This window comes from Cricetulus griseus, chromosome 6 (genome assembly GCF_003668045.3).
Source record: "Cricetulus griseus strain 17A/GY chromosome 6, alternate assembly CriGri-PICRH-1.0, whole genome shotgun sequence".
In the NCBI taxonomy this organism is placed as follows: domain Eukaryota; kingdom Metazoa; phylum Chordata; class Mammalia; order Rodentia; family Cricetidae; genus Cricetulus; species Cricetulus griseus.
Genome location: NC_048599.1, coordinates 50965049 through 51035420, shown reverse-complemented (window position 1 = coordinate 51035420; position 70372 = coordinate 50965049). Strand labels below are relative to the sequence as shown.

At 44.1% G+C, this 70372-nt stretch overlaps 4 protein-coding genes across 21 annotated transcripts; 1 reads left to right on the top strand and 3 right to left on the bottom strand.

The window, feature by feature from the left end:
• Positions 1-11649: 11649 nt before the first annotated feature.
• On the bottom strand, positions 11650-12835 carry LOC103160509 (zinc finger protein 79-like). The gene is given in 3 exon segments (XM_027421888.2): positions 11650-12157; positions 12160-12477; positions 12479-12835. Coding segments are annotated over 3 exon segments (849 nt in total). The 5' UTR covers positions 12812-12835; the 3' UTR covers positions 11650-11959.
• Positions 12836-21223: 8388 nt separating this feature from the next.
• Positions 21224-30086, bottom strand: LOC103160501 (zinc finger protein 2). 4 transcript variants are annotated; one of them, XM_027421868.2, is made up of 6 exons: positions 29964-30033; positions 27788-27850; positions 26634-26682; positions 26165-26291; positions 24005-24115; positions 21224-23347 (listed from the first exon to the last, which is right to left on the bottom strand). In XM_027421868.2, the coding sequence occupies exons 3-6, from the start codon at positions 26664-26666 to the stop codon at positions 22020-22022; spliced, it is 1599 nt and encodes a 532-aa protein (XP_027277669.1). In that variant the 5' UTR covers positions 26667-26682; positions 27788-27850; positions 29964-30033; the 3' UTR covers positions 21224-22019. The 4 variants fall into 4 exon arrangements, with proteins under 4 accessions (XP_027277669.1, XP_027277670.1, XP_027277668.1 ...); XM_027421869.2 differs by having other exon boundaries at positions 27788-27863; positions 29964-30003; XM_027421867.2 differs by lacking the exon at positions 27788-27850 and having other exon boundaries at positions 29964-30086.
• Positions 30087-35609: 5523 nt separating this feature from the next.
• LOC100757091 (zinc finger protein 2) lies at positions 35610-45505 on the bottom strand. Of its 15 annotated transcripts, XM_035446020.1 has the most exons (11): positions 45397-45505; positions 45082-45219; positions 44748-44990; positions 44146-44314; positions 42959-43110; positions 40786-40848; positions 39724-39793; positions 39547-39621; positions 39215-39341; positions 38006-38119; positions 35610-37350 (listed from the first exon to the last, which is right to left on the bottom strand). In XM_035446020.1, the coding sequence occupies exons 7-11, from the start codon at positions 39730-39732 to the stop codon at positions 36359-36361; spliced, it is 1317 nt and encodes a 438-aa protein (XP_035301911.1). In that variant the 5' UTR covers positions 39733-39793; positions 40786-40848; positions 42959-43110; positions 44146-44314; positions 44748-44990; positions 45082-45219; positions 45397-45505; the 3' UTR covers positions 35610-36358. The 15 variants fall into 15 exon arrangements, with proteins under 15 accessions (XP_035301911.1, XP_035301913.1, XP_027277672.1 ...); XM_035446022.1 differs by lacking the exon at positions 45397-45505 and having other exon boundaries at positions 40786-40861; positions 45082-45390; XM_027421871.1 differs by lacking the exon at positions 45397-45505 and having other exon boundaries at positions 44146-44990; positions 45082-45390.
• Positions 45506-45585: 80 nt separating this feature from the next.
• Mrps5 (mitochondrial ribosomal protein S5) lies at positions 45586-62977 on the top strand. The gene is made up of 12 exons (XM_027421887.2): positions 45586-45738; positions 49030-49113; positions 50086-50223; positions 52888-53013; positions 54133-54366; positions 55355-55389; positions 56844-56934; positions 58744-58790; positions 59571-59628; positions 59889-59951; positions 60993-61129; positions 62113-62977. Exons 1-12 carry the CDS (start codon positions 45681-45683, stop codon positions 62335-62337), a joined length of 1296 nt encoding a protein of 431 aa, XP_027277688.1. The 5' UTR covers positions 45586-45680; the 3' UTR covers positions 62338-62977.
• Positions 62978-70372: the final 7395 nt, after the last annotated feature.

Below are 70372 nucleotides of genomic sequence, written 5' to 3'. Positions count from 1 at the left end.
CTTCACACTGCCAGTTGTCTCATGTGAGGTTCCAAGAGTGACTTCCTCGGCCCCTTTCCCAGGGACACTCTTAAGACCCCCTTCTTTCTCTCTGATAGGCGGGGTGGGGGGGAGCAGGGCCATTTTTCCACAGATCCATTGGGATCTGTCTCCTAAACACGAACTAGTACCTCAGGTGTGGAAACCTTTGGAAACAGATTATAGACCTGATACTGGAAACTGGTGGTGATGGCTGGCTACTGGTCCTGCCAGGCTCAGACTAAGGGCTGTGGGGGCAAGAAACAGCAGTGTGTGGGTGGCAGCTAGGAACAGCCTGCTTTGAGCTGTGTATGGAGGAGGAAACCAGTACAGTTAAGGTGTGTGTGTGTGTGTGTGTGTGTGTGTGTGTGTGTGTGTGTGTGTACACAGCTAAACCAAAGAGCTATAATTTATAGTCTTTTAAGAACCCCTGGATAAAGTGAGTGGGGGGACCCAAAGCCAAGAATGTGACTGGAAGACATCCCTTGGGAAAGGGCCTCTTTCAAAAAAACTATTAGTCTATCAGAGAACAGGACATTCCACACAATGAAGCAAGTGAGGATTAGATAGCTAAAAATAAATCCAGGTTATTTCGCCAAGAATCAGCAGGCCCTACCAAGCACACACATTTTACCCATGATGCAGACACCCCAGGCTGAAGGCACAGGAGAATAGGGGGTGCTTCTGCCACCCTTAAATACAAACGATGAGCAGCCTGCAGCAGCAGCTAGCCACAGGACCAGGGTGCAGAGCCTTGCTAAGTATGCAAAGAAAAGAACCATGGTCTGCTTTTAGGTTTTGTTTGTTTCTCTTTTTTTTCTTATAATATAATAATATCATTTCTCTTTTCCTCTTCCTCGCTCCCAAATCACCCTCCTGGACCTCTTTCAAATATGTGACCCTTTTCCTCCATTAATTGTTATTGCACGCACATATGTATATGTAGCCTGCTTAGTGTGTACAATGTTATGTTTAGTGTGTACAATGTGTATGTTTCAGGGCTGGCCGTTTGGTATTGATAGCCAATTGGTGTAGTCTTCTCTGGGGAAGACTATTTCTCCCACTCTCAGTGTTCCCGAGCTGCCCGTAATTCTTTGTGCAGGATTGAGGCCCTTGGGCTTTCCCAGTCCACTGTGGCATGTCTGTTGTTGTCCTTGTTCAGCACACGTTTAGGCAGTCATGTTGGTGAGTCATTGGAAAAAGGTCTTGGGTTGCTCTGGCTGGCCTTCAAGGTCTGGCTCACGGGTGGGCATGCACCTGGGTGCAGAGAACTGCTGAACCTGGGACCTCCTCAAGAGTTACATAGGAATGGAACGCAAACACTGATGGCAATTATGTATCATCTCATATTTCCAGCCGGTAAGCAGAAGCATCTCAGATCTTCCTCCCCTGATTGTAACTCTATCAGTCATGACCAGCTGCTCTGACACTGGACACAGAGAACCCTGGCTATCTGTTTCTCTGCCTCAAAATTGAGATATCGATAGTCCCTACACACTTGTCTGTTTATTCTCTCCCTATACGTTAATTCTGACCACAGTTTCACCTCCCTCCACTCTTCCCAGTCTGCCCCTTGCCTCTGGTATCTCCCAGATCCACTGCTCCTCCATTTCCTTTCAGGAAAGAGCAGGCCTCCCAGGGGTATCAAGAGAACATGATGAAGTGAGACTAGGTATAAGCTCTCATATTAAGCCTGGTAACCCACTAGGAGAAAAGGGGTCCCAAGAGCAAGCAAGAGAGTCAGACCTTCTCCCACTTTTAGGAATCCCACAAAACCACAAGCTAAACAATCACAGCATGTATGCAGAGGGCCTAGTGCAGACCCCCGTGATTGCTGCTTTAGTCTCTGTGAGACCCTAGAAGTGCTGCTTAGCTGATTCTATGGGCTGCATTCTCCTGGCATCCTCAACCTCTCTGGCTCCTACAATCCTTCCTCCCGTTTACACAGGGTTCCCCAAGCTCCTCCTAATGTTTGGGTGTGGGTCTCTGCATCTGCTCCCATCAGCCGCCCTCTGAGGAAGCCTCTGTGAGGACGATTTAGTCCCTACATCTTAAAGCTATCAGTTGTGTTCAGCAACCGCAGCTGTGCATGGGACATGAGATGTGCTCAACAAAGCCCAGAGCTCTGCAATACAACTAGTAGGTAAGCTGTGGACATGCGCCTTTGATCACAGAGACATGCAGGCTTGTTTTACATTTATTTACTCTTAAGTTCTTTTAAAAATATTATTAATTTATTTGGTGGGGGCATGCCATATTGCATACATAGTACACAGAAGTTGATTCACTCCTACCGTAACAGTTCCAGGGATCAAACTTATCGTAAGACTTAGAGGCAAGTGCCTTTACCTACTGAGCCAACTCACTAGTGCCAGGTACTGTCCAAGTTGGCTTCAAACTTGTGACCCTCCTGCCTCCACCTCTTCAGAATATCCTAGTGGAGTGAGTCCCCACAGCTGGCTTTCATAATCTCTCTCTCTCTCTCTCTCTCTCTCTCTCTCTCTCTCTCTCTCTGACACACACACACACACACACACACACACACACACACACACACACACACTGCATGCATCTAAATTCATGCCACTGCATATCTGAATTCCGCTGTTCAGTCCCCAATAGGGCCCTTGGGCTCCTGCAACAGAGCCACAGACAAACAGATAAATCATTTTCCGCTGAGCCTGGTGGATTAAATAGGTAATCTGGGTGAATAATGTGGTCTGCTCAGAAGTGACTGATGATGACAATGTAAACAGCCCCGCTTAGTTGCATAGAGGCAAGGATCTGTTCTGACAGACTGAGCAACACTGCCACCTGGTGATATTATGAGAACTACATAAAAATCCTTAGGCACAGGAATCCTAAGCAGGAAACCAAAGCAGAGCCCCGGGACAGCATCCTAGGAGCCCTTTAGTGTACAGGCAGCTCCAGTTACACCAAAGTTAAACTAATCCTGGGACTTTACTGGCATATTGATATTCCTGTGTTATTATTTGAATCAGAGCCCCAGTTTTGCACCCTGTGGCCTCAAACTCACAATTCTGCCTCAGCATCCTGAGAAGGTAACAGGTGCACACAACCTGGCTTCTTAATTTAAAAAAACTCACTATGTCTTTCCCAGACAGTCCCTCCCCAAGAAGCAGCGGCCTTTTTACTTTCTGTTATTATCCATCACTCTGGCTTCCTTTAGGAGTGCTGTGGGCTCTGGCTCTTTCCGCTAGACAGGATGTTTGTGAAATTCATTTGTGCATCAACAGCTCACTGTTTTATTGCTGACTAATGGTCCGTTGCATGAACACACTGTAATGTGTTTTCTATTATACTGCTGATGGACATTTGGGCCATTTCCAGTTTGGGCGGCTGTAATGGTGAGCTAAGGTCACACTTACAGAAATCTTTTTGAAAATGTGTTTTTATTTCTCTTGGGCATGCACCCACCTGTCAGAGTGGAATTGAATTCATGTATCAGACTTGGTAGTAAATACCTTTATCCATGAAGTCATTTCACTGGCCCTCCATATTTTTTGTTTTGTAATTGGATGGTGAAAGATACAGTACAGACACAGTAGGTTCTCTTCGATCTGCAGTCTCACTTTCTGAAATCTCAAATACCATCTTCAAATGTCAAATGAAAAATCCCATAAGTAACCAGTTCATGTGTCTCCAGTTGTGCACTGATCTGAGTGGCGTGACGAATGATGTCATGTTCCTCTACTCCATTCTCCCCAAGGGGAACATGGGTCATCTCTTTGTCCAATATATCCACGTTGTATACACGACTTCTCCTCAGTCACTTAGCCACCACAGTTATTGGATTGACTGCCAGGGTATCACTGAGCTTACATTTAAGTAACCCTTAGTTTTACTCAATAATGGCCCTAGCTGGGGCACAGGATCAATGATTGACATATGCTAAAGAAAAGCTATAAGAATAAAGTACACAAGATGTGATATTACATGATGTTTCCTGCTCCACTGGGAACATCATGAACACATCCTGATAGACGAGGAAAGCTGTATTTTAGAACACATCAAGAGTATGTCTACCAAACTCCCGCAGATGAATAAAAATGAAATTTTAAAATAGATAAAAACTTAGAGGCACTGTGGATGTAGCTCTATGGCAGAGCTCTGGCTTAGCCTTCGAGAGGCCTTAGACTCGGTCCCCATCAGTCCCTGCCAACATTTCAGACACTCCACTTAAACAGTTTTTCTTCTTATTTTGAATGTATGTGTCTGGGTGTGAATTTGCATGTGAGTTCACTGCAGAGGCCAGAAGAGGGCGTCACATTCCCTGGATCTGGAGTTATAGGTGGCTGTGAACCACCCATGTGACTTCTGGGTACCACACTAGTGTCCCTTGCAAAAGCAGCATGTTCTCTTAACCACAGACCATTTCTCTGGCCCCTGCCATCTCTCCAGCCCCCCCCAATCTCTCTAGCCCCCTTGAGGTGGCTGTGGGGGGGGATGGAGGAAGGAGTATGGGAAGAGTTGGGGGGAGGAAAGGGGAGAGGCGGAGTGAATGTAATTAGATTTTAATTAAAATATTTTTAAAATGCAAGATTGGCGAGATGACTCAAGAGTTAAGGGCACTGGCTACCCTTCCAGAGGACCAGGGTTTGATTCCCAGCACCCATATGTAGCTAATGACTGCAGCAGCTGTAAGTACAGTTCTAGAGGAGCTGACATGCTCTTCCGGCCTCCATGGGCGCTGTAAACATGCAGTGCACAGACATACACGCAGGTCAAATATCCACTCAGCTAAAATAAACATAAATCTCAAAAAAATGTTTAATGTGAATGTATAAAAACTGTTTTAAGTGTGTGTGTTTATGTGTGAGTGTTAGTGTGCACAATGCCGTGGTGTGCATGAGGACATCAAGGGACAACCTTTGGGAGCCCGATCTCTTCTTCCATCATGTTGAAGCATGGCTTCTCTTGGTTCTGCTGTTACATGGCTTACTCCAGGTCAGCTGGCTCTTAAGCTTCTGGTGTATTCTCCGTCTCCATTGCCAAGTTGGAATGCTAGGGTCTCAGATGTGCACCTCTTTTTGACACAAAAAACTAGCGAGCACAGACCTTTCAAAGTGGTGTCCACAGTGACTCGTTCCAGTCAGGCACTGGCCCTCAGACGCTACCCCTCCCGACAATCCATTTCATTGTGCATCCATCAATGAATGTTGCAGCAATTAATGTATCCATCAGCCTGCTCATAAGCCGATCACTTCCCCAAAGTCTGACCTCTGAACACTACATTACAGACCCCGTCTTCAACACATGCGCTTTTTGGAGGCACACTTGAGACTCTAATTACAGCAAGAAGAAATACCTCTTTAGGCTGAAAGAGACCATAGAGGCAGAGCAAATAAATGCAATACATGTCACTACTGATTGGAAGCAGAACAGGGGAACTGTAAATGGTATTTGGGGATAACTATGGATAAGTTAATGCTGTGTGACAGGGAGTGCGCTTACACTGACATTTGATTTCTTGGGTTGGGTCAGGGTGTTATGGTTAGATGTGCAGATACAGTCAAATATAAAGGAACAAGAAAACACCATAGAGGTTGCACAGAAATTAAAAGTAGAATTACCAGAGGATCTAGCGGTCTCGCTTGCTGGTATTGCTATGATTTGGTTAAGTATGTATCCCAAACTGCTATGGTAAAAGACTGGCACCTAGTCATGACTGTCTGGAGGTGGTAGAACCTTGGAGAGATGATATCTAGGGGTTGATCTTCTGGCTAATGGGGGTGTGCCCTTGAAAGGGCAACAGGGACTCCAGCCCCTTCCTCTCTTTCATTCCTTGCCCTGAAGTAAATTGACTCTGCCAACATGTGCTCCCAGCAAACTATGCTCCTTCACAATGGGACAACTGAGTTGGTTGTAATCTCTAAAGCTGCGAGGGAGACCTTTTCTCTTGTTTATCGTAGGTGTTGTTATAGCAACAAGTATGCCGAAAAGAATGGAAATAAGATCTCAGAGGGATTCCTATCTCCACACTCACAACAGGATTATTCAAATAATAGAGATGGAAGCAACTCAAATGTCTAGTGGTTAATGTAATTACAAAGCAGTGCATATACCCAAAGGAGTATTATTCAGCTTTAAAATTTGGGGACAGATGAAACAGTTCAGTGGGTAGTAAAGGAAGAAATGAAGGAGAGAAGGAGAGGGAGGGAGTGAAAGAGAGAGGGGGACACAGATACAAGACAAGCAGAGGACGAGGAGGGAAAAGCTAGAACAGCTTCCATACAGCACACAACCACAGTGGTGGGTACAAGAGGCACCAACTTTTTCAAGCTCATTGAACAAGTGGATGGATTTTATTGTATGTGAAGTAAATATTGATAAAGTTGATTTTCTAAAAACCCAAAAAGTTAATTTTAAGGGCCAAGTAAAGTTGACAAACCTCTGAAAACAGAATCAAGAGAAAGACTATAAAGAAGCAATCTTAGATAGAAAAAGACAGTTACAAACCACACATAAGAAATGGAAATATGACTAGTCCTAAAGCTAATCAACAAGTCTATAAACACAGCAATCCCAATTTAGTAGGGGACACGGACATTCAAAGAATGTTTCTTCCCATCTCTTCCAGAAATGGGAAAATCGGGACATTGGTTAAATCCCAGGAATGCTTGGATCCTTTAACATTGCAATAAATCAATATAGTTTGTTACATTAATAATGAACATCTTGGGACTGGAGAGATGGACCAGCAGTTAAGAGTGTGTACTGCTCTTGCAGAGGAAACAGAGTTCAGTTCCTGGCAACTGCATTGTACATTTCACAACTGCCTGTAACTCCAGGTTCAGGAGACCTGATGTGTTTGACCTCTTTGGGCATCCACAGGTATGTGTGTATAACCTCACACAGACACACATGCAACCACATAAAAGTGGAATGCTTTAAAAATATGCTTATTACAAAAGATATATATGTATAATATATAATATATATATATATATATATATATATATATATATGCTACTGCTCAAGAAAACTTAGTTTAAAAAGAAAATACAAAGAAGCTGGGTGGTGGCACACGCCTTTAATCCCAACACTTGGGAGGCAGAGGCAGGAGGATCGCCAGTCTGGTCTACAAAGCTACACAGAGAAACCCTGTCTCGAAAAACCAAACCAAACCAAACCAAAACAAAACAAAACAAAAAAACCCAAAACCGAAACCCAAAATAAACAAAAAGGAAAATACAAAGACCACCACCACTACATTGATAGTCATTTTTATTGATCTGTACATCACAAAGAATAAAGGATGGACAGGTCATATAAATAACTATACCAATAATAACTAATAATTATATAGCACCTAACAGTTTATAAACCACTTTTGTACCTACTCTCTACCTAGTTCTAGAAGCTCTCAAATAGGTATGACATTTTGAAAATGCATATATAGGCCGGGCGGTGGTGGCACATGCCTTTAATCCCAGCACTCGGGAGGCAGAGGCAGGCGGATCTCTGAGTTCGAGACCAGCCTGGTCTACAAGAGCTAGTTCCAAGACAGCCTCCAAAGACTGTCTCGAAAAAACAGAAAAAAAAAGAAAAGAAAAGAAAGAAAAATAGAAAATGCATATATAAAGAAACATTTCAAGCATAAAGTGACTTGTCTCAAATATCAAGTATCATTTCAATTTTATTTGTTCTTTATAATGTCATATATCAAATTTAAATGAACCAATAGCTAAAAAATGTAAATTCTATTTGTTAATGGTTCTTACCCATCCTGGGAGTTAAGATACAAATGAAAACATTAACAACACAGTTCATAGTCATAGTTATGGCTATCTTTCCTTCTTAAGTTTGCAATGCATAAATTAAACACTGCTGTTTCAGCTGAAAAAAAAATATAGTCCCTTCAAATGTAGAGGAATCAGTGTGTTGCTTACACACAGGAGCCTCTCTGCAGAGCCAGTGAGCATTCCATTCTAACTGGCTATTCTGTACTGGCTGTATGTCACAGACCTGCAGGCTGTGCTGCGCAGAACACCACATGCTGTGTCTGTCAGTCGCAGTGCAAGAATGGCAAGGGTAAGATGGAGTAGCTGTTTTCCCTATCAGTCCAAGCACAGCTGAAAACCTGAATACGATGAATGCAAGAAGGTTCTAACAGGTAGAGAGAGTTGAAATGGACAAAGACCTAGAAACCGGAGGGACCCCACAGCAGAATTTCTTAAAATTACTTTTAGCCTTGTATCACAAACTGCTCTTGGAGAAGCTGGCAAGCCAAATTTGCAGAGCTGGGAGGGAGAGAACAGGAGAGGAAGAGAGGAGAGGAGGAGGTAGAGTTTTAAAGGCCCAAGAAAAGCCGACCTATTCTTTCTAGCAAACGGGTCAGGAAGGGAAGCAGAGCAGCAGGGTAAAAAACTTTCAGACAATATTGCTCAGTTCTAGCACAAGAAATCACACAGCCCTTCCCCTACCAGCAAGGGATATTCGGGGATCCTGAACTAATAGTCTCTACCCAACCCTGTGGTGGTGTCAGAGATCAAGGGGCCAGATTCTGAAACCCTATCCCAGGCCCCTCGTCACCAATGTTAGCAGAGGATATATAAAGGGTTGAGGTTCCCCAAACTACCCAGAGACAAGCTAGCCTTTCCCAGACTTACTGGCATCAGTGAAGGGGTAGAGTCAGGATTTGCCCCGTGGCAATGAAGCCATCTTGCCCCTCTCTAATACTGGAAGTCACGACACTCATGGATTTCTACCACAGCCCAGGAGTCCAGTTCCCAGGACTATGTCTAGGGTAATGAAAAGAATGCCATCATAGCAGCAAGGCCTCAAGAAAATGTCTTCTCTATCTGAGGGCTAGACTTTTCTATCTGACGCCAGTAAGTTTGGGAAAGGCGAGCTTGTCCCAAAACATGGGATGCTGCTGCAGCACACATTAACCATGCCAAAGCACCTTTGCAACTGGGTAGTGGGGAGAGGCCAGAGGAGTTCTGAGGGTGCACAGGATGTAAGGCTATTCTGGTGAGGTTTAGATGGATGAGGAACATGCCTCTGGAACTAGAGATGGCATTTTGGTGATGTCAGACTTGTCTAATGAGTATGCTAGTGTTTTGTGGAAGAAGACCGTTAGAGTGATGAAACTGGCTATAGGGCAGCAAATGTCAATAAAGTACTAAAAGTGAAGGGTGGAGGCTTTCTGCTTATAGTGAAGATGTGAGACGGGACAGATGAAGTAATGTATGGAATGTTAATTGTGAAGGAACGAGAGTCTACAGATGTGGGAAAATTCTACTCACGCGGGAAAACCCGAGGAAGTTTGTTAGGAAGAAAGCACCAATGCTGTGTCTGAACAGTCATTTGATAACATGGTGGGTGATCATGAACACAAACTATTAGATATGGTTATTGATGGTATATTACAAATGATGACAATGAAAACAACTCACATGGGCACTCCGAGCCGCCAGGATCCCAGATGCTTCCAAGAGCTGGCTGAACCCTGAGAGAGAAAGAGAGTGCCTCCTGTCCTCTCTCTTTATCCTACCCCTCGATGTATCTGTGACCATGCCCACATGGGCAGGGTGAATGGTACAGGTATCCTGGGTCTCTCCCTACAGGTGGGTACAGCTCAAAGGCTAATAAAATGATGGGCATAGCTCATAGGTGAATTCAACTAGTTCATCCTTGCTTTCAACAGGAAAGGTGGCCTTCAATATAAACCTGACAGCTCAGACTGCCCTGCAGAGCCCTGGCAATGAGGCTATCTGGAAGACCATGGAGGAAGGAGTGTCACACTAACAGGCTCATTGGCTGTGAATCAAGCCAAAACAGATTATTCTTATGTCTTACAATCTAGTGGAATTTGCCAGGTTTTGAAATTGCTTGGTATCCATCACCCATTCCTTCATTTGCATTTCTATCCTTTGGTGTAGTGATGTCTATTCTATGCCTGTCCTTCCATAGCATTTTAGAAGCACGTAACTTACTCAGTTTCACAGGCGCATAGCTTAGGATGGATAATCAAACATCTCAGTCATATCTGATCCAGGTGGTAGACTAAACTTGGGACTTGAGACCTTATAGCTGGGGCTGGAATTTCAGACTTTGGCAGCTACTGGGATGGAATGAATGCATTTCATGCATGGGCATGAATTTGGTGGAAAGGGACAGGAGAAGCATGACAAGGGATACATTGTGTCTCCTTAAAAATGTGTACTGAAGGCCTAGTGCCTAGTGTAAACTGTGTTTGGAAATAGGACTTTAAAGATCCGTAGAAAACAGAAAAGGAAAGGCAGATGTCTGTGAGTTAGGAGAAGTCTGGCAGGAAATGGAGTTAGATGGTATCCTAATCTTAGACCCCTCAAACTCCAGAATTCTGGGAGACAGCTTTCTTGGGCCCCCTAATCCATGAGATTTTGTTTCAACAGACCAAGAAGAGTAATAAAAATGGACTTAAAAAAATGAACAGAGTCTCAAAAACTTGTAATACCACAAGCTAAGTGTCCTGCTATCCAAATCCAGACATGGAGACCAGGTAGGGCTGTGGGCTAAAAAATGTTATTTTGAAGAAATAGCACTGGACTGAAAACTCCCCAGATTTGACAAAGTTTCTATACCTATGGATCGGAGCAGGTCAACAAACACAAGAGAGAAATCCACTCAAAGAAATTCACACCAAGACACTGCACAGTGAAACCTGAAGATAAAATTATCACATTCAAATGTTTCTAATACTAACCTTCAAAATTTCAGTTAAAAATGTATGTGTACAAAGTCACCTGCCACTGTTCCAAGAGTATAATGGAGAAAGGCAAGCACATCAGCCTTTCCAAGGTTCTCACAATCAATGCAATGTCAGTGTAAATGTACAATTAAGTTTTCTATGGTATAAAAAAAGAAAACAAGGTACAAACTACTTACAATTGAGGTCAATCTTTATAAATAAATATTCTTAGGGAACTCAGATAGTTTAGAACCCACTGAATATATCAAAGGTCTCTTTTGTAAACTAAGCTGTAAGTCTTCATCTTTGGGATAAAGGTGATTCCCAGCATATATCTTAATAATCAAGATATAAAGACAAAAAGTACAGAAGAGGCCCCCACGCCAATCTCCCCCAGCTTTAGGAGAAAGCTGCCTTCACATGAGCTCTGCAGCACATCAGCTGTCAAGTCTAGTATATATTTTTTCTGGGTATCAACACTAAGTTACTGCAGCCAACGCCCCTCAACTCTTCCCCTATCTTTCCATCTACCTCCTTTGTGTTCTTGTTCTTCAGGCTGAAGGACAAGTGTTTGACCATTCAGGACCCTAGGCAAACTCATTATGAGCCCTCAATCTTTTATTTTTATTCCCACAATGACCACTTATTTCCTTAGAACCCATCTCCGCAGCATCCAGAGACTATCTAGCATAAGTAAGACGTCTTCTTTCCAATGTGCATACCCTACTCGCAAGGACTTGGCAATGTGCACACACATTAGGATGTTTGAAGAGAATTTCCTTTTGGTGCCTTCCATTCAGGAATTATTTTAAAAGTTTCAAACCTCAGGGCTGGAGAGATGGCTCAGCAGTTAAGAGCACTGGCTGCTCTTCCAGAGGACAGAGTTCAATCCCCAGCACCAACATGGAAGCTTACAACTGTCTGTAACTCCTGTTCCAGGGGACCTGGCATTCTCATACAGACACACATGCAGGTAAAATGACAATGCACATCAAATACAAATAAATAAATAAATAAATAAATAAATAAAAGAATAACTTAAAAATGTAAAACCTCCTTTCATAGCCTAAGTGAGTTATGCCCCACATCAGAAGATGACTCAATAACTTTTAAAAATAATCAACTTAAATTTTCTTTGTAGCCCTCATAACATATGGTAAATGCTCAAAACAAAATATACTTTGAATGTAATACAAGAATCCAGTATGGATTCTCTTTTGTTGGACAAAGAGTGAATGCTCACTAAAGGCTTGTCCATATGCTTCTCCCTCCAGCATGAGTTTTCTGACGTTGAGAAAGAGAGGAGCTCTGGCTAAAAGCTTTTCCACATTCTTTACATTTATAGGGTTTTTCTCCAGTGTGAGTTTTCTGGTGTTTTGTAAGAGATGAGCTCTGGCTGAAAGCTTTTCCACAGTCCTTATATTTGCAAGGCTTCTCTCCAGAGTGTGTGTCCTCTGATAACCAATAAGGGCTGAGCGATCATTGAAGGCTTTGGCACACACACTGCATTTATACGGCTTCTTCCCAGTATGAGTTCCTTGATGCTGAGTCAGGGCTGAACAGTAGCCAAAGGCTTTCCCACACACATTACACTCATATGGCCTCTCTCCAGTATGAGTTCTCTGGTGCTGAATAAGGCCTGAACGATCACTAAAAGCTCTGCCACATTCGTTACACTTGTAAGGTTTCTCTCCAGTGTGAACGCCCTGATGCTGGGTAAGGAATGTGCTTTGGCTGAAGGCCTTCCCACATTCTTTACAACTCATACAGTTTCTCTCCAGTATGAATCCGCTGATGTTGAGTGAGGTATGAGCTCTGATTAAAGGCCTTCCCACAATCATTGCATTCATAGGGTTTCTCTCCCGTGTGACTTATGTGATGCTGAATAAGGGCTGAGCGGTGACTGAAGGCCAGCCCACATTCCTGACACTTACAGGGCTTCTCTCCAGTATGGATTCTCTGGTGTAGGGTAAGGTGGATGCTCTGGCTGAATGCTTTACCACATTCGTTACATTCATAGGGCTTTTCTCCTGTGTGAATTATCTGAAGCAAGACAAAATCTGAGTAGTAACTGAAGGCTTTCCTCACACTCATTACATTTCCAAGGTTTCTTTCCTGCACAAGATTTCCCTTGTTTAATCACATCTGAATTTTTAAAGTTCTTAAGTGAACCACAATTATGAAGTCTGTCTCCTTGGTGTTGAACAAGTAATGAGCACTGACTAAAATTTCTTCTAAATTCATCACACTGGTAGCTTCTCTCCAGAGAAAGTCTCTTCTGACAGACCAGCTCTTGTATGGGGTGTTTCTCATGGTTTTCCTGTTGGTTCTCCAGAAAGTCTTCCCAGTCTTGGGACCTTTCCTCTGGAAAGCTCTCCAGCACCACTCCAGGGGATGGCTCCTCTTCAGGAAAATGCTTCTCTGGAGTTAGCTTCCTGCTTTCTGGTATTGGTTCCCACTCTGAAAGGAACAAGTTACATAAAGAAAGAAAAATAACATCTATACTAGGGAAGTAATGAAACAAAGATGCAGGAAACACACACTGCAAAATTTGCAGGGTCTTGTACTATTGGAAGGACATGAAAGAGAATGGCTGACTGATAACAGATGCTTCAAAAAGGGAAGGGTGAGAAGCCAGTCAACACTGCATTAGTCAGGAAGGTGGGAAATAGAGAATAATAGTGGAACAAATCCAAGCAGTGGTGGCTTGAGGAATGATAGAAAAAAAGTGTCTGCAGGACACATGGATGACACCATAACAAAAATTTCTAGGGGGTCACTCATTGTACCACAGAGCCTTTTCCTGCAGACCTGAAAAAAGACCATCTTTACCTTCCCTTCTTGCTATAATCTTTTCCCATGCTCTTTTTCCCCAATTGCAACTAAAAACTAATCTTTCCGAATCTTTCCTCTTACATACCACACACACACACACACACACACACACACACACACACACACACACACACACACACTGGTTGTCACTGTTTCAAAATAAGACACAAATTCTAGAAGCTAGTATTTAATGTTGTATGGCTCTGCTAATTCAAATTATTATAAAGTTTAGTAGTTAGAAAACACATGGTAATCTCTGATTTGTTTACTATCATCCCCAAACAAAAAAAATACAAAGAATAAAACAGAATCACATTTTTTTAAAAAAAGAAAACCAGCAATCTGTGCAGAGCAGGTCACAGTTTCATTTGCTCAGACTGGTTCCCAATGTGTCAGGGTAGCTGTGTCAAAATCCTGATGTACTGATAGAGTTCAGGGAGAAAGTTTCATTGCTAAAAATAGCTTTAAATCATTCCAGGCTTCTAAGTGTTATCATTTGGATACAGGTTGAGCATGGCCCCAAGGCTCATGTGCTAACTTGATAACTAGTGTAGCAGCGTTGATTGGTAGAGCCTATAAGAAGCAGGGACTAATGATATGTATTCGATCAGGGGACAATTCTTTTGGAAGGGTGTTTTGAGGAGTGAATTCATTCTTGCAGTATTGGGCTGCTATAACATGAAACTATCCTATATACTTGATCCCTTCTGCAGATGACCACTTCCTTTTCTGTTTCTCTGCCACATTGTCATGTAGACAAGGGAGATCTTAAGATGTGACACAAAGCTCTTTATTTTCCAGAAGTGTCTAAAGAAATGTCTTTTCTTACAAAATACTTACATTGAACATTTTGCCATACCAACACACACACAAAAAGACTAACACAGATGCTATTTAATATTGAGCTATGTCTCTAAATGTTATAAACTGCATACCACACTCAACAAAGTACCTGAAAATTTGAAGGACAAATAAGTAGAAAAACATCAAAAGCAAATAAATGTCCAGCTAAGGGAAATGAAGAACTGAAGCTCTAAGTATCTGTAGGATGCTGAGAGACATGCCTTTCTTCTGTTAAGGGTTCAAGAGAACTCAAAAAGTGTAGGCAGGAAGACAATGAAGATCTTGGAAGAACATAGAAAAATATAGCATTGGAAAAGTTAGCAACTCATTGAAGAACCCAGAAAAAAACAATGCTTCTTCAATTATACAAGGATAAGACCAAAGAAATATAAATTTGCTGGTAAACTATTGCAATAATCTATCTCGACAGAAGCAACGTGACAGCATTAAAAATACCATAGTTAACCAATAACATTCATTTGCTAGCATATAGGGGGTGATGTTCTAAACACTTTCTTAAACTATTCTATTTGATCATCACCACAGTGAGTGAAGAGCTCTCATTTTATAGCTGGAAAACTTGACTCACAAAGAGGGTAACCCACTCCTTAAAGACCACAAAAATACTGAGTACTTAAGGGTCAGTTTTGAACCTAGAAGACTGGTTTCAAAGTCTATAGCCTGAACCACAATGCCATGCTGCCTCTGCTTGGATAAGGAAAACACAGAAGTCAACCAATATCTGTGGACTAAGACAGAAAATAATCCTTATGATGCAAATACAAAATAGCATGTAAAAAGAAAGTCTAGAAATGTAGGAGGCACAGAGGTGCCTGTGCACACAGATAAGCGCTGTGGATCCAGGAATGTTAAACATAGAGGGTTGTCTCTTCAAAGGGAAAGATGTATAGCCTGTTTTTCACCCAGAAGGCTGGGAGCAGAGGTAGTTAACAGCCTGGTGGCCTTTGCACTGTCTGAGTGGCATTTCCACGGGTAGAGGCAATCTGGACAGGTGCCTCCACAAGCACTTACGTAGCCATATGAGTTATATTCCCATTGTCCCCAAGAGTCACTCACCTGGACTAGCTGCTTTTGAGACAGCCCTCTCTCGTTCTTCCCTGTTCTCCAACTGAGAGATCACATCGGGTTTGGGAATTGGAAGCCCTGTTCACAAGGAAAGAAAAGGAAAGGAGTCTGGTAAAGAGTGCACTGATGGTGCCCTGGTCCTAAGGAAAGATGTGGGGGATGAGGAAGAAGAAGAGAAGAAAGGGGATGGGGAGGGTCAGTTTTAGATTTCTCCAATAGTGCTTAGAAGGCAGAAAAGTTGATATGGGGTTTGGCCTACTTAGGGTTGCTATTGCTGTGATGAAACACCATAACCAAAGCAGCTCGCAGAAGAATGGGTTTATTTGGCTTATGTTTCCACATCACTATTCATTAGTGAAGGAAGTCAGGACAGGAACTCAAGCAGGGCAGGAACCAGAAGACAGGAACTGACACAGAAGACATGGAGAAGTGCTGCTTACTGGCTTGCTCCTCATGGCTTGCTCAGCCTGCTTTCTTATAAACCCAGGACCACCAGCCCAAAGATGGCACCACCAACAATGGACTGGGGCTTCCCCCATCAATCACTAATTAAGAAAATGCACTACAGCCAGATTTTAGGTAGGCATTTTCTCAATTGAGGCTCCCCCCTTTCAGATAACTCTAGCTTTTGTTAAGTTTACATAAAACTAGCCAGCACAATGTTTATTGGCGTTCAGAATGGTTAAATCACTATACCTTCACTATACAAATAACTATCTATTCTCTTAAGAGTTATAGACACCAGAACTTTGTCTTGATATCCTTGGCTAAGGAGTAGAGAAAGGTACTACAGGCTATGACGACAATTCTGGAAGTGATCAAAGTAGAATGATAAACACAAAGCAGGAGCTTTGTCAGGCCTTACAAAGACTACAGATCTTTGGAACTAAGAGCCTCAGAGTTCCTGGTAGAAAGGTACCAAGCTAGGTAACTCACAGGGGGAGGGGCACAATTCTTACTCAGCAAAACCCAGATTCCTGTGCTTCTTGGGCATATCTCCCTGAGAAGGGCTCAGCTTTCCCCACTGGGTGAGATCCTCAGCCATATCTTGGTCAGCAATTCCTGAAAAGCCAAATACACCAATGGCTACCATTGGCCTCTGGCCAGAGACTCCCCTTGCCCCAAAGAACCACTGATAGTGTAGGAAGGTGACAGGAAGAGTAGACAAAAATGACTCTCATGTCCCTTTTAACGTTAAGACCCTTTGGCATGTTTATGTTCCACAGGTTTGTTCTTTGTCTTTTTTGCATCAGAATCCATGCTACCTGTGAGCAGCACCTTCAAATCAAAAACATGAAGACGTGGACTTTCTAGTTTCTGTACTGATGAATTAAACAACTGAGGAACTACTTACTCTTTATTCAGGGAAAGGCACAAAAAGTACCACAATGCCTTTGCAGTATGGTTTTTGAAACACAAGGGGTTCATAAAAGAGAAAGTGCTCCTCTCTTTAGCCTTCCTTTCTTAGTCCATTACACTAAAAATCAACTTGTTTGACAGGCAGTGGTGGCGCACGCCTTTAATCTCAACATGAGGGAGGCAGAGGCAGGTGAATCTCTGTGAGTTCGAGGCCAGCTGGATCTGCAGAGGAGTTCCATGACAGTTCCAGGGCTATACAGAGAAGCCTTGTCTCAAAAAAACCCTAAGCAGATAGTAGATAGTAGATAGATAGATAGATAGATAGATAGATAGATAGATAGACATGGTTGCTGCAAGTGCCACAGAATATGGATTTACTCAAACTCAAATACTTGGGCTGGGCGTTGGTGGCACACGCCTTTAATCCTAGCACTCGGGAGGCAGAGGCAGGCGGATCTCTGTGAGTTCGAGGCCAGCCCGATTGTCAGGATAGGCTCCAAAGCTATACAGAGAAACCCTGTCTCGAAAAACTAAAAAAACAAAAAACAAAAAACTCAAATACTCATCAAGTTCCCCAAATGCTGCTGTCATTGTCCCCAAGGCACTGATAAGCTCCACGTCGACTCTTCTTCCTACACTCATCCTTCTAAATCCCTGGGCGCTGACTGCCATCCATCTGTTGGAATGTGTGTCACATTGCCTTGTGCATGCATGCTGCATCCTATTCCTGAGTGCTGTCCCCCTGCTCCATCCTTTCAGCCATGTGATCGTTACTCACACTCGATCTCACTTAGGTTTTCCTTCCCAGATGGCCTTGCCTCCTGGGGCATCAAGCTTATTCCCTTCCCTTAAGCCGAATGCACAGAAAGGACTTTAGGATTCATTCCTGACAGTCTCATTGCTTCCCTTTCAGGATTTATTTTTGTTTTATGTATGAGCATTTTGACTGCATATGTGTATGTGTCTGGTGCCGGAGGAGGCCAGAAAAGGGTGTCGGATATAGAAGTGGACAAAGATTTCGGCTGCCATGTGGATGCTGGGAACCGAACCCAAGAATAGCAAGTCCTGTTAACCACTAAGCCTCTCTCCAGCCCTCGGAACTGAAGTTTTATACCATCTACCATCGTCAGCAACTATATACCTGGTCAGCAAATATACCTGGTCTGATGTCTCTCAGCAGCTGGGTATGATATGGATAAGCAGTGGCAGCACCTATACAGAAGGACTGCCAGTCTTCCAGATTCTACAGAGATATGCTTATTAATTTCTTTCCAATCAGTTTTGGCACCTGCTGGCCTTCTGAAAATGTTCGAGGGGCCTATGCAGCTTTGGAATAAGACAAGGGAGGGATTTCTTTCCTGTGGTCGGGTTATATAACACACCCTCTTAGACTTTAACTCGTCCTACAGTGACACATGCCATTTCACCCCTCTAATCACTTACAGGCACCGTTCCACCAACCAAAGCTGTTCTCGCTTGGATTATCCCTGTTCTCTACTTTCCAACTACCAACTACCTTCCTTAGTTTTTCAAAATGAATTTTTATCTTAAAACCTTTCAAGTAGTCTGTTGATGGACATCCTCCCAGATCAGCAATAACTTGGCAGAGACATCATTTCTGTGTTTAAAATACATACATACATACATACATATATATATATAATGTATATATATACATATACATACACACACACACACACACACACACACACACACACGCGTGTGTGTGTGTGTGTGTGTGTGTGTGTGTGTGTGTGTGTGTGTGTTCCTTCATGCCATTTATTTTATGTGTTCATAGTCTCCTGCCTCAGCAAACACCATGAGTCAGGGTGTATGGCTGTTAGTAATTCTCATCTCACATGGCCATTTATACTTGTGAGTGGTTAGAACATGCACAGTACAGTGGATGGCCAAGAATCAATCCTAGGAAGGAAAGTCCTAAGGGAAGAATATTTCCTGTAAGGTTCATCACTCAGTCTCTTAGGATGATCCTAGTGGTCTACAAAATAGGGCAGAGAAAGGTTTTTTTTTTTTTTCTTCTTAAATATGCATTGAGAAAGTTTTAAGAAGAACACATATCCATGCTGAGCAAAGAAGACATATAGACTTACCTGAGTCCCAGGTGTCAGGAACACATTGATTATGCCATTTTCTTTTGGTTTCCCAACACAGGGATGAGCTGAGTTCTCAGAAAGTGAGCCTAGAAGTGGAGGGCAGGAGCCATGACTGTTAGTCCAGCCCCCAGGCACTAGCTACCTTGCCTAAAAGTTAATAGAGGGAACAATCCCATAACATCCCTGATACAAGACAGCTGATATGAATGTCAGTACACTTTTGCAGCTAACACTACAGTAGGCCTCTTCTGTGAGAATCTGAATACCTTACACAAATGCATATTTCTCTTTCATCTGCTTAGTCAAAATAATACAGATCTCTGTGCACAGACCTGTGCCTCAATTAATGATTCATCTTTGTTGTACTTTCAGCTCAAGGGATGACTGAAGACGACACCAGTTTTTTTCTTTTTGACCACTGGCTTTTCAAATGCAATACCAGCTTTCTCTGAACACTGATGGGTTTTGTGTGAAAACATCTAAAGCATTTAAGAACTAAAAACAATAAACCCCAAGCCCAAACAAAAAGGATTCTAAATAAAACCTGAGACTTTCCAAGACCCTGCTTTTCCTATCTGACAAAATGGGGTAGTCTCTTTCCTTACAGAGTTCCCCAGGGGACAAAAGCAAGTAGGTGCCAGAAGCAGAACTGTCGAAGCGGTGGGTTATAGGGGCATTTGCTCTCATCGTGATGACCAATGGATGGAAGTAGTCGGCTCTCCCTCAGAATCCCAATATGGGACCCAGAAACAGGAAGCCCTGTGCTTCGCTCACAGTGCCTCACCTAGGACGCGGGCTCTACCGAGGCTGCCACACCGCCCGCCAGGGAACAGTGTGACTATGCCGCTAGGGTGCACCTAGAGGCGGGGCCGAGACCTTCACCTTGTTCTGCAATCTCCGAGGGGACCTCTCACCGCCTACAAAGGTACCTGAGACCCCTGGGCGGAGACGCGCCAGCTGGCTGCTCCGCTGAACTACAACTCCCAGAATCCTCTGGACATAGCGCCTAACGCCTCAGGGGGCTTCCCAGAGGACCTCCCTGTGCGAGCGATATGCACTCTCAATTTTGCATGGCCCATGCACGAGTTCCCGCGTTGCTTCCCGTCCCTCGACGCAAGCATTGTGCACTCAGGGCACCAAACGACGTGCCGTAGGACCTTCATTCTGGGTGACTGTGTCCTGGAGGATCGCGCCCTTTACCCATGTGGGTTTCCCATTTCTCCTCTCTAAGGGGAAATGCTTGGACGCATGCCCCACCGGGTTGTTTGTCTGGATGAAGCTTTCACTTATTTTTTTATTTTAAACTTCATTCATTCATTATTTATTTGGAGGTATGACACAAAGTGCCCGTGGCTGTCAAAAGACAACTTGCTAGAGTAGGTTGTCCATCCCCATATCCACCATATCCAGCTTGGTGGCAGGCACTTTTTACCCACTGTGCCATGTCCCCAGCCTCCACTTTCATTAAGCTTGTAACTGGGAACTGATACTTCTTGTGATATAAACTTGTCCCAAGTTTACTTTGTGTCTGCCCAGACATTTCTCAGCTCCCTACTCCCAACAGTCACATTCACCTAAGAAACACTTTTGGGACTGTCCATGACCCTTGACCATGGCCCAGATATATTTTGTAGTGTCTGGAAGATACTGCTGCACTTTACAAAGAAAACAGATATTCCTAGGCAACCCGGATTCCATCAGGAAATGTAACACCCCCCTCTGCCAGCAACCACAACCGATGTAGTTGTGGTTTTGTTTTTAAAAAGGCTGTACACCTGAGCTTGGACACCAAGAGACTTCAGAGGCACAAGCTCACTTTTCATTTGGCCATTAATAAAAGGACTCAAAACTTTAATTGGTTTAATTAGTGTGGTGGTCAGTAACTAACTCGAAAGGATCATTTCAGTTGGCCTTGCTTGAAAAAGCTAATAATTTGGAGATAAGTGGTTCTGGGTTTGTGTATGCTCCTGTGTGTGTGTGTGTGTGTGTGTGTGTGTGTGTGTGTGTGTAAGAGAGAGAAAGAGAGAGAGAGAGAGAGAGAGAGAGAGAGAGAGAGAGAGAGAGAGAGATTTAGAATGCTAGCAAGGAAAGTGAAAGCTATGGCCAGCGAAGACCATCTTATCTGGGGACAGCAAGGCTTGTATATGCTTGTATATGGAGGCTTATTACGAACAGAGTAGACGAGAGGCACCAAGGTAATGATAAATTTGGGGTGAACTACTTCTCCACCCCCCAAGTTAATGACTATAAAATTGAAATCAAAGCCAAGTAAAGGTATAAGAGGGTTTATTTAGATTCTCTCAGTGACAAAGGTGTTGTAACTGGCACAGATATTTACCTCAGTTTCCATGAAGGAATTAAAGATGCTGTGTCAGATTGTTCCGAGCAAGGAAATGTGGATTTTCAACCCCACAAATTACAACTCAGAAATGGCTAGGTCCTACAAGTGATACTGAACTGGTACTATTAACCATATTGGAGTGGCTGAGGTAACACATGCTCGTCCTGGTCTTACCCTGACTCCTACTTTTCATCCCCTACTCCTTGAACAGTTACTTCTGCTTTTTGTCAATGTGATGGTTAATATTACACTTAAGGTTTGGATTTACTATACTTAAGAGAACAAAAAGAAAAAAAAATTCCTCTAACATGTAAGCCCTTGCCTTGTACAGGCTGTACCCTAGAAGCCCACATCCCTGTTCCCAGATATTGAAAACTATTCTTAAATTGACTGCTCTTATAAAAATTTGCTGTTCTATCAGGGTAGTAGGCAATAAGAGTAACTACTACCAGGCAGTAGTGGTGCACACCTTTGATCCCAGCACTCAGGAGGTAGATGCAGGCAGACGCACGATTTTGAATCTGGAGATTCATCTTTCAATTTCTTCAATCCACGTTTGTTCTGTAGCACAATAGGTACACTGTTTACTCAGACACTGCCTAGCAGAGGTGAGACAGGAAGATGGCAACCAGAGTAGTCAGTACGAGCAAATGCTGGGTTTGCAGATGACAGGGAGACCTATTTTATAGGAAGGCCCTTTGGGAAGCTCATGCTTCTCCCCTGGTCAGTCTGTCCCTTGTTTGGCATAACGCCTCTGATGTAGAACAATTGAGGACTTGGAGCTGAAGTGTTTTCCACACACACTACACTCAAAGGGTTTCTCCCCTGTATGAACTCTCTGATGTCGTGTGAGCCGGCACCTCTGGATGAAGGCTTTCCCACACACGCTGCACTCATACGGCTTGTCTCCAGTGTGTATCTTCTGGTGTTGTGTGAAAGACGAGCGGTCAAAGAAGGCTTTCCCACACTCATTGCACTGATGGTGCGGCTCCCCATTGTGTTCTTTCCGGTGTCTGTTTAGGGAAGAGACAACATAGAAAGCTTTCCCGCACTCACTGCATACATACGGCTTCCTGTCAGTGTGGACCAGCTGGTGACGAGTGAGAATGCTCTTCTCCCTAAAGGCTTTCCCACACACGCTGCACTTATACGGCTTGTCCCCAGTGTGTATCTTCTGGTGGTGTGCGAGGTAAGAGCGGTCAAAGAAGGCTTTCCCACACTCACTGCACTGATGGTTTGGTTCCCCAGCATGCGCTTTCTGGTGTCTGTTTAGGGAAGAGACTGTACAGAATGCTCTCCCGCACTCACTGCATACATACTGCTTCCTGTCAGTGTGGATCAGCTGGTGACGATTGAGAATGCTCTTCTCACTAAAGGATTTTCCACACTGTTGACATTCATAGGGACTCTCCCCAGTGTGAGTTCTCTGGTGGCGGATGAGAGTAAAACGTTCAAAGAAGGCTTTCCCACACTCATGGCACTGATGGTGTGGCTCCTCAACATGTGCTTTCTCGTGTCTCTTTAGGGAAGAGACAACATAGAAGGCTTTCCCACACACACTGCATTTAAAAGGCTTCTCTCCTGTGTGAATCCGCAGATGTACAGTTAGGGATGAACGGACAAAGAAGGCTTTGCCACACACACTGCACTTATATGGGCCCTCTCCTGTGTGGGAAATCAGATGTCTACTGAGAGTGCTCCTTTGACTGAAGGCCTTCCCACACTCAGGACAGTCATAGGGCTTCTCTCCAGTGTGAGTTCTGTGGTGGCGGATGAGGGACCAATGGTCAAAGAAGGTCTTCCCACACTCCCTACATTCTTGGTCTTGCCGTTTAGTGAGGATTTTCTTGGATGGGGCTGACCTTCCCTTCAAGCTTTTGTCCAGGGAAAGGGGTTTCTTGCAAGTCTCTGCTTCAAGTCTTTCCTTTTCTGGTTCTGACCCACCTGCTAGTGTTTGAACTTTAGGTTTAGGGCACAGAGGACTTTGCTGTCTATGGCTTTCTCCCAGTGTTCCTTCTGAAGCAGCTAGGCTCTCAGGCTTAGTCTCCTGGTCTGCAACAAAGAGAAAAGTCAGATGCACTTTCTTCTCTGGACCTGGAGATAATGACAGGGGAGAGAGATGCTATGGCAGCACAGCTCATTTCTCAGCAGTCTTACACATTGGGAAAGCCTAAGGCTTGGGAATAAAGGAGGAGCCAGGGAAAGAACATGACAACGGACTTCTCAGAATACAGGAGAGTGGCTCTGGAGCGAGGCCAATAGCTTAATTAGGGTGGGCTAAGCAGAGACCTGGGTGACCAATAAAAATATAAGAGGTATACACAGGCAAAGTGACAGTTCTGAGAACAAGATGGTGAAAACAGAACTTTAGTGTGTAGAAGGGGGAACCAGGGAGCTGATGAGAAATAGGAAGCAAACATGTACACAGAAGTCTGGGTGATGGTGGCGCACGCCTTTAATCCCAACACTCAGGAGGCAGAGGCAGGTGGATCTCTGTGAGTTCAAGACCAGCCTAGTCTACAAGAGGTAGTTCCAGGACAGCCTCCAAAGCCACAGAGAAACACTGTCTGGAAAAACCAAAAACCAAAAACAAAACAAACCATGCAAACAGACAACTTGAATTTGAGAAAAGGATGATCCCTAACATTCCTCCATACCCAAATAACACAAACAAACAAAACTCTACCCATCCTGATCAAACTCAGTTACCTAGAGAGATGCTCTCTGGCCATTCTTTCTCCTTGGATCCAAGAAGATCCTGTGTCCATGGCTTGTCCCTCTTCAACAGAAGAATCATGTCAGACCGAGGAACGGGAATCCCTGTTCATGGAGAAAATGTAAAACAGCTGGCTGGGGTGATAAAATACTAACCATTCCAAAACTTAGTCCTGACCTCTAAGTCTAGACTCTTCCAGAAATGCAGACTACAGAACAAAGACACCTTTGAGGGAAGGTCCAGACTGAGGCTCTTGAAAAGGACAAACACCAGGCGCCAGCGCAGTGCCCACAAAAGCCACCTCAATTCACAGGCAGCATACGGAGGCTTTCCATCCAGACACTGGCAGGATAGAGGCCCTTGTCTCAAGAGATGAATATAAAAAAGAAAAAGATCATCTTGACTGAAAAAGCACAAAGAGGGAATTCAATTTTGTTTGTTTGCTCATATTTAGTATATTGCTTTTATGGAAACAAGTCTGTTGTGTTCGCTGTAGGAAAACTAGAGTTATCTTAAGTAAAAAGAAAAACCACCCTTCATGGTTTCTACTAATATTTCTTTCTTCATTTTGATGCTGAAAGGCTTTACATGTGATTCTGTTAAAGATTGGATAACGGGGGCTTAGTGGGTGCACCAAGCCTGCTAACTGGGTTCACTCCCTACAGCCCACATGGTGAAGGAGAGAACCAACTCCCTCTACTGGTCCTCTCATCTGCACACACATGCTGGTGCACATGTATGCCTCCTCAAGCAAATAAAGAAAAATGTAATGAAATGTTAAGAGAACTTTAAAAAGCTGGATAGTGAAATACTACTGACTTGCAGTTCTTTTCATGTAGTAACTTTGAAATAGTAATTTTATTTAGCACAGAAGATTTTCTACAATGTTTTAATGGCTATATGATTATACATTGGCTATCTAGTAGTACATTGTATGAATAAATAATTTAACAAACCTCTATCAACAGAGATTTTACTATTTTTAATGTTTTGCTATTAACACACAGTAGTCCGGGAAATATCTCCTGGTGTGCTGTATGAACTGGCAATCCTATTACATTCTTTGAATCAATTTCTAGAGGCAATCACATCCATAGCTGTAAGAACAAAATGAGATCCCACTCCTGGAAACACCTGAGCTCTAAGTTCCCCATGCACAGGGTTCCACCTTGGGAGACAGGGGAGACAAGGGAGACAGGGAAGACAGACAGAGGAGACCGACAGAGGTGACTGGGGGGGAGGGGACACATGGGAGACAGTGTGTGTGTGTGTGTGTGTGTGTGTGTGTGTGTGTGTGTGTGTGTGTGTGTGTGTGTGCCCCAGATATTAAACTGAGGACTTTGTACATGCTAGGAAACACTCAACCAGTTAGCTACATTCTCAGGCTTATACTGGCTTTTAAATATAAATCTGCAACATCAATGTGACTGTTATCTACTTTTGCATCTGTGTACTAGTGCTCCTAGAGTGGCCAAGACTACTGTGCTTGGCTTCAGCCTCTTATTATGGAAGTTTGGTCGAGTTCCTTATTACCTGCAAGGACTTCACTTTACATCACTAACAGTTGACATTAACAACAGCTCTAAATTACCCCCTCATCATATAAGTATAATTACAAAGTGTCTTTTATAGGTAGCTAAGATTGCCATTAAGACAAACATTCAAAATCCAGCTCATCTCTGATGCCCTCTCTGCTTCTTCCAGGGGCACTTCTTTGTCCTCCTCTGGCTTTCATCAAGTGAGAGACAGTTCCTCTCACCAAGATGGCTCCTTGTCCACCAGCTGGAACTGAGGACATTACTGTCGGCATGCCACAAGAAGACCAGGACACATTAACTCTTCTCCTTGCTGCCTCTGGACAGCCTAATCCCTACATACAACACACACACTCTGCCCTATCCTCTAGACTTCAGTTTTGTGGAAACAAGTTGCTAAACAAGGAGGCCTGTGGTTGCCCAGTGATGTTAACATCAGGGCAGTCCATCTGTCCAGGGCTGGGGTCACCAGCTATGTACCTAAAGCCACCTCTGTTGGCTCTTTTGTCTGTCAGGTGGGTCTAAACTCAGGTGGGGTCAAAGAGGTAGCAATCCCCAGCCCATGTGACCCACACTGGTTTGGGACAAGTTATGACGCCTCACAGGAAGCCTCCTTACCCAGTGAGATGATGGTCTCATAGGTTTCCAACATCACTGCCTTGTAGAGTGCCCTCTGCACAGGGACCAGATGCCTCCACTCTTCATCTGTGAAAGTCACAGCCACATCTTCAAATGTCACCGACGTCTGAAAACACAATACACTCCCTTACAACCCTTTTCTTTCTTTTCTTAAGGCAGGGTCTAACTCTGAATGCCTATAGCACGCACAAACTCCAGCCTAACCCAACACTCTTCGGCATATGGGGACTGACTCTCAGTCCATCATTGGCTGCACCAAAGGGACGATCAGGTTGGAACCACTGATTCCAGAATCTGCCAGGCAGACCTGTTCTGTCAGCTTCTGGGAAGGCCACAGGCTCAGAGTACTGAATGTCATCTTACTTTGGAGCCCTTCATTGGCCTAGGGGTGAAGAGTTATAAAGGAAGACTCTCAGAATAAAGAATGAAGTAAAAATGGCCACCTCACCTGGCACTTGGTAGGTGGAGATACAGTAGCCATTCCCTCCTATGCTGTCCTGGGAGGGAAGAAAAGAACTGAGTGAGGAAAACGTGTGGGAGGAGAGAACTTATGACAATGACCTGGGGTTTTCTGACCCATGTGATGGCCCACATGACAAGGGCCCTCCATATACCAGTGACAATGAGACCACCTTCATTCCCAACACCTTACAAAGAGCAACAAAGCAAGGCCAAGAGCACTCCATGCTCATTCCAGAGTTAGAACAAAAGCCATGGATATGGAAATCATGACAGTGTTTGCTTTACCACTATTTCCAGGGCAGAGTTCTGTTCCCAGTAGTCAGAGCACATTAAGGTTCCAATGATATTTATATATTCACACCTAATTTTTCCCTGATTGTTTTCTGAGTAAAAACCATAAGCACCCTTACAAATTACTATATGGATAAGACAAATAAAACCTGTAACCCCTTTAAAGGATTAGCATTCCATTGACAGCCCTTGATACTTAAAAGACTCTCCATCTCATTCCTAGAACCACACTGATCAGATCACCATTGGACAATCAGTGAGTAACCAATTAGGAACTAGTAATTAGTGAGTAATTAACTGGCCTGTAAGAGATACACTGGTTTGCTTTCTCTTGCTCTGATGAAACATGAACCAAAAGCAACTCTGAAAGGAGAGGGCTTATATGGCTCACAGGTTAAAGACCATTACCAAGGGAAGCCTAGGCAGGAACCTGGAGGCAGAAACTGAAGCAAAGACTAAGGAGGAACACTGCTTATTGACTTGTTCAGCTACTTTCTTATATAGCCCAGGCCTGCTTTCCCAGAGACAAGGTTATCCACAATGGGCTAGGCCCTCCTGTATCAACAGATAATTAAGAAAATGAGCCATACTCCATATGGAGGCAGTGCACACCATTAATTCCAGAACTAGGGAGGGAGGGGCAGGTAAACTTCTGTGAGTTTGCAGAGTTTGAGGCCAGCATGGACTACAGAGTGAGTTCCAAGACAGCCAGGGCTACAGAGAGAAACCCTGTCTTGAGAAAAAAGAAAGAGGGAAGGAAAGAAGGATGGGAGAAAGAAAAAAAGAAGAAAGGAAGTAAAGAAAGAAAAAGAAAGGAAGAATGAACATGTCCTACACAAACATACTCACAGGCCAATCTGATGGAGGCAACTCAGTTGAGATTCTCTTTCCCAAGTATGTCTAGTTTGTATCCTGTTAACAAAAACTATGATGGAAATAATCTGGTATGAAAAGATAGCATCCTTCTAGGTGAACATGAATTTTAAAAACTTGCAATCACATGCAGGTGTTCATGAAAGGTATCAGGAGGTACTGAAGTAAACGCAGGGACCAGGGAGCAAAGTTACCAGGAGACAGAACCAATGGCTGTGGCTCACATTAGAGGTGAAACACTGGTTCTAAGCTGAGAAGCAGTGAGCTCAGGTTCCCACACACTGCACCTTTACTTATCCTGGATTCCCAGAAGACTTATCCTCTCCTAACTCCCTTTGCATAACTTAGCTAAATGCATCTCACCTTGTCACTATGAAGGGTCTAACTAAAGCCTGGTTGGTGTGGCAGTGAACACTTGCAATCTCAGCACTCAAGAAGAAGCCAAGGCAAATTCAAGGCCAGTCAGGACTATGTCCTGAGTTCAAGGCCAGCCTGGGCTATACAGGAAACACCACCTCAATTCTTTCCCCTAAAAAGGGAGTTTAATGGGGAACTCCTGGTGGGGTGGGGAGATAGTATGTATACTTCTGGGAAGAAAGGGAAAGGTGCATCTGTGGCTTATTGACCACTCTATTTCAGCCAAAGGAATCACTGCTCCTTGTGATCCATCCATCCACCCATTTAGTCAGCATTTATTTAGTACCAACTACACCTAGCACCAACCCTGCAAGACACTTTCCTTGCCCGCCAGGAGCAACAGCTTTATACACAGAACAAAGAAACCAACTAACATTTACTATAGGGTGGTACTATAAAGAGAGACACACGGTAAACTGTCAGGGCTTTGAAGTGGCTCCCCTATGCCAGGGAGGAAGGACTGAAGGAGAAATGCTGCAGCTATCTTGGCACAACTGGGCTGTATAGTTTTGATGTGAGGAAGAGCAACATTATAGGCATAGAAAACCTTGAGTAGAAATACGAGGCAGATCCTTATCACAGAAAGGATTACTGTGGAAACCAGAAAAGAGGCAGTCTTAGTCATGAGCAATGCTGGAGAAAAGATGAGCCTGGAGAGAGCAGCAGAGGTCAAACTACATCAAAGGGAGCTTGGGGGGTGGTGTCTGAGCATGGTCATGTCCTTATTAGAAATGTACTTTAGAAAGATCATTGTGACAAATACAAGGGCTTTCAAACACAGACACTCTCAGAATGGCCAATTCTCTTCTAGGAATTTTTTCTAGAAATGTGAGAGAATAGTTACAGAGCTTGTAATTAACCATGACCAACACATCATCTTTATTGAAGGTTCTCTGTCAGCCAGCTTCTTAAATGCATCACACATATCATCCCATTTAAACCAATGCAACTAACATATGAACTATATTAAGCATCTACAACAGGAAACTTGATTAAATAATTTATTGCCTAGAGGCTAGACACACAATGGAGTGCTCTTAAACATCACCCTAACTAGTATTGCTGGCAATTGCTCTTATGGGGCTCTTGCTAAGTGCTTTAATAAGGATAATTTAATTTCCATCCTCATACATTAATAAAAGAGGTACCATAGGACATTCCGGCTTTGTAAAAAGGCTGAGGTTGGATTCGAAAAAGTGTTCCTGGAAGCTTTTAATTCTATGTATTAATTTGCTTTCATCAAAAGATAGCCACAACGTTAAGCAGATATTTAGACTAAAATAGTAAATCCTGCAACACATCCCAGCATTTTGCGAAGCTTGATAGCATGACTTAAGTTTCATGGAAAACAGAAGTATGGTGACATACACCTGTAATGCAAAAGCTGATTTGGGGACTGGGTGAGAGTAGAGTGGACACCCCTGGGTTCAGGGTCGGTACCACCTACATTCATGAAGCACCTATTATGGAAAGAAGGAAGTAGAGGAAGACCGGGACCTCCAAGTTGAAAGTACAGGATTCTGACACACAGTGGACGTTCACCATAAGGGCACAGGTGCCGCCTCTGTGTCCTAAATAATCTATGCACACTAGGCAGGACACTCTCCGTCCGCGGCTCTCGCCTAAGCTAGCTCCACCAGATCATGCCTACTAATCCATCCCAGTCTCCAGGGGTCCCTTCTGTCCGCCGCTGCATTCACTCGGCATGTGGAAGACCTAGACCCTCAGCCCTCACCTTAGACACGCGTGCTGGGACACTTCGAACGCCACACCGCCTCCGGTCGGGAAGGGAGTGCGCTTGTGGGAAGGTCTTCCGCCTCTGGGCTCCAATCAATGTGCTGCCTTCGCATGCACTCCATTTCCCAGAAGTCTCCGCAGCAGTTGCGCCTTAAGATGACGTGTAAAAAAAACACACTAAGTTGCACAAGTTGGTGCTCCAGAGTCGTGTGCTGAAGCAGGTGAGACCATGGTGTGTGTGCCTGAGCTAGTAAACCTGGAGGCCAGCTCTCCGATGAAGATGGATCTGAACAGTGCAGCTGGGAGGAGGGCCCTAAGACAGCACACATCCCGGTTTCTGGTTTGCCAGCGTGCCAGTCTTTTCTGAAAGCCAGGGCTCCCAGTTCTTAGTCACCTTTCAGTGGACTATCCCAGATGCATGAGCCCAGAACGTACCTGTCTATTTTGGATTGGGTGGCACCTTGAGAATTTACACTCAACTCTGTAACCAGAATCCTGTGTGAGGATGACCTCCTTCCTACTGCTTCAGACACCAGCCAAACAACAGGCTGTACAGACTGTAAAACTTTGTAGCTCAAAGAGGATGCAAAGTTGCTAGGGACTCAAGTTGTGAGACAAAAAACTCCAATTACTGAATCTTCATTGGACCCCAGGATATCTGTACTTACTTCCTCTCTAAAATAAGAGACATGATCGGGCTTTTCCGGAACTAACAGGGTACTGCAGAATATGGATTGCAGCATTTAAAGAAATAGCCAGGCCAGTCTGTGAGAAACTAAATGAAGGTCCGTAATCCAAACCTCTTCTAATCAAGGGACTGAGGAACAATCTTTTGATAGGCTTAAGAAAGGCTCAGGTCTGGGGCTTCCCAAGAGGGACAGGCTCATTAAACTGCACATTACCAAAAGGCAGGATCAGTAACAGTCCTCATTTGGCCATTGGATGATCACATGTGGTCTGTGAACGACTGAACTCTGAAACCTGAGATGACCCCAGTACCTCCAGGGACTGACAGTGACTCTTTGATCTCCCACCACTATCTGTAAACCCCCTCCCTACCTAAAAACTTGATCTCTTTGGCTATCAAGTAGACTCCTCCAATACCAGTCTTTATTAAGTAGAACATATCCTTGGCAAAGTAGCTAATCCTTCTATTGAGTAAATACATACCTTCTTTGTGTTACATGCTCATGCTGCTGTCTGCAAGGAAAGAAGTTTACTGAACTCCAAGAGCAGTTCCATCAAATATTGACCACAGGTTTTGCCTCTCATGGGTGTCATTCAAAAACTCTCTAGTGTTACCATATCTGCTACAGGGGACACCAAAGGGATGGCTCACCTGTCAGTGAAGGGAATAGATTAGGTCACTAGACTGCCAAGGTCACAGTCCTGCTGACTAATTTTTGTTGACCCCTTTCTTCTCTGTCTGTCTGATGGAGACCTTGTAAGCCTCAGTCTGCCCCTAAGGCACTGCAGAAGGCAACTGTGAAAGACTCCCTTTGTAACCCTGAAGGATGGATGCATACAGAAATCCTCAGCTAGGTTTCCAAGTATCCAATGGAAGCTTGTAAAGTAGCCCCATGATTTTTTGGTCAGACAAGGTGAAGAGAAACACACAATCACCTATTCTTAGGAAAGGGACTTATTCAGTCATTCCTGAGTTCCCGGAGGGCTTCTGTGTGCTTCAGAAAAATCTCTTTGTAGCCATAGACATGGTCACTTCCTTAAGACAGATCTGGAGGATGTTTTTCACTGAGATCCCCACCTGCCAGGTCTTCAACTGCCCATTGGTCTTCATGGATACCCTCACTGAGTGAACTGAAGCCTCTCCACTCCACGCTGAAAAGCCTTGAGAAGAGCCCAGGGCACTCTCACAAGCAATTGTCCTCCATTTTTGACTCTCCCAGAATCTCCAGGTGTTTCAAATCATGACCAATTCATTAGGTTGCAAATATAGCTTGTCTGACCACCATTGCCCACAGGAAAGGAAAAAAAAAAGCCTTAAAGGATACGCTGAAGAAGGTAATGAAGAAGAAAACCCGGTGTTAGTTTCTATTTCTTGATAAAACACCATGACCAGGACAAATTAGAAGTAGTTTGTTGGAGGCTTACTTTTCAGAGGAGTCCAGGACCATCACGTGACTCATTTGGGCAAGCAGGAATAGGGTAGAGCCATGACCAAATGAGGTAAAAACCAAGGCCTAGGGCTGGACGTGCTTGTGTGAACAACCTCTACCATGAATACACGAGTGCATCTGAAATCAAAGGCAACGTAATGTTCAATAAACTTGGGCCGTTACTGGAGTTAGGTACAAACTTCCTAAACTATCTCGTTCACTCCCGGGACCTTTCCAGCTGTTCCCAGACTGTCTCCTGGCTCAGCAGTTACTCTTATGACCTACTACTTTGGTAGAAGAGGAAATTTTTACAAGATCAGTCAATTTATAGTTTTCAATGTCTGGGATAAAGGGAAGTGGGCTGCTAGTGTACAGCCTGTATAAGGCAAGGGCTTACATTTTAGAGGATTTTCTTTTCTTTTCTTTTCTTTTTTTTTTTTTTTTTTGCTTTTTGTTCTCCTTAAATGTAATATTAACCATCACATTGACAAAAAGCAGAAGTAATTATTCAAGGAGTAGGGGATGAAAAGTAGGAGTCAGGGTAAGATCAGGACGAGCATGTGTTACTCAGCCACTCCAATATGGTTAATAGTACCATTTCTGTATCACTTGTAGGAACCGAGCCATTTCTGACTTGTAATTTGTGGGGTTGAAAATCCACATTTCCTTGCTCGGAACAATCTGACACAGCATCTTTAATTCCTTCATGGAAACTGAGGTAAATATCTGTCCCAATTACAACACCCCTGTCACTGAGACAACCTAAATAAACCCTCTTATACCTTCACTTGCTTTGATTTCAATTTTAGTAGTCATTAACTTGGGGGTGGGGTGGGATGGAAAAGTACTCCTTTCTTCAACATAATGCCCAAATCTTATTAGATCTAACACTTCTTAGATCAAAACTCCCCTTTCTCATCATTTTTCTTATTGTCTGTGAGTGTGAACAAAAGTGCTACTTAGGAGTTTCTTGTGTGTTCCTCAATGCTGGCTGGACTTCAAACGAATTGTCAGGATTCATGCAAACAAACATGGCAAACCCATGAGACAGAAATGGGAGTGTTACCAGTTACTTTAAAGCTGGGCTTTGGGAAAGATATCAGTAAACCAGGCCTGTCCACTTACTCCCCAAAATAAACAGAAAAGGTAGTTAATGGCAGGAATGAAAAATACATTGTTTTGGTGTGGCCACATGTTGGCAAGTCAAATGTAAAACCTTTCTTAGGGTATCAGTGACAGTTAGTTGTAGGCTAAAAAGGGGAAAGATTTCACAAAGGAAACTGAGGGGTCGGCATAGCTAGTGATCGTAGGTTGCAAACTCACTGACCAATAGCCTGGGCTGATGGCAGAGCCTTACAAGCACCAGAGGTTGCTGGTGCTGCTAGGAGTGCAGAGCAGCTTTTCAAAAGGAAGCTATGGATTGACCTCCCCACTGTTTTCAGTCACTTTCCCCAAAAGTCCATTTGAATTCTGGATTTGTCCCAATCTTATCTCACTGATAATGGCAGTGTCTTAAACAAATACAATACTCAATTTATTGAACAAGGAAAGACTCAGAACTCTCAGAGACGGTCAACGGACATGTATGTCAATCAATAGTACTCTTTAGTTTTTACTTGCCATTATGAAACATTAGGCATTATCCACATGCAAATCCTGTGATGTTGTCTTCAAGCTGCTTATAGATTATATAAGATACGCACATAAAATTATTCCCTGACAGTTTTCTGCTTAAAGAAAGACCTAAGTGAATTTATGTTTTGTAGCATGGGTGAGGACTGTTTGGCAATTCCACATCCTCTCAGTTCAAAGAGACCCACTTTGGTCAACTGGAATACACAAGGCTTTTCCCAGGCCTTACCATGCAAAAAGAGACTATAGACTCCCAAAGTCAAGGTTGCCTCATACCTGACCTTTAATACAATAAAAACATAGGGCTTCATTTAGGAAATAGATGCCGTTGGGTATTCAGGTGTTGTTTTTTATCTAAGTTGTTCTATTTACCAATAAAGATTTAGGAGTCAGATATCGGGGGTAGAAACTTGCTAGATCAGAGAAGCCACCAGCTGCCTTTTTTTTTTTTTTTTTTTTTTTTGGCCAGAGACGAAGCAAGAGAGCTTCTTTCCACATCATCCAAAACCAAAAAGGATCCTCAATCTCTAGACCCTCCCTACTCCTTCCTGTGTGTCTATCCATCTTACCAGGTCCTCCAAGCACTCTATGGCTAATTCTCGTCAACTAGGCACTGGCTCTGTCCCCTGATCCAAGGTTCATTTTATTAACATACTCTCAGGAGTTTCACATTGTGATTAAATATCCTGCAACACCCAGGATCTGAAGTTTGGTGATGGAAAATTTTAAATATCCGGAGATATTTCAATTAATAGCCAATATTTTAGATATGGAATAATGGGCTGAAAGGGCCATGTGGAAAGACTAAGTGATGTGTAAAATGTAACTTTGATAGTGGCTTCTAGTGTCATCCAGATACCAAGGTGCCTGCTTGTGTTCCTCACCCTCAGGTGTGGATTCTGACTCTAGAAGTGATCAGAATGCCACCTAGATGACAAAAATATCATTTCCCTTCTTTATTTGTGGTGATGTGTGGGTCCCACTTGGCACAGAATGAATGGACAGACTGATACACACTAAAGGAGAGACTCAGGGCTTTGTTTACCTAGGAGGCTTCTTTGTTACTGTGTCACACCTTAGTATGTTCTCTTGAGCAATGAAGAAGGAAGATATAGAAATGGGAAGTGACTATTGGGATGTTATAGTCTGGAGTGTGAAAACTCAGAAAGGAGGTGGACCCAAGCAAGTTTTGAATACAGAGACCTTGGTATTCATTTAGATAAACATTTATTGAGCACCTAATGTTTGCAAGGCATTGTGTAAGATTTAGAGACCTTTTAAATCACACCTCCAAGTGCTTACAATCCAGTTTAGAAGATAATTCAGGCATATAAATTATGAGACAAAATTTAAGAGCATACTATAGTAGAAACACTGAAGGCAGACCCATACTAAAGACCTGGTTTCACTTTGTGTTGTCCAGGGTATGTTATTAATCTGTTGAAGCCTCAGTGTGCTCATCTGTGACTTTCACATAGCAAAAGGACCTGTTTCACAGCATGAGGACCAGCTGAGTGAAATTGAGTGGAGTGTGCTGTTTGAATGAGAAGTGCCCCCCACAGGCTCATATATTTATTTGAATGTTTGGTTCTCAATTGGTAGAGTGTTTAGAAAGGATTAGGATTAGTGTGGCTTTGTTAGAGGAGGTATGTCACTGGGGGTGGGCTTTGAAGTTTCAAATACCCATGCTAAAACTACTGTGTCTGTCTGTCTGTCTCTCCCCATCTCTTGGCCGACTGCTTGTGGATCAGATGTAAGCTCTCAGCTACTGCTCCAGCACCATGCCTACCTATCTGTTGCCATGCTCCCTGCCAAGAAGGTCACAGACGCATCCTCTGGAACTGTAAAGAAGCCCCCAATGAACTGCTTTCTTTTATTAGTTGCCCTGGTCATTGATCTCTACACAGCAATAGAAAACCTGGCTTCACCTTGTGTCACCCGAGTATATAACTTAATCTCTCCAAACTTCACTGTGCTCATCTGTGAGAGTGATACAGCAAAGGGACCTGTCTCACAGATTCAGTTAAAGGATCAGTCAATCTAGCCCTTCTATATTTCTCTGCTGAGTGTTTACCCCAAAATAAGTGCTTAATAAGTGCTACCAATACTACTAAGTACTAGGCAGGCGAAATGCTAGGGCACGAGACAAGGTCTGTGTTCCAAAAAGCTTCAAAAGGACTAAAAGCTATAGAAACTTCTGGAGAAAATGGTGCTCTCCCATAGCTGTGACATTCCCCTACTGTAACAGCCTGCATTTATTTCAAGTGCAGTGTTTATGTTCTCATAAGGTTATGTCTGCAGATTCCCCTTCTAACATCTATCCTGATGTTTGACAATTGTTCCAGCTTTCTTTTGAAGTGCTGGGGATCAGACAGCAGGGCCTCATATGAGGCGGTATTCCATCACTGCGCTACACCCAGCCTCTGTACACGATTTTGAATCTGCAGATTCATCTTTCAGTTTCTTCAATCCATGTTTGTTCTGTTGCACAATAGGTACACTGTTTACTCAGATACTGCCTAGCAGAGGTGGGACGGGAAGATGGCAGCCAGAGTAGTCAGTACGAGCAAATGCTGGGTTTGCAGATGACAGGGAGACCTATTTTATAGGAGGGCCCTTTGGGAAGCTCATGCTTCTCCCCTGGTCAGTCTGTCCCTTGTTTGGCATAACGCCTCTGATGTTGAATAACTGAGGACTTGAAGCTGAACTCTTTTCCACACACACTACACTCAAAGGGTTTCTCCCCTGTATGAACTCTCTGATGTTGTGTGAGCCGGCACCTCTGGCTGAAGGCTTTCCCACACACGCTGCACTCATACGGCTTGTCTCCAGTGTGTATCTTCTGGTGCTGTGTGAGAGAAGAGCGGTCAAAGAAGGCTTTCCCACACTCATTGCACTGATGGTGCGGCTCCCCATTGTGTTCTTTCTGGTGTCTGTTTAGGGAAGAAACCCCATAGAAAGCTTTCCCGCACTCACTGCATACATACTGCTTCCTGCCAGTGTGGATCAGCTGGTGACGAGTGAGAATGCTCTTCTGGCTAAAGGCTTTTCCACACTGTTGACATTCATAGGGACTTTCGCCAGTATGGATTCTCTGGTGGCGGGTTAGGGATGATCGGTCAAAGAAGGCTTTCCCACACTCACTGCATTTAAAAGGCTTCTCTCCTGTGTGAATCCGCAGATGTACAGTTAGGGATGAACGGTCAAAGAAGGCTTTGCCACACACACTGCACTCATATGGGCTCTCTCCCGTGTGGGACATCAGATGTCTACTGAGACTGCTCCTGTGACTGAAGGCCTTCCCACACTCAGGACAGTCATAGGGCTTCTCTCCAGTGTGAGTTCTCTGGTGGCGGATGAGGGATGAATGATCAAAGAAGGTCTTCCCACAGTCCCTACATTCCTGGTCTTGCCGTTTAGTGAGGATTTTCTTGGATGGGGCTGACCTTCCCTTCAAGCTTTTGTCCAGGGAAAGGGGTTTCTTGCAAGTCTCTGCTTCAAGTCTTTCCTTTTCTGGTCCTGACCCACCTGCTAGTGTTTGAACTTTAGGTTTAGGGCACAGAGGACTTTGCTGTCTATGGCTTTCTCCCAGTGTTCCTTCTGAAGCAGCTAGGTTCTCAGGCTTAGTCTCCTGGTCTGCAACAAAGAGAAAAGTCAGATGCACTTTCTTCTCTGGACCAGGAGACAATGACAGGGGAGAGAGATGCTATGGCAGCACAGCTCATTTCTCAGCAGTCTTACACATTGGGAAAGCCTAAGGCTTGGGAATAAAGGAGGAGCCAGGGAAAGAACATGACAACGGACTTCTCAGAATACAGGAGAGTGGCTCTGGAGTGAGGCCAATAGCTTAATTAGGGTGGGCTAAGCAGAGACCTGGGTGACCAATAAAAATATAAGAGGTGTACACAGGCAAAGTGACAGTTCTGAGAACAAGATGGTGAACACAGAACTTTAGTGTGTAGAAGGGGGGACCAGGGAGCTGATGAGAAATAGGAAGCAAACATGTACACAGAAGTCTGGGCGGTGGTGGTGCACGCCTTTAATCCCAACACTCAGGAGGCAGAGGCAGGCGGATCTCTGTGAGTTCAAGACCAGCCTAGTCTACAAGAGGTAGTTCCAGGACAGCCTCCAAAGCCACAGAGAAACACTGTCTGGAAAACCAAAACCAAAACCAAAACAAACCATGCAAACAGACAACTTGAATTTGAGAAAAGGATGATTCCTAACATTCATCCATACCCAGATAACACAAACAAACAAAACTCTGCCCATCCTGCTCAAACTCAGTTACCTAGAGAGATGCTCTCTGGCCATTCTTTCTCCTTGGATCCAAGAAGACCCTGTGTCCATGGCTTGTCCCTTTTCTCCAACTGAAGAATCACGTCAGACCAAGGAATGGGAATCCCTGCTCATGGAGAAAATGTAAAACAACTGGCTGCTGTGATGAAATACTAACCATTCCAAAACTTAGTCCTGACCTCTAAGTCTAGACTCTTCCAGAAATGCAGAATACAGAACAAAGACACCTTTGAGGGAAGGTCCAGACTGAGGCTCTTGAAAAGGACAAACACCAGGCGCCAGCGCAGTGCCCACAAAAGCCACCTCAATTCACAGGCAGCATACGGAGGCTTTCCATCCAGACACTGGCAGGATAGAGGCCCTTGTCTCAAGAGATGAATATAAGAAAGAAAAAGATCATCTTGACTGAAAAAGCACAAAGAGGGAATTCAATTTTGTTTGTTTGCTCATATTTAGTATATTGCTTTTATGGAAACAAGTCTGTTGTGTTCACTGTAGGAAAACTAGAGTTATCTTAAGTAAAAAGGAAAACCACCCTTCATGGTTTCTACTAATATTTCTTTCTTCATTTTGATGCTGAAAGGCTTTATATGTGATTCTGTTAAAGATTGGATAATGGGGGCTTAGTGGGTGCACCAAGCTTGCTAACTGGTTCACTCCCTACAGCCCACATGGTGAAGGAGAAAACCAACTCCCTCTACTCGTCCTCTCATCTGCACACACATGCTGGTGCACATGTATGCCTCCCCAAGTAAATAAAGAAAAATGTAATGAAATGTTAAGAGAACTTTAAAAAGCAGGATAGTGAAATACTACTGACTTGCAATTCTTTTCATGTAGTAACTTTAAAGTAGTAATTTTATTTAGCACAGATTTTCTACAATGTTTTAATGGCTATCTGGAGAGCTAGATCCCTACATACAACACACACACTCTGCCCTATCCCCTAGACTGCCTTCAGTTTTGTGGAAACAAGTTGCTGAACAAGGAGGCCTGTGGTTGCCCAGTGATGTTAACATCAGAACAGTCCATCTGTCCAGGGCTGGGGTCACCAGCTATGTACCTAAAGCCACCTCCATTGGCTCTTTTGTCTGTCAGGTGGGTCTAAACTCAGGTGGGGTCAAAGAGGTAGCAATCCCCAGCCCATGTGACCCACACTGGTTTGGGACAAGTTATGACGCCTCACAGGAAGCCTCCTTACCCAGTGAGATGATGGTCTCATAGGTTTCCAACATCACTGTCTTGTAGAGTGCCCTCTGCACAGGGACCAGATGCCTCCACTCTTCATCTGTGAAAGTCACAGCCACATCTTCAAATGTCACCGATGTCTGAAAACACAATACACTCCCTTACAATCCTTTTCTTTCTTGTTTTTCTTAAGGCAGGGTCTAACTCTGAATGCCTACAGCATGCACAAACTCCAGCCTAACCCAACACTCTTCGGCATATGGGGACTGACTCTCAGTCCATCATTGGCTGCACCAAAGGGACGATCAGGTTGGAACCACTGATTCCAGAATCTGCCAGGCAGACCTGTTCTGTCAGCTTCTGGGAAGGCCACAGGCTCAGGGTACTGAATGTCATCTTACTTTGGAGCCCTTCATTGGCCTAGGGGTGAAGAGTTGTGAAGGAAGACTCTCAGGATAAAGAAAGAAAAGTGACTACATTTTGTCAATAGCAGTTTTTCAGAAATAAAAATGTTCACCTCACCTGGCACATGGTAGGTGGAGATACAGTAGCCAATCCCTCCTATGCTGTCCTGGGAGGGAAGAACAGTGTCCTAGTGAGGAAAAAATGGGAGGAGAGAACTTATGACAATGACCTGGGGTTTTCTGACCCATGTAATGACCCACATGACAAGGGCCCTCCATATACCAGTGAGCAATGCAGCCACCTTCATTCCCAACACCTTACAAAGAGCAACAAAGCAAGGCCAAGAGCACTCCATGCTCATTCCAGAGTTAGAAGAAATCTATGGATATAGAAACCACGATAGTATCTGCTGTACCACTATTTCCAGGGCAGAGTTCTGTTCCCAGTAGTCAGAGCGCAGTAAGGTTCCAATGATATTTATATATTCACATTTAATTTTGCCCTGAATGTTTAGTGATCAAAATGTATAAGTACCTTTACAAATTACCAAAGATAAGACAAATAAAAGCTGTAACCCCTTTAGAAGAGTAGCATTCCATTGACAACCCTTGCTAATGAAGCATCCATCTCTGATACTATAAGACTCTGCATCTCATTTCTAAAACCACACTTATCATATCAAAGCTTAGCAATTAGTGAATAACCAATTAGGAACTAGTAATTAGTGACTAATTAACTGGCCTACTAGAGACATCTTGGTTTGCTCTTTCTCTGTTGAAACACGGACTAAATGCCACTCAGAGAGGAGAGGGTTTATATGGTTCACAGGTTAAAGGCCTGCTTTCCCAGAGACAGGGTTATCCACAATGGGCTAGGCCCTCCTGTATCAACAGATAATTAAAAAAATGAGCCATACTCCATATGGAGGCAGTGCACATCATTAATCCCAGAACTTGGGAGGCAGGGGCAGGCAAATATCTATGAGTTTAGAGTTTGAGGCCAGTGTGGTCTACAGAGTGAGTTCCAGGACAGCAGGGCTACAGAGAGAAACCCTGACTTGAGAACAAAGAAAAAGGGAAGGAAATAAGAAAGAATGAAAGAGAGAAAGAAAAAGGAAAGAAAGAATAAAAGAAAGAAGAAGAAAGGAAGAATGAACATGTCCTACACAAACATACTCACAGGTCAATCTGATGGAGGCAACTCAGTTGAGATTCTCTTTCCCAAGTATGTCTAGTTTGAATCCTGTTAACAAAAACTATGATGGAAATGATCTGGTATGAAAAGATAGCATCCTTCTAGGTGAACATGAATTTTAAACACTTGCAATCACATGCAGGTGTTCATGAAAAGGTATCAGGAGGTACTGAAGTAGCCTCATGGACCAGGGAGCAGAGTTACCAGGAGAGAGAACCAATGGCTGTGGCTCACATTAGAGGTGAAACACTGGTTCTAAGCTGAGAAGCAGTGAGCTCAGGTTCCCACACACTGCACCTTTACTTATCCTGGATTCCCAGAAGACTTATCCTCTCCTAACTCCCTTTGCATAACTTAGCTAAATGCATCTCACCTTGTCACTATGAAGAGTCTAACTAAAGCCTGGTTGGTGTGGCAGTGAACACTTGCAATCTCAGCACTCAAGAAGAAGCCAAGGCAAATTCAAGGCAGGTCAGGACTATGTCCTGAGTTTAAGGCCAGCCTGGGCTATACAGGAAACACCACCTCAATTCTTTCCCCTAAAAAGGGAGTTTAATGGGGAACTCCTGGTGGGGTGGGGAGATAGTATGTATACTTCTGGGAAGAAAGGGAAAGGTGCATCTGTGGCTTATTGACCACTCTATTTCAGCCAAAGGAATCACTGCTCCTTGTGATCCATCCATCCACCCATTTAGTCAGCATTTATTTAGTACCAACTACACCTAGCACCAACCCTGCAAGACACTTTCCTTGCCCGCCAGGAGCAACAGCTTTATACACAGAACAAAGAAACCAACTAACATTTACTATAGGGTGGTACTATAAAGAGAGACACATGGTAAACTGTCAGGGCTTTGAAGTGGCTCCCCCTAGGCCAGGGAGGAAGGACTGAAGGAGAAATGCTACAGCTATCTTGGCACAACTGGGCTGTATAGTTTTGATGTGAGGAAGAGCAACATTATAGGCATAGAAAACCTTGAGTAGAAATACGAGGCAGACCCTTATCACAGAAAGGATTACTGTGGAAAGCAGATAAGAGGCAGTCTTAGTCATGAGCAATGCTGGAGAAAAGATGAGCCTGGAGAGAGCAGCAGAGGTCAAACTACATCAAAGGGAGCTTGGGGGGTGGTGTCTGAGCATGGTCATGTCCTCATTAGAAATGTACTTTAGAAAGATCATTGTGACAAATACAAGCGCTTTCAAACACAGACACTCTCAGATTGGCCAATTCTCTTCTAGGAATTTTTTCTAGAAATGTGAGAGAATAGTTACAGAGCTTGTAATTAACCATGACCAACACATCATCTTTATTGAAGGTTCTCTGTCAGCCAGCTTCTTAAATGCATCACACATATCACCCCATTTAAACCAATGCAACTAACAATTGAACTATATTAAGCATCTACAACAGGAAACTTGATTAAATAATTTATTGCCTAGAGGCTAGACACACAATGGAGTGCTCTTAAACATCACCCTAACTAGTATTGCTGGCAATTGCTCTTATGGGGCTCTTGCTAAGTGATTTGATAAGGATAATTTAATTTCCATCCTCATACATTAATAAAAGAGGTACCATAGGACATTCCGGCTTTGTAAAAAGGCTGAGGTTGGATTCGAAAAAGTGTTCCTGGAAGCTTTTAATTCTATGTATTAATTTGCTTTCATCAAAAGATAGTCACAACGTTAAGCAGATATTTAGACTAAAATAGTAAATCCTGCAACACATCCCAGCATTTTGCAAAGCTTGATAGCATGACTTAAGTTTCATGGAAAACAGAAGTATGGTGACATACACCTGTAATGCAAAAGCTGATTTGGGGACTGGGTGAGAGTAGAGTGGACACCCCTGGTTTCAGGGTCGGTACCACCTACATTCATGAAGCACCCATTATGGAAAGAAGGAAGTAGCGGAAGACCGGGACCTCCAAGTTGAAAGTACAGGATTCTGACACACAGTTGACACACAAGGACACAGGTGCCGCCTCTGTGTCCTAAATAATCTATGCACACTAGGCAGGACACTCTCCGTCCGCGGCTCTCGCGCAAGCTAGCTCCACCAGATCATGCCTACTAATCCATCCCAGTCTCCAGGGGTCCCTTCTGTCCGCCGCTGCATTCACTCAGCATGTGGAAGTCCTAGACCCTAAGCCCTCACCTTCCACAAGAGTTCTGGGAACCTTCGAACGCTACACCGCCTCCGGTCGGGAAGGGAGTGCGCTTGTGGGAAGGTCTTCCGCCTCTGGGCTCCAATCAATGTGCCGCCTTCGCATGCACTCCATTTCCCAGAAGTCTCCACAGCAGCCGCGCCTTAAGATGACGTGTAAAAAAACACACTAAGTTGCACAAGTTGGTGCTCCAGAATCGTGTGCTGAAGCAGGTGAGACCATGGTAAACCTAGAGGCCAGCTCTCCTATGAAGATGGATCTGAACAGTGCAGCTGGGAGGAGGGCCCTAAGACAGCACACATCCGGTTTCTGGTTTGCCAGCGTGCCAGTCTTTTCTGAAAGCCGGAGCTCCCAGTCTTAGTCACCTTTCAGTGGACTATCCCAGATGCATGAGCCCAGAAACGTACCTGTCTATTTTGGATTGGGTGGCACCTTGAGAATTTACACTCAACTCTGTAACCAGAATCCTGTGTGAGGATGACCTCCTTCTACTGCTTCAGACACCAGCCAAAAAACAGGGTGTACAGACTGTAAAACTTTGTAGCTCAAAAAGGATGCAAAGTCTCTAGGGACTCAAGTTGTGAGACAAAAACAAAAACAAACAAACAAAAAAAAACCCCAATTACTGAATCTTCATTGGACCCCAGGATATCTGTACTTACTTCCTCTCTAAAATAAGAGACATGTTCGGTCTTTTCCGGAACTAACAGGGTACTGCAGAATATGGATTGCAGCATTTAAAGAAATAGCCAGGCCAGTCTGTGAGAAACTAAATGAAGGTCCGTAATCCAAACCTCTTCTAATCAAGGGACTGAGGAACAATCTTTTGAAAGGCTTAAGAAAGGCTCAGGTCTGGGGCTTCCCAAGAGGGATAGGCTCATTAAACTGCACATTACTAAAAGGCAGGATCAGTAACAGTCCTCATTTGGCCATTGGATGGTCACATGTGGTCTGCAGCATACCTATGTGAACGACTTAACTCTGAAACCCGAGATGACCCCAGTACCTCCAGGGACTGACAGTGACTCTTTGATCTCCCACCACTATCTGTAAACCCCCTCCCTACCTAAAAACTTGCTTTCTTTGGCTATCAAGTAGACTCCTCCAATACCAGCCTTTATTAAGTAGAACATATCCTTGGCAAAGAAGCTAATCCTTCTATTGAGTAAATACATACCTTCTTTGTGCTACATGCTCATGCTGCTGTCTGCAAGGAAAGAAGTTTACTGAACTCCAAGAGCAGTTCCATCAAATATTGACCACAGGTTTTGCCTCTCATAGGTGTCATTCAAAAACTCTCTTGTGTTACCATATGTGCTACAGGGGACACCAAAGGGATGGCTCACCTGTCAGTGAAGGGAATAGATTAGGTCACTAGACTGCCAAGGTCACAGTCCTGCTGCCTAATTTTTGTTGACCCCTTTCTTCTCTGTCTGTCTGATGGAGTCCTTGTAAGCCTCAGTGTGCCCCTAAGGCACTGCAGAAGGCAACTGTGAAAGACTCCCTTTGTAACCCTGAAGGATGGATGCATACAGAAATCCTCAGTTATATTCTACAAGTATCCAATGGAAGCTTGTAAAGTAGTCCCATGATTTTTTGGTCAGACAAGGTGAAGAGAAACACACAATCACCTATTCTTAGGAAAGGGACTTATTCAATCATTCCTGAGTTCCTGGGGGCTGCATGGTATGTGCTTCAGAAAATCTTTTTGTAGCCACCCACAGACATGGTCACTTCCTTAAGACAGATCTGGAGGATGTTGTTCACTGAGATCCCCACCTGCCAAGTCTTCAACTGTCCATTGGTCTTCATGGATACCCTCACTGAGTGAACTGAAGCCTCTCCACTCCACGCTGAAAAGCCTTGAGAAGAAGCCAGGGCACTCTCACAAGCAATTGTCCCCCATTTTTGACTCTCCCAGAATCTCCTGGTGTTGCAAATCACGACCAAGTCATTAGGTTGCAAATATAACTTGTCTGACCACCATTTCCCTCAGGAAAGGTAGGAGCCTTAAAGGATACGCTGAAAAATGAAGAAAACCTGGTGTTACTTTCTATTTCTTTGCAAAACACCATGACCAGGACATATTAGAAGTAGTTTATTGGAGGCTTACCTTTTCAGAGGAGTCCAGGACCATCACGTGACTCATTTGGGCAAGCAGGGATAGGGTAGAGCCATGACAAAGTGAGGTAAAAACCTAGGGTTGGACTTGCGTGTGTGAACAACCTCTACCATGAATACACGAGTGCATCTGAAATCAAAGGCAACGTAATGTTCAATCAACTTTGGGCCGTTACTGGAGTTAGGTACAAACTCCCTAACGTTTGTCGTTCACTCTCGAAATTCCCAGACTGTGTACTGGCTCTGCCGAATGCGGTTTCCCAGGACAAGCCAACCAATGCTTGGATGTGACAGATTTCGTTATTACCTGCGACAGGAACCGGAGCTAGCCCCGCCCTCTCCCCCGCCGCTGCCTGGGGTCCTAGTGCGAGGACCCCTGAGAAGCTGACCGTGGCTGAGCCTGACTCAGTTTCCTTTGTGATCCATGTGGACAATTTCTCGACCCCCGTGTGCGCTGAGAAGTGGCCCTCGAGTGTCAGGACACCGCTTCGCGCTGATGACGGAAGTCTGACGAGCCGCGTTCTTAGCCATCGCGTCAGGCGGTGGGGAAGGCGGTCCCAGCGCCAGGCGGGTCGCAGCTCGGGCCCCACCATGGCGGCCGCCGTGCGCTCTGCGTGCTGTCTGCCTGCACTGTGTGGCGTGCCGGCTGGTAAGTGCTGGGACCCGGACTGTAAGCCTGCGAGAGCATGGTGCTTTCCCTCGGGCCTGCGAAATTCCGGGTCGAGGGACTCGTGTCGTGGCCGGGCCCCTGGTCCCGGTCTCCCACTCGGGTCCGGCAGGCTGTGTGACCTTGCGCGCCTTCTCTCCTTCTCTGGGTCGCGCGGCTTGAGATCCTAGGAAGCGACCTTGACTCTGTGCTTTCAGTCAGGAAAACCGCTCCGGCAAGCATCACCTATTGTTCATAGGGTGATGTCAACCTCGGCTTCGAGGCTGAGTGCTCCCAGAGACGCTCAAAACTAAAGGATCGCCCTCTTGCTGAGTCCATTAGATTTACTAGCTGTCAGTTTAGCGTGGGCGGATCCGCTTGCCGGGATGTACTTTGGCTGTCACCGTTTTTCTCCAGCCCTTCCCAGTTGGGTTGTAGGAATGCCCACGGTCCAGGTCCTGAAAGTTAATTTTGTTGCAATATTTGACCTGAAATCACTTGGTGGACTATGTCTTGTGAGCCTTCGCTTGTTTTGCCAGTGTTGAAACTATCTCCTTAAGACCTCTGTCTAATAGTGGGTTGTAGCCTTCCGTGTGCCAAAAACAAACTTAAGCAATTCATTTGATTTTATGCCTCCATTTCCTCCTCTCAGTGCTTTTATGATTCTGTGGTATTCTCGTAGCACCAGCACCCTCGTCCACCTTGTTTGTTTTTGAGACAAAGTCTCACTGTAGTCTCCCAATTTATAAGCCTCATATCTCAGCTTCTAAATGCTGGGGTTAGTTGTTTACTCTCAGACTCCGCCTGGTTATTCTTGTTTTATAGATGAGGGAATTGCAACACACAGACGTGAGGAACGTGTTCACAGCTTAAGATTTAAAATTTTGCACCCACGATGCCTTGCTCCAAGCAACCCCCACACACACTTTGTGTAACTCCCCTCTCTTTGGGGTAGCAGCTTTATTGACATAAATTAGTACCATAATTACCCATCTGAATTGTACACTTAAGTGATTTTTTTAAAAGGAAAACTACTTTTTAACTGTTGTGTCTGTCCCCTTCAATCACTCACTAGGCAACTATTGATCTATTCCCCATCTGTCTATAGCTTGCCTGTTCTCGACTCTGTTTATAAATAGAATAAAAAGATAACTGGTCTCTGTGATTGTACTCTTCCATAAATGCAGTGTTGTCAGGATTTAGCCATGCGGTGACATACTGGTGCCATATTGTTTGTGACAAAGTAATACTCATGTGTTAGTACACCACATTTTGTTTATCCATTCGTTGACTGATGACCATTTGAGCTGTTTCCATCTTTGGTTGTCAGGACTAATGTTTAACTATCTGAGAGCTGTGTTTTTGTCTTTGCCCATGTCCATCCTGTCTTGTGTATATTTCCGGGAAGTGGAATTGCTAGTTGAAGTGATAGCTCCATGTTTAACTAAGGAACTGCCAAGTACCTGTACCATTTTACAGCCCCACCACAATGTAGGGGTTCCAGTTTCTCTTTGCCAACACTTGTAATTATCTGTTCTATTCAGATAGCCAAGCTAATGGTGTACAGTGTACTAATTTTGTGACTTTGATTTCTCATGAGGTTGTTTTCATGTGCTTTTGAATTATTTGTATATGTTCTTGAAGAAATGTTTGTTCAAATCTTTTATATGTGTATGTGTTTGTGTGCACTCGCACATGCGTGTACACCGAGGATTGAACCTAGGTACAGGCATGTCCAGCCTGTGCCCTGAGGGTGGCTGTGAGTTTCCAGTAGAAAACTGTAAATGTCTTTAAAACATTCTCTGATTGTGTGTGTGTGTGACTTGGTTGTGTGTTTCTTGACCAGAAACTTTGTAGATCAGGGGTCTATGTCATGCTTAGATCCCAAAGGTAGACATACCTGCTAGGCATGCTAGGCATGTGCCACCACCACCTGGCTAAGAAACATTTTTTTTTTTAAATATCATTTTGCATGTTGATTTTTAAGCCCCCCCCCCCAGGATCTCACTGTGAGTGTGGTCTAGCCTCAAATTCAGTGTTCGCCTGCCTCAGCTTTTGAAATGCTGGAATCATAGGTTTGTTCAAACCTATAATTCAGGTGTTCAGACACAAACACCTGATGTAGATAGTGTTCTTTGAAACATAAGTTTTTGATTTTGAAAACTCAGGGCCTAGTGCCTGCTAGACAGATGTCTACTACTGAGTTGTTTTTAGTCTTGAAAAACAACTCACCAATTTGAAAATTTGATGGTCTCATTTATCTGAGTTTTTTTTTTTTTTTCCTTTCCCCCTCTTGGTAGTGTGTGCTTTGGGTGTTATGTCTAAGAAATAATTACAAACCCAAGGTTGTGATCATTTACCCCCTATGTTTTCTTTTAAGATTTCTAGTTTTGACTATTACCTTTAACCCTTTGGCCAATTTGGAGGTTAGTTTCTACATATAATATGAGGTAGGCCTTCAACTTCATTTGAGTGTTACTATCCAGATGTCTCCATATGTCAGTTTTCTTACCAATGCTATCAGAATCTATTCTAGAACACCACACTAAGTGAAAGGTTGGTGGGCACCAGACAGTGCAGGGCCTCGCCCTCTTTCTTGAGGGGAATATTTCTATTCTGAGGAAGTTATGGTGTACTATGTACCAGTGAACCTGGAGAAATAAGTCTGCCAGAGCAGGGTCAGTTCAGAACTAATTCAGATCTGGTGAGGCTAGAGGGAGGATGTAGGAAAGAGGGAGGGGCAGCATGAGACTGGGGTGGAAGCTTGGGCCGTGTGGCCAACATGCAGAATGTGCTCGGGGATTGTTTTGACAGAGTCTCATATATGTAGCCTAAGCTAGTCTTGACTTCTAGAGCCTCCTCTTTATTGAATCCTGGCATCATAAGCACAAGCCAATGCTCCAGCTTGTGCTGAGGAGTTTTCCTTTGATCTTTAGAATAGGAGGGAGTGAAGGAAGACTGTCAGGGCTGTGAGTGCCTGGATCCTGGGAAGATGCTGAGTTAGAGAGGGAATTTGAGAAACCTGGTAGGAGACGGGTTAACCTGTGGCTCTTAGGAATGAAGGACAGCACAGGGCAGGTGACAGATGGCTTGACACCCAAGGAGATTTCACAAGGCTTGAAAACTGGGTGGATTTGAGGGTGAAAGGTAAAGATGAGGTGCCATGTCAGCTACTTGGCAAGTGGCCTTGAATCTCAGAGATGACTTGCTTTTTGTCCTCATCCTTTGATTCTGTAAGTGTTAATATTTTATAGGCATTACTGTTTAAAGGGTTCCTTTCCCCCCAATTTCCAGGTCATTTCCTGTCTAGGCAGCTCCCTCTAAAGGCCTTTCCAGCAGCAGCTTCATTTTTGGCAGCAAAGACAACTCTCAGCTACGGTAAGATTCTAGTATGCCTCTGTTCTCCCAAGATTTATTTACTATCCAGTAGTTCTGTTGTGGTGGTTTGGGGTGAGGGTGGCTGTCTAGGGGTGCTGCTGAAGCTTTCTTGTCTAGTTTTACATACTTCAGCTTTCTTCCCCAGAGGCAACTATAGCTTCTGTTTCTTGTGTGTGCCTCTGGAGTGTGTAAGATACATTCACAGACACACCTGCATTGCATTGTTTTCAAACATGAAGCAGATACTCTGTACGCGCTGGCATTTTGCTCTGTGGGACATTTGCAGATCATTGCACATTCCCTGGCTGCCTACGGCAGGGGGCACTGTTTTCCCACAGTAGGCTCTGCACTCCTGGATACTGCACAGAAATGCCACATCCATTATGCGGAGGAGCTGCAGCTTCTCTAACTAGCATGGACATTTAGGGTATTTTGTTTCAAAGATGTCTCAAATTTTTTTTTAATACATTTCTTTTAGTTATGTCTGTGTGTCTTGGTGGGGGGTATGGACATGAGTGTAGATGCCTAAGGAGGCCAGAAGCATAGGCTCCCCTGGAGGAAGAGTTATAGGTTGTGAGACTTGTGAAATGGGTGCTGGGAACCAAACCTGTGCTCTTTTTGAGAGCAGCACATGCTCCTGACTGCTAAGCCATCTCTCCAGCCCCAAAACACAATTCTCAAAATTTTAGTGACTTTGTGTGTGTGTGTGTGTGTGTGTGTGTGTGTGTGTGTGTGTGTGTGTTTGGACACTCTCATTCTACTGTGTGTGTAGAAGTCAGGGGACAATTTGTAGGAGTTGTCTCTTTTCTCCTACCACTTGTGTCCCTGGGGTGAAATTCAGGTTGTCAGGCTTGGCAGCAAGTGTCTCAACAGCCATAGTGACTTATTTTTATTAGTGTGAGTATTTGGTGCTGGCAGTGTTTCTCTATAGCCATGGGGTCTAACACCAACTTTGGTTCTATCTGCCTGTAGGCTCTTTGTCACCAAGGGGAACAAAAACCAACCACTGTCTGAGCAGCTTGAGCCATGCGTTGCAGACACAGTGCTGCATTGCCTCTCCCGTCAACTGCATGGGCCAGCAGAACAGGCCTTACAGCTTCTTCACCAAACGTATGTAGAATGATAAATGGAACCAGAAACTAGAAGATGTTTGTGCCTTCATTTCCTTCTTTCTTAAATAAATGTGTTAGTGACTAGTTTATAATGACCTGTTAAAATAAAAGCATTCCTTGATATGCCCACTAGAATTAGCTACATGGCATCAGTTGTACAATTGATAACAAATTTGCCTTAAAAGGTTGGGATGTAGCTCAGCAGTAGAACATTTGTCTAGCAGATGTAAGTTCCTTCATTTGGGGCACCTGAGGTCGGAAAAAGTATTGGATCATAGTCAAATACCTGCTGATTTAGAGCCACGCCAAGAATACATTGGTGCTCTTTTTTTGTGGCGCCTCCTTAGGCGGTCGACTGTGTCAAGATGAAGCTGACTGTCTGCTTCCCAACCAATGGCTGTCTGACCTCACTTTCGTGGATGATAAACTCCATCTTTGTGCTTTCTATGAGAAGCCACAGCCACAGAAGTAGCTGCTGATGCTCTGGTGAAGAGTGAAAGGGCTATGTGGTCCACATCAGTGGTGGGAATGGCAAAGAAGGTTTTCTCATGAAGGATGTCTTGACCCACTGCAGAGTGCAGTGGGTTGTGAGTCAGGGGCATTCTTGTTATAGACCAAGGAGAACTGGAGACGGGGAAGCACAAGTGTATTCAAGGATGCATTGTGGGTGCCGATCTGAGTGATTTCAACTTGGTTATTGTTAAAAAAGGAGAGAAGGATATTGCTAGACTGACAGACTCTTGTGCCTTGGCAGCTGGAACTCAGGAGAGTTCACAGGAAATCAGGGTTTTCAGTCTCTCCAAATAAATCCCCAATATGTTGTTAGAAAGCCTTAAACAAAGATGGCGAGAAGCCCAGGACCAAAGCACCCAAGGTTCAGCGTCTTCTTGCTCCATGCATCCTCTAACACTGAAGAAACAACACTAGGAAAAATGAGGAGGAGGCTGAAAAATATGCTAAACTTTTGGCCAAGAGAATGAAGGGAGCCAAAGAAAAATGCCCCGAACAGACTGCCAAGAGATGTAGGCTGTCTTCCCTGAGAACTTCTACCTCTGAGTCCAGTCAAAATACCTTTTTAAGAGTAACAAGTAAATGACCAAACTTTTTGTCTCAAAACAAAAAACCAAACCAAACCATTGGCTCCTTTTATTTGTGCCTGTAGCTGAGGAGATAAACCAATCAGGGAAAGGTAATTTTTTTTTTCGAGACAGGGTTTCTCTGTGTAGCTTTGTGGCACTAGCTCTGGAGACCAGGCTGGCCTCGAACTCACAGAGATCCGCCTGCCTCTGCCTCCTGAGTGCTGGGATTAAAGGCATGCACCACCAACGCCTGGCTAGAAAGGCAATTTTTAATAACATTATTTTATAAATACTACTCCTATTTTCGATAATGTCACTGGAGCTCACCTAGGAGGCTAGGCTGGCTGGTAAGCCCCAGGGGTCTTGACCTCTCTCTAGTACTGAGCGGATTGCAAGCATGTGCCACTGTGCCTGGCTGTTTTTATGTGGGTTCTGGGGGTCACATTACTGTCTTTGTACTTGCAAGGCAAGCACTTTACCTACTAAGCCATCTTCCCAGCCCTGGCTTCAATTTTTTATTATATAAGTTCTTATTGGACTAAAACCTAGTTATAAAATAGTTGGTGAACTTGGAAAGATGAAATTTAAATACCAATAAAATGCAATAAGGATCAACCTAATGAATTTAGGCATTTACAAGTACAAGTATTGATTGAGATGTAGGATAGAAACAGATGTTGGGACCATAGTAATTGACAAATAGAAACAAATCAGCAGTGCTAGAGTGTGTATACATTAAAAGACTTATGTGACTTAAAATAGTCAAGTACAAACACAGATATGGGGATTAGCTATGAAACACTTTTGTATGTAGTTTTGAAAGAAATGGTTGTTGGGTACTGGCAGAAGAACAGAGCAAACAGACTAAATGGGATGTAGGTTCTTGTGTATAAGAAAGTGTCCTAGTTAGCTTTGCTTGTCAATTTGGAACAGCCAGAGTCATCTGGGAGGAAAGCCTCAAAGTCAGATTGGCCTGTGGACATATCCTTGGGGACTGTCTTGATTGTTAATTGATGTAGGAGGGCCCAGCCCACTGGGAGGCACCAGCCCTAAGTAGGTGGTCTTGGACTTATGTCAAAAAGCAAACTGAACATAAGTTTGCCTCTGAGCCAGCCAGCAGTGTTCCTTGATGGTTTCTGCTTCAGTTTCTTAAGTCCCTGCCTGACTTCCTCAGTGGACTGTGAGCTGCACAACGGTGCCCCTCTCCTAAGCTGCTCTTGGTCTGAGTGGTTTATCATAGCAATGGAGATGAAACCAGGAAGAAGGGTAGTTATTGATTACTTCAGGGATTATTGTGGAAGCAAGAGAACAGGGAAGCAACCCAAGTCATAGCTGATGAAGCATCAGGCAAACAAGCCTGCCTGTAAGGGGCCCAAGTGGCCGCTGTCTTTGTGAGAAGTAATAGCATAGTCTCCTCGTGGGCTTTCCAGATGTAACTGTGTGGTACTCAAAGAATGGCTTTGTTGTGCTTCTAATGTCACTGCAGGGGTGTACTCGAAGTGGGTTCTTCTGGCCTCTTTTATTCAACAGGAGACCATAGTTCATCAAACAGAATTTAAAACAGCATCCCTGTTTCATTGCAGTGACTGCAGAAGAACTCTGGAAGGGTGCCTTAGCAGAGACTGGTGCTGGAGCAAGGAAAGGCAGAGGCAAAAGAACAAAGAGGAGGAAGAAAAAGGATTTGAACAAGGGACAGATCATTGGTGAAGGTAAACATATTTAAAGCCTCTAATCTCCTGTTTTGTGTATCCCAGGCTGGCCTTGAACTCATGATCCTCCTGTCTTAGCCTCCCTGGAACTAGGATTAGAGGCATGTACCAGAACTCCCAGCTAATGTGCTGATCTTTGTTTTTTAGTATTACAAAATCACATGTATATCTTGTCAGCTTGAAAAAAAAAAAAAGCAACTATTGTAGAGAACATTGAGCATCCCCTTTCAGTTGCCTATAGTCCCATTAAGTTTCCTTTAATATTTTTAATGCTTTTATATAAATGCCTTTCTAGAGATAATTTAGTTATGCTGTATGTTATGTGCTGTGCGATAGTGAGTTAATTGGCACCTTGATGTACTCTGTAGTCTCCTGGGAAGAGTCCCCATAAGGGTTGTCTAGGTCAAGTTGACCCGTGGGCATGTTTGTGGGGCACTGTCTTGATTACATCAGTTGGTGTGGGAAGACCTAGTCTAAGAGCAGGAGGTTTGGGTCCTGAGCTTACAAAAAAGGAGAAAGTGAGCCGAGTACTCGCAAGTGTGCATGTATTCCTTCTCGGCTCTGCTCTTGACTTGCATGTGACCAGCTGCCTCCTTGACTTTTCTACAGTGATGGATGGGAACCTGGAACTGTGAGTTAAAACAAAACCCTCTAAGTTGCTTTTGTCAGAGTATTTTTATCATAACAGAAAGGAAATTAGGATATGCTGTCTTATTGTTTTGGTCAATTGTAGGTCTTGAAAGTCAGTCCACATCAGACCTTAGAAAGAGACTTTGTTCTTTGGATTTTGTGTAGAATATCCTACACACCAGCTGTGCCATTTGGCCTGAACATTTTGATTGTGAAGTTTTTTGCTTTTTCAATAACATTTCATTGGATATGCTTGGCATGGTCCATGTGTGCCTTGCCCTGACATGAGAGTCTTTCTTTAGGTGGTATGGATTGCAGTGATTTAGCTTGTATACATTTACAATTTTGGTAACACAAAGTGATATGCTGAACAATCATTCTACTTAAGCTCTGCCAGCTCTGGGCTATCTGTTCATATCTTGCCTGGCATTTTGATACTGGAAAAATGAATCTTCAAATTCTTATTTATGAATATTTTAAAATCTTCAGGGCGTTCTGGTTTCCTGTGGCCTGGTCTGAATGTCCCTCTTACAAAAAGTGGAGTAGTCCAGACCATTGGCCAAAGAAGCAAACAAGAGCAGGAGAAGGTGGAGGCTGACATGATCCAGCAGAGAGAAGACTGGGAACGGAAAAGGAAGATTAAAGTTAAACGGGAGCGTGGCTGGAGCGGAAGCACATGGGGAGGTGTCAGTATTGGCCCCCCAAGCCAGGGACCCAATGGAGGTAGCCACGTTCTCATTCTACTTGCCTTTGCCTTTGTGACAGTGCTAGGGTGGTTTTTGAATTTTTTTTTTTTTTACTTGCCTGTTAGGTTTTACGTTTTCCTGAAAAGGGTTTGAGCATCTTTGAGTAACTTGCCACATTGTTATCCAAACTGTATCATAGGGAGCACAGCCAAGAGGAGTGGCTAGAAATTTTCAAAATAAGTTAAGCTTGTGCAATAGCTCTAACTAAACTCTAACTAAACTGAAAAAAACAAAACAAAACAAAACAAAACAAAAAAAGACATGAAAGTAGAAGAGAGATGTGTGAAAAGAAGGGCCTTGGGGCGAGGAGGCAGGGAAAAGGGAGGAGAACAAGGTTGATTCTGGTCAGACTACATTACACACATGTAAAATTGTCAACAAATAAAAGATTATTTAGAAAGTTAAAGACAGTATGGCGAGTGAGGTGTCAGAGCGCCACATGGCTGGGAGGCTTTGTTAAGACTAGAGGCTATGAGTGTTGAGTGGCTAGGTGCTGCACCTTGACTTTAGTTCAGCTATGGGCAGTACGCAGCTGTGGCCAGGGAGCTGCACTGATTCAGGGAAGGGAGTATGGGGAGAAGGTTGGGGGTTTGGAAAGTGATGGCTTTGGTGTCTTAATGCAAATGGTAATCAAAGGTCTGGAGCTGATGAGGGCCCTTAGAACTGATGAGGTTGAGCACTGTGGATTTGGCAGAGGGTGATCCAAGGTTAAGAATCCAGAGTTGGAGCAGTCTATTGAGGATGGGGCCAGGATGTGGCCTTGAGGACCTGAGACTTTTTAACATTAGAGTCTGTGGTGGAGCCAAGGTGTAGCTCTGTGGTAGGATGCTTACCTCACAAGCATGAGGCCCTGAGTTCAGTTCTCATTAATACCACCAAAGAAAAATATCTGTGATGGTGTCAAAATACTTCCCTATATTAATACTACAGAGTCATTTATCTCTGCTTTTTCTTTCTTCTTGTAGAAACATATGAAGACTTTGATACCAGGGTTCTCGAGGTAGGCACACGGAATTAGGTACCCTGCCTCTGAGGAGTTGGGATGTGAGGAGTGGGGCTGGGGCTAAAGGGGCTTGGGGGAAAAGCTTTGGGTGGTGGAGTCTCTCAGATGCATGGCTGATCTGAGCATCTGGGTGAGTCAGTTTCCTGACAAGGTGACTTCAGTGGTTGTTTAATAGCAGACTTGGAGCTTAAGTATATATCCCTCCATCCTAAAGCTCAAAAAGTGTTAGCAATTTATCACTGAGTTAAAAACTAACTGTATCCAGCACTCAGTTGAAGGGACACAAATGAGGGGGACAGAGTCACTGTTGTGTTTTTGTCTTGTTTTGTTTTTGTTTTTGTTTTTCGAGACAGGGTTTCTCTGTGTAGCTTTGGAGCCTATCCTGGCACTGGCTCTGGAGACCAGGCTGGCCTGGAACTCACAGAGATCTGCCTGCCTCTGCCTCCTGAATGCTGGGATTAAAGGTGTGTGCCACCAATGCCTGGCCCAGAGTCACTGTTAAGAGGCTGGGCAGTGAGCCCAGCCCTTGAAACTGAATCCTTGATCAAATGAACTTGACCACTTTTCCAGAGCATTGTCTAAGTGGTCCCCATCATTGGTCTGGCACTGCACCTTACTATTCAGGAGCCTGGGAGGCAGTCCCCTGCGCTGGAGCTGTCTGTCCTGAGTGTGCACATAACGTCTTCTGCCAGTCAGAGCACAGTTTAGGGAATGTCTATTAGTACTTCTGTTGTTATCCAAGATAGTAGATTTTGAAAGCTAACTTCTGTTATGTTGATAGTTTTCTGTATGGTTATCCATAGAGTAGATGCAATCTCCCTTTTCCTTCAATTCCACTTTATAGTAAAGGAGCACCATGAGCCACAGGTGTAGCTGCTCTGTAAGTGATGTAGTTAACAGTTTCAGAGTTCTTGGTCTTTAAAATGGGCCAGATTAAACTAAACAGACAAGCCACCTGCAGATTTTTTTGTAGTTCACCATAAGCAGGCTTTATTTCCCATTAAGCCTAACCAGCTGTCCAGTCCTATGCTTCTATATGCTGTGTTTCACTGTATGTAGATAAGTGAACATCTCTGGTCTGGGCTATCTCTTACACTCACTGATGAGCCATTCTATTTTAATCCTAAGTGTTTTTCTTTCCTGAGGCATAGTCATTAAGTTAGGCCATTTTGAGATGTGTAAGTTTGAAATTTCTTTAAAAATCTTAGTTGAATCTTCCACTCAATCTGTGAAACAGTAAGAGAAAGTCTTACTTGCGTTCTCTTACTGAGGATATGGTCCAAGGGGCAGCTTTGTGAGCTTTGTTCAGATAAAGTCTGTTGTTTGTCTTGCAGCACTGGAAGGTGCAGCACCCACACACCACAAGTGGTTATAATTGGACAGGCAGGCAGCATTGCTGGTCCCCTTCAGAATTCCCCAAGGTAATATTGATAAGACATTTTGTCTTTTAGGTAAGAAATGTTTTCAATATGACAGCAAAAGAGGGAAGAAAGAAGTCGGTCCGTGTCCTGGTTGTTGTGGGGAATGGAAATGGAGCTGCAGGTGAATGGGGTGGTATTTCACGTGGTGGTGGTGGTGGTGGTGGTGGTGGTGGTGGTGGTGGTGGTGGTGGTGGTGGTGGTGATGCAAGTTGGGCTAGGCCTGGCCTTACTGAAAACCTGAGAGTCATGTTGCTGGTCTGATCTTCCCTAACTGGTTTAACCTTTTAGTGGTTGAGTTCACAGACCCAAATTTTCACACTGTAACAAACCCCAGTAAGTATAGTTTGTTAAACCTTTGCTGGTATAGCTATAGGGAGATTGCTTGCAGTGAGGTTGCTACCCTTTACGTTGTGGTAAGAACCACCAGATTCCCTCCCATCATACCTCTGCCTCTATACTATCAAGCTTCAGTAATTGACAGCATGGTATGTGCTGTCAATTTGATTTGTATATTTTTAATTAGGAAGTGTGGACTCAATTTTACATGTTTATTGACCATGCCATTTTCTCTTTGGGCTTTGTTGGTTTATGTGTTTGGCCCAATTTTTATAGGGTGATAGTTTTCCTAACTGATTAGCATAAACTTTTTATAAGTTGAAGACATAATCAGCCCATTGCCTTTTAAATGTTTTGACTGTGTTTTAATTTTTTCTTCTGCATGGTGTTAAATCCAGAGACTTTGTAAGCTTTTGTATGGCAAATCTGCCACTCTTACTTAGATCACTTCCAATTTTGTGCTTTGCTTAATGAGTCTCTGTTTGAAGATTATCAATAAGTCCACTGATATTTTCTTCTGGGATATCTGGTTTAGTTTGTTTCATTTATCTGAAAGAATTCACATTTCTTTGGCCCAAGTCTTAGGTGTCTTTTGTGTCTCATATCTTATGGATGATGCTTCCCTTTGTGTGACTTACTAAGTAAATCTTCAAATTCAGTGATTGGCAGTGGCAGCAGATGCCAGGGGTTTTCCCATAACCTATGAAAAACCTTATTTAGAGTAGTCATAGGTTGAAGGATTACTGATCTTATCTCTGGCTAAATTAGCCCTAGATTCTGCTTGACAGTTCCACTGAAAGCATTTGTCACTCTGGAGCAATGTGTCATCCACTTGCTGCTTACTTTAATGTTTCCAAAGATGTTCAAAATCATTTGCTTATTAACTTAGAACATATTTAATTTTAAAACATGAGTACAGAGACTGGAGTTAAGAGCACTTGTTGCTCTTTCAGAAGACTAGGGATAGGTTCCCAGTGTCCTCATGGCAGCTCACAACCATTTGTAACTCCATTTCCAGGGGATCTGAGACCTCTTATCATCTCCTTGTATTCCTGCATGCATGTAGTACACACACACACACACACAAATAAATAACCCAGAGCCACTTATCATCTCCTTGTATTCCTGCATGCATGTAGTACACACACACACACACACACACACACACACACACACACAAATAAATAACCCAGAGCCAGACCAACACTAGAGAGGCAGAGGCAGGTGGATCTCTGAGTTTGAGACCAGCCTGGTCCACAGAGTGAGTTCCAGGATAGCCATGGCTATACAGAGAAACCCTGTCTTGAAAAAAAAAAAAAAAAACAAAATAAGTGAGTAATCTGAGCTTGCTTCACTTCAATAAATATTTATTAAAGACAATGCAGTGCATCTAATGTTGAACTTTATGTTCAGAGCAGACAGTTTAGCAAAGCCCTGTGGCTGTGCTTGTTGGTTATGGGGGCAGCTTTTCTGTGGGTGGTGGGAAGATGAAGAAGGGCTTGGAAACACTGTCGGCGCCAACATTGGAGATGGGGTGGAAGGCAAGTTGTATGCAAAACTTTTCATTTCCACGTCTTTGCTTTTTCTTTGAAAGGTTTTGCTGTTGGGAAAGCCGCTGACCGGGCAGATGCTTTAAGGAAGGTATGTGCTTTATCTCTCTGTTTGAGACAGGGTCCTGCTGTGACTGGCGCTCTGGGCCCTCCTGCCTCTGCCTCCAGAGTATCAGAAGTGGACATGTGTGCCACCACATCCAGTGGTTTTCTTTCTTTTTTGTATGTAGTAAAAGATAATGAGCTATGTGTTAGACAACCTGGGAACCATAAGAAAATTATCATTTGTTGTAGAACTTTCTTGCTGTCAAAGGTTGCTTATCTTGGAAGAAGCCATTTCTCACGTACCTGTTAGAGAGATGTGGTTGCTGTCAAGTGATGAGCCTGCTGTGAGATTTTGTGTACCAACAGGCTGTTCAGAGTCATTCAGGAAGGTTCATAAGTGGAACAGTGAAACTGTCCTTGGGGGGGTTTTGTTTTTTAATACTAAAATTTTTGTATAGGTGGAATTGCTTGTAGTAAAATATTTTATAAAAGATGTTTTTGAACTCCAATGAGAAGCCAGATATGGTGGTATACCTCTGTAATCCCAGTACATGGGAGGCTAAGGCGGGAGGATTTTGAATTTGAGGCCAGCCTGGGGTACATAGCAAAACCCTGACTCAAAGATTGAGCCAACAAAAACAAAAGCAGGGTCTCTCTAAATAGTCCTGGCTATCCTAGAACTCACTATGTAAATGAGGCTGGACTTGAACTCACAAAGATCTGTCTGATTCTGCCTCTTGAGTATTGGGATTAAAGGCATGCACCACCTCACTCAACTAGACAACAAAATATTTAAGAAATATTTTTCTTTTTCTTTTTTTTTCAGGCAAAGAACAGAGCAATTCATTATTTGCATTATATAGAACTATATGAAGGCCATACAAGTGAGTGTGGGGCATTTCTTCTGAAGTCTGAAGGAATGTATCTTACAGAATGTGTGGCAAGATTTTGTTGTATTTTTGTTACTCTATTCTTAACAAATGTATGAAATGTGGAAATAGATCTGACCCAGAGCCCAGCACGTGTCCATCCTTGGCCACTGTGCGCTGCTGTTCAGGGCAGGATGTGTTTGTTGCCTTGTGATGTTGCAGAGCTGTTCAGGCCTCTCACCCAACCCTTCTTGTGTTTGTGTTTTTGCCTCCAGTATACCATGATATTTCATTAAGATTTAAGAGGACGCAGATCAGGATGAAGAAACAACCCAGAGGTAATTAGCTCTTACTGTTTATTAAAAGATAAAGCAGAGAAACTGCAGCAGCTGGGTCCTCTGCTCTTTTTTCTTCAGCTTTCTTGATCTTACGGAGCATTTTTCAACTGAGGTTCCCTCCCATCTGATAACTCTAGCTTGTGTCATCTTGACGAGAAACTAGCCAGTACAATTACTACAGTATGTCTCCAGCCACACTCCACATTGAGTGCCCATCTTCTGTAAGGTCTCCCTATTGAAGCACTGGGTGTGCAGAAGAATGCTCTTCCTGCCTCTCAGAGAAGCAGGCAGAGTTTTCCTTAGGGCTGTGATAGTCATTCCCCTGGTCTGTGGGTGTAGATTCTGACACATTCTCTCTTGCATCTCACCTGTAATTCTACAGTGAAAAATGGTCTCCTATGACCCTTGTTACCGAAATCTCTAAAAGTTTGAGGCTGAGATGTTAAAATATTTAAAACCTTATATCAAAGCTTCTACTACAGTTCTGCTGAAGCTGTGGGGTGAAACAACATCACCCCCCCCCCCAAGCCGCAAACCAAACAAAATGTGCATGCCAATGTGTTAATGCATTGGAACTTGTCTTCTGCTCCTCAACTCAGTCAGTCACTCGATGCCTGCTTAGACCTGACAAGGATCAGACCTACTTTGTTCCACAGAATGGCTGCCAGCCAGTAGGTGATTGTGCAGTTGACCTGTGGCTGTTGAGACCATTCAAATCAAACACAACACATTTACTATGAAAAAAGAATGTAAAGTCAACTACATTTTGAAATGGTAATAGTTGGACCTGTTGGCTTGACAAAATATATTGCTAAAAATGTATTGTGCATTAAGTGCATTAAAACAACTTTAATTCATCTATGAGAAAAATTTAAATTACATGACTTCTGTTTGTGGCTTGCATTGCCTTTTTTGGGGCAAGGGGTGGAGGGGAGGGTGTTGGTTTAGACACATTTTTTCCCTAAATGCAGAGGCCAGTGCCATATGAAAGCCCACAGAGTGAGTGACAGTTGTTGGTGTTTAATTTTGATCTTCTTCCAGGTTATGGCCTCCGATGCCACAGGGCCATTATCACCATCTGCCGCCTCATTGGCATTAAGGATATGTATGCCAAGGTCACTGGGTCTATGAACATGCTCAACCTCACCCGGGGCCTCTTCCGTGGACTTGCTCACCAGGTAACCTTCAAGGTGGAAAGGCAGAATCACTGGTTTGTGTTCCAGACCACGATGTTGTGGTTCCTCCTTAGTACATCTCCACGTGGAGCAGAGGGATTGATTCCAGGCCCAGGTCTAGTTAGATAACCCAGGGCTCTCACCTCCTTGGATATAGAACTTTGTATATTAATGGGCATAATTCCAGCAACTCAGGTCTGTGTGAACCCTGTGGAGGGGCCTAAGTGCTTCACCACGTCTAACAAATAGAATTAAAATAGCAAATAGACTTTCTTTTTTCTTTCCTTTCCTTTTTTTTTTTTTTTTTTTTTTCTTTTCTTTTTTTCCTGAGACTGGGTTTCTCTGTATGGCCCTCCCTGTCCTGGGACTCATGCTGTAGATGTAAAGTAGGCTGGCCTTGAACTCACAGAACTCACTCTCTCTGCCTCCCGAGTGATGGGATTAGAGGTGTGCACCACCACTGCCCTTCTGGACCTGCTTATTTCATATACTGAAGGAGCTAGACCAAGCATGTTTCTATGATAGAACAGTGTAATTACTGACTTTCTGAAACCTTGAAGTTTAAACTTTAAGATGTCCATGAGGCATTTGTTTAAAAATTACTTCAGTGGATTGGCTATCTGAGGTAGACATGGAAGCATGTCTCCTGAGGTGGGAACCCTGAGTTGCTGTCCAGTGGGGGCTGGCTCACAGTCCCTCCACCCCATATAGAGGGAAAGGTTTGTGACTTCAAGATACTTCTAGTAGCCTTGTCCTTGTCGGACAGGTCGTCCTCCGTCTGAGTTGGCTGTGGTGGCGTGTGGGCTGAGTTAAATCCATGTGGGCACATCATCCCAGTCTAGCCAGTAGTAGTGAAATAGCTACTTCACTTCCCCAAGCTGTTGAGGGTTCTCAATGCTGGCTTCCCTCTGGTTGACAGAAGCCCTGATCCTTTAAGTCACAAATGTCCATCACAGACCTATTGTTCTCCATTTGCCCTTTTCCAGGAAACCCACCAACATCTAGCCGATAAGAAGGGTCTCCATGTGGTGGAGTTCCGGGAAGAATGTGGCCCTCTGCCTATTGTGGTCGCCTCCCCACGGGGGGCCTTAAGTAAGGAACCAGAGCCTGAGCCTGAGGTCCCTGACATTAAACTGGACTGGCAAGAAGTAAAGGCCATGCAGGGAATGAAGCGCTCGGTGTGGTCTGATTTAAAGAGATCTGCCACCTGAAGGTCTCCAGCCCGGTCCAGCAGTGCCTGGTGCTGTCTGGCACCTGGAAGAGACTTACCCCACACATTGATGTATAGCCCCCACTCCCTTTTTTAAAGGAAAGTCCAACCTTCTTTGTTTTTAAATAAATAATTACAGATTGAATTTATTGAGCACATGGTATATAGCAGTAGATGTGATGGGAATGTTACACGCAAATATCAGGAGCAATTCATTGACTTAAACTGGTAAGTGTAAGTGAAATGGGAACCAGCTAATAGATCCAGTCAGTAGTGACATACACAGTAATCATTGCTGTGATAATTATACGTAATACATATTGCTGAGTCATCCAAAAATGGATGTTTCCAATTTCATTTTACAGAGAAGTGGAGTGACCTGACTACACTAGACACTAGCCGTTTTCCCTGGCAGCTGCACGCACCATTTATGTCCCATTGCTGTTGGAGCAGGCTTTCTCCTCCCCCTCAGCTGTGCTTGTGGGTCTCTAAACAATAGTTATTCTGCTGTGTGTCTCAAGTGGCACCTCTGCCACCTTCACTCGATATTGAGTGACCTCATGGGCTTAGTAGGCATTCATGTGTGTTTTGGGTGAAATATCCATTCAGATCCTTTGCTCATTAAAAAAAAAAAATGGTTATTTGTGATTTTTTTTTATTATGAGCTGTAATTGTTCTTTGTGTATTCTATATTCTCCATATAAATTTCCTATGGGATTCAACAGTTACAATTGGGTCCTAGTTACTGGGTTTCTCCCCCCCTCTGATTCTTGCCTGACTTGCCTTTAATTGGTGTTTTTAGGTCATTGAACTATAAAGTAGTTGTGATGTAACAGAATCAATATCTGCCAATATCAATTTTATATAATTATTATAAAAAAATCTTTAAATTAGGTTCATTGGGAAAGTCTAAATTTTTTTCTTCTAAATAGAGTCCACAAGAAAATGGTTGGGACTGATGGTGTTGGAACTTAAAAGCAGACCCTTGCTTGTACTGCACTGTTGAGCTGTGTCCTCAGACCTTTCGAATTATTTTTGCAATTTATTATTATTTTATTATTGCCCTGAAAAAGCAATGACCTCTCTTCTATTTGTCTAGTATATTATTTCCTTATACCTAATATGCTCATCTTTTTAAAAATGTCATTTTTCCAAACCACTGATAACCATATTGACATTGGGTAAAAACTGTTTCTTTCAGTAAAAATTGTTTTGACATTTAATTCTTTCCCAGTAACTTGGTAATAAAATGAAAAGAGAAATAAAAGTTTTTCTTGAGAGCTAGGCCTTGTGACTAAGAACACTGTATTTCAAAAGATGCCTTTCCCTAGAGCTGGAGGTAAAACTCAGGTGTGGGGGCCCCTGTGACTAGTTCCTTGGAGTTTGAAGCCTGGCTTGTCAGCACAGCCTGCAGCAACCATCACTCCCCTGCCTTCCTAAGACTACATGTCTTAGGGAAATGGACTTAGGAACCCTACATGTCAGTGAAATCAAAGTCTGAAGATGTGCCAAGTAAATGGACTCACCACCCCTGGCCTTAGGACACTGTGACATGTCCATGCACAGATCAGTGGCATATCAATGAAAGGCATTGGAGAGTGATACTTAATTGTGTGAGTAAAAGAAACCAGGTTTCCTCAAAATGAGATGCGGTTCCAGCAATAAAAAGTTCCCAAAGTACAAATTATAGTATTGGAAATGGGTTAGTGGGTGTTTAGGGCTGGAAGAGTGTGTTAGTGAGGGGTGTGAAGGGATTGTAGATGTCGTGGTGGTGTGACAATGGTTCCACAGAGTGTACATACATTGGACATGCGCAAGGGTTCTTGGGCTCTTGACTTACCCTCCCTCCAAGGATGGAGAGGGTGGACAACAAAGGGTGAGCTGTGGGTGGCAGTGAGGTCTGGTTGCCTTAGCACCCGGGTGCCCACACTTGGGCTGTTGTGGAGCTCAGACAGATGTTGGGGACCCTCCTGATGCTCTAGCCTGCTAGGCTCACCACTGTGGCAGCACGCAGTGGGGTGGGGCTCTCTTTCCTCTATTACCTACCCTTCATTTGTTTTTTTAAAGTTAGTTACAACCACCAGAGGGCAAGAGTGTTCCTCAGATAGTTAGTTGTGTTCCCTGCTGGACTGCTACCATGTAGAGATTCCCACAGAAGCGGGTCTGTCTTGTCACTGGCTTGCACAGTAAGAAGAGCCTGTCTATTACAGGGGAAGTTGTTCTTTCAAATGCTGGACGCCAATCCCACTTCCACTGTGCCTTACCAAATGCTCTTGTGAGAGAATCGCACGTGCTTTCTTCATGCGGTGTGGTTGTGTTTCTGGCATCATACAGCCACAGATCACAGATTCAAACAGGTTTATTTATTTAATTGTATTATTATTTATGACACAGTCTTTTTGTTGTTGTTGGTTTTTTTTTTTTTTTTTTTTTTTTTTTTTTCCCGAGACAGGGTTTCTCTGTGGCTTTAGAGGCCATCCTGGAACTAGCTTTTGTAGACCAGGCTGGTCTTGAACGCATAGATCCGCCTGCCTCTGCCTCCCAAGTGCTGGGATTAAAGGCGTGCGCCACCACCGCCCAGCACCACTAAGACACAGTCTTAAGTGACCTGTCTGGCCTGGGATTTGCTATAGGAACAAGTCTGGCCTAAAAGCTCAGAGATCCTTTCCTGCCTTGCCTTCTGAGTGCTGGGATTAAGGGGAAGAGTGATAGCCAGGCCCGAGCTGCTCCCCTCCCAGCTCCTACCAACTGCAGCCCCCAAGTCACTGGGGGGACAGCACTTGGGGCATGTGCACCCCAATTTGGGCTTCTAAATGGCTCCTGAGCTGTGGTGTGTGGCTGGGTTCACCCGCAGGAAGCTGCAGCACTGCTGTCCAGAAGGGCTCCCCTTCCCTGGACCATCCATTTGCCCTAAGCGACTTCTCCCAGGCTGGCCTTGCCAGGCAGAGCGGGCAGCTCTGGGCCTGGTCCCTGGATGGTATGGTTCTGTGAGCCTTGACTGAGCCCAAAGGCCCGTGGAAGCAACTGCATGGTCAGTACTAGTACTGACCCAGGACAGCGGGAGGGGCCGGTGCTCTGTGTGGGACTTAAAGTCCTCGGCCGGAGTGGAACGAGGCTATTTCCAAAGTGGGATCTAGCAAACAAGTAGCTGGCTGTGTCCCCAACTAACACCACCTCAGGCTTCTAGCACACCAGGCACCAGGAAGCTCCTTTTGTCAGGGCCTGAGACCTGGCGACCTGGTGTCTGCAGAGGATGGAGAGGGGGCTGTTCCTGGAGAGCCAAACACCGTGGGCGGCCAAGGCCAGAACTCTGTGATGACTGATTTTCAAACACAGTGGGAAGCAGTAAACCCATGAACTTCACATTCATGTCCAGGTACAAAGTGGGCAACAGAGTTGGGAGGTGTCAAAGCTCCGGAAAGTTTTCAAACACAGAAAGATCTGTGATTGAAGACAGAAAGAAAACACATCTCCCCCAGTGATGGGCAGTCAAAATTCTGTATACATGTAGTCAATGAATGAATAATAAAAAAGGACCATGTGGCCCAGGCTGCTCTTGCTTCTCTTGGGTCCTCAGTTTACCTATCTATAAAGCGAAAAGACAGATGGAATGATTAACAGACTAAGAGCATGGTGTCACTGTTACAGCCCTCTGCCTGGGGAGACCAACTACCTCACAGACCATGGTGGAGGGATGGGCCTGAGCAAGCTGAAGATCTTAGCTGAAGGCGGTCTTCAGCACTGGGATTCCCTAAAAGTAAGCTACCCATTGTTGGGGTGTATCCACCAGTGTCCATATAACAGGGCTGCCTTATTTTTATCTTATTCCTGCAGCACCTAGTAAATATAATATATAAAGTTCTCTAGTTCAGAATAGTGTGGGTGCACTGGAAAGACAGCTAGTGGTTAAAAGCACCCCAGTTAGGTTCCCAGCATTCAGATTGGATGGCTCACAACCGCCTGTCAGGATCTGCAGCCTCTGGCCTCCATGAGCACCTGCACTTACCACACACACACTTTAAAAATGACAAAAAATCTTTAAAAATAATAGTACATAAGCCGGGCGTTGGTGGTGCCTTTAATGCAGCACTAGGGAGGCAGAGGCAGGTGGATCTCTGTGAGTTCGAGACCAGCCTGGTCTACAAGAGGTAGTTCCAGGACGGCCTCCAAAGCCACAGAGAAACCCTGTCTCCAAAAACCAAAATAGTAGTAGTAGTAGTAGTAGTAGTACATGTTATACCAGAAAAGTCGGGATAAGGCTTTTGTCTTCCAGTTTCATTCTCTTCCTCCCAAATGCTGGCCAGACCCAGCAGGGGATTCTGTGGCACTGCCCTAACCCAACCTGAACTCTTGGATCTGCAGTTGTCCTCACTCACCCGCTCCCAGAACTGCTTGACTTAGCCCTATGAGTAGCCCTTACTCTGCATTGCCAGGATAACTAGGATGCTCCCCCAGCCAAAACCCTCCTAGCAGTTCTCTATTGTAGCTCCAGCCCTTAAGCTGGTTGCCTGCTACAGGGCCAGAAACTGCTCCCTCCCTGGGTTCTGTATGAACAGATGCCACAACCACTCAAAGGTGTGGTTAGGGGAAGGTTTTCATTGTGGATATGAGGGGCATTGTAGATAAGAGGAGGCTTCTGAAAGTCTAGAACACAGAGAGAAAGTGGTAGACTGAACACGGCCAGACCAATAGTGTCCAGGAGAGAAACAGGAGCAGAGCAGAAAGAGACAGGGAGACAGAGGTCTGTGTGTATGTGTGTGGGGGTGGGGTGGGGGGGAGTAAGAGAAGAAGATAACCAAGAAAACAGGTTATAAGGAGAATGAGTAGCTAGAGAGAAGGAAGTCCATGATCTAGAGAAGTTTACAGGAGGGAGGAGGTGACAGGAGCCAGGATGCTAGCATGGGCTCTGAAATGTGTAACAGGTCTTTTTGTGATACTGAGGTATACTGGAGGCCAGCATGTGCTTTGGTAAGCTAATAAGCACCATAGATAGCCATTTATCCCTCCTGCCAGTGATAAGGGAAATGACTCCTTTTGGTAGAGGGGAACCAGCTTCACAAGTTTCTGAGGAAAGCTGGCTTTTGTCTAACTGCCAGAATTAAGGGAAATGGAGTTTCCTTTGGACCTGACAGATTCCCCCAGGTCCCTCCCTTCCTCCTGTTGAAGTGAACACTGAGGGACTGTTGCTTGTTCTTGCTACCATGCAAAACTTCAGAGAACAGTAGATCTTCAGAGAATACAAACAGCAAGTTCAGAGTATTCTGTTGGTTCTCAGAGGGCAGAAAAAAAATGGGACTCTGAAGTATTCTTGAGAAAGTAGCATTTCTTTCGTAATGACTATGCTTACTCAGGACCAAGTAGAACTTCTTAACTGAAGAGAGTAGGACTTAGAAAAGATGCTGCAAGAGGAGGAGATTCAAGATACTCAGGAAAATGTAGTCTTTTGCCCCCCAACCCTGCCCCAGATCGTAGGTGTCTTCTCAAAGTTTCTATGTGATTAGGGCTTCATGTACTATAGAGACTCATGAGGAGCAAAGTCTGTTCTCTCAGTAGACAGCCATGAGGGACTTGGAGTGACTGTTTTGACTAGAACCTTTAGGGCCAGTGACATCTACATGCTCTTGCTCAATGCTGGACATGCTAAGAACTCTTCTAAAAGAGAAGCCAGCCTGAAGTGTCAGATAGTGGTGAGGAACTCACTAAAGATGGTGGCTGTGGTACTCTCACCCCCACCCCAAGCTGTTCTGTGGTCCAAAGGCTCGCTCTGTCCTCTCCTCTGAGATGACATAAGTCCTGGAGAGCACCCAAGACAGCTGGTCACCAGAGTGGGGTGGGAGGAATGGGGTGACTGCCTGTCCAGTGGTCAAGCCAGTAGCCTCTAGCCACTGCTGCTTCAGGAAGGCTCTTACCTCAAGAATTCCCAGCCTGTCCACATGTGAAGATAGCTGTTTAGTATCTATAATACATGGCTGGTGATGTGGCTTAGTCGGTTGAGTACTTGCTAGTGTGCATGAAACTCTGGGTGGTACATGCCTGTAATCCCAGTTCTTTGGAGGTAGAGGCAGGAAGGGCAGACATTCAAGGTAACATGGCAACATAGTATGTCTAAGGTCAGCCGGGGCTACATGAAACTCTACCCCCAATTTTTTTGTTCTTTGGTAAACAATTGGCCCTCTAGATATGACACATATTGGTAATAGGTGCACTTCTAGTGACAGGTGACAGAGGGAATTGAAATCTAAATGTGGCTCTGACTTCAGCTTTGTTTTGAATGTGGGCATCACAGATATATTCTCATATTTTTGAAAAGTAGGATTACAATATTTATGGGCACTTGAACAGGGTGGTGTAGGGGGGCTCAGAGCCAGTTTCGAGAGTCCTCAATGTAGAAGCCACAGGTTTTGAAATCAGAGAGCCCCCCTCCCCAGTTCCCTAGTGAGAAATGGTCTGGGTGTGTGCACTGAGACACATGAACTCTTGCTTCATCTTGACTGGAGCTAGATTAGAACAGTTACGAGAGGTCCATGGTACTCTGGACATCTCTGAGACCTTTCGGGAACCCTCTATTGTAGGACAGCAAGTTTGAGGCCAGGGTCTTCCAGGACCCTTTGCATCAGTGTCCCCAAACCTGAGAACGTTCTACAGCCTTCTTTAAAATACAGATTCCAGCCAGGTGGTGGCGGTGCACACTTTTAATCCTAGCACTCAGAAGGCAGAGGCAGGCAGATCTCAGTTCTAGGCCAGCCTGGTCTACAGAGTGAGTTCCAGGACAGCCAGGCCACATAGAGAATCCCCATCTCAAAAAAGCAAAAGCAAAACCAAACAAAACAAAGTGTGGATTCCAGACTGGAGAGAGCTTGGTCATAGAGAGTTTGCAGAACAGAATTGGGTCCCGGAACCGGAAAAAAAAAAAGGTAGATATGATGTGTGCATTTGCAGTTCCAAGCACCAGGGAAGGTAGAATCCTGGAGCCCTCTGCTCAGCCCTGATCTTTTTGGTGAGTTCCATACCAGTGAGATACCCTGTCAAAACAAGTAACAACAACAAAAGATAGGTTGTGTCTGAGGAACAACACCAGAGGCTGGCTCTGGCTTCCACACACATGTACAAATATACATAGGTACACACTTGAACACATGCATTTACACACACACACACACACACACACACACACAGAGAGAGAGAGAGAGAGAGAGAGAGAGAGAGAGAGAGAGAGAGAGAGAGAGAGAGGGAGAGAGAGAGAGAAGACAGAGTCCTCATTCTACCTCTGGGAAACTGGACCAAAATCTCTAGTCTTTGAGCTCAGATTTATTATTATTAGTAGTAGTATTGGTATCAGTATTATTATTTTATGTTGTTTTGTCTAGGCAAAACACACATACACATACACATACACACACAAACTGTATTTGCATCCCATATACCCACCCAAAAGACAAAACTCCAAATAAATTGTGGCACATTCAAAACCCATCACATAGGCTGTGAATATAACTCAGAGGTTGGGTACTGGTCTAGCATGCATAAGATACAAATCCCAATACTTCAGATAAATAAATAAAAATTTAAAACAATAAAGCAAACAAAACCCAGAGAACTAGTATGTTGGCACCTGCTACAATTCAGTGTTATTTCTCTTCTGGGTGAAAATATGCTTAGGTGTCTTTGCTGTCTGGAAGAAGAAGCTGTAAAACAATGAGGGATGAAGACCAGCCAGGGGCTGCTACCTCTGTCAGCGTGCACTTTCCCCCTAGTCTGAACACCCTTGACTCCACAGTGGGTGACTTGGTGGTCCCAGAGGTTGAGGCAGAGGGCTTTGGCTGCAATCTGGAACCAGGCTCTGAGGACCTGGTTGGCATGGAGCTGTTCTTGGTGCTTCATTACAACCCTTAGAGTATATGGCACGGGTCTGGGACACAGAGTGACGTGGCTCATCCTTCAGGGCTCGAATCGTGCACCTGCTCACTGAGCCATAACCAGACACAGCTTCTAAAGAGATGAGAAAGCTGCGTAGATCTCATGCTGCTGCACCCTTC

Excerpts from the sequence above, each read along its gene's own strand:
- LOC103160501 (XM_027421867.2), bottom strand. The coding sequence starts at position 26,666 with ATGGCTACTGTATCTCCACCTACCAAGTGCCAG. Across the intron at positions 26,292-26,633 it reads CTCCACCTACCAAGTGCCAG|ACGTCGGTGACATTTGAAGA; the intron begins GTGAGGTGGCCA and ends TTGTGTTTTCAG. Across the intron at positions 23,348-24,004 it reads GCCAGAGAGCATCTCTCTAG|ACCAGGAGACTAAGCCTGAG; the intron begins GTAACTGAGTTT and ends TCTTTGTTGCAG.
- LOC100757091 (XM_035446020.1), bottom strand. Across the intron at positions 39,342-39,546 it reads CCCAGAAGCTGACAGAACAG|ACATCGGTGACATTTGAAGA; the intron begins GTCTGCCTGGCA and ends TTGTGTTTTCAG. Across the intron at positions 38,120-39,214 it reads TGAGACCATCATCTCACTGG|GGATTCCCATTCCTTGGTCT; the intron begins GTAAGGAGGCTT and ends CTCCATGAGCAG.
- Mrps5 (XM_027421887.2), top strand. The coding sequence starts at position 45,681 with ATGGCGGCCGCCGTGCGCTCTGCGTGCTGTCTGCCTGCACTGTGTGGC. Across the intron at positions 50,224-52,887 it reads TTACAGCTTCTTCACCAAAC|TGACTGCAGAAGAACTCTGG; the intron begins GTATGTAGAATG and ends GTTTCATTGCAG. Across the intron at positions 54,367-55,354 it reads AAGCCAGGGACCCAATGGAG|AAACATATGAAGACTTTGAT; the intron begins GTAGCCACGTTC and ends TTCTTCTTGTAG.